The sequence below is a fragment of the Bufo bufo genome, chromosome 6 (assembly GCF_905171765.1).
Source record: "Bufo bufo chromosome 6, aBufBuf1.1, whole genome shotgun sequence".
Taxonomy (NCBI): Eukaryota; Metazoa; Chordata; class Amphibia; order Anura; family Bufonidae; genus Bufo; species Bufo bufo.
Genome location: NC_053394.1, coordinates 276,972,391 through 277,044,479, shown reverse-complemented (window position 1 = coordinate 277,044,479; position 72,089 = coordinate 276,972,391). Strand labels below are relative to the sequence as shown.

Below are 72,089 nucleotides of genomic sequence, written 5' to 3'. Positions count from 1 at the left end.
TACTGAGAGAGACTTTAGCAAGACAGTGTACAAAACCACGACTCCCATCCTTGCCTAAATCCGTACATCTCTATCTGGGAGAGAATTGCAATGTGTACATTTGGAACTGTGTCTGCTATATTTGGATGTATATTTGCACTACAGTAAAGAGATGTTTATTCTTCTACGTCTGGCCCGGTTTTCTGACTTCCATACATGGGCCATTGCACTCCACACACCCTGCCTTGCACCCATACAGACACTTAATTGACACTTGATAGACTGTGACTTCCAGAGCTACTACAACTCCCATCCTCTGCTCTGGATACTCCTCGACTCGCTGCAGACCCACCAGAGAAAATTATTCTCTGGGCCCAATCCCCATATCATCAATAATGTCTAATAGGTTTTGATTCAAAGAAATAAACCCTAGTGGCAATTTATTGTTTCTAAATAGAGCTTCAAATGTTTTTATTTTTTTACTCTGGAACTTTGGGGCCACTTTAGTAGCCTTGGTTCCACCGGAGGATTCTCTATATTGGCCAGCCAGGATATCATAGATGGATATAAGTTGCACTGCATGGCCCTGTTATTACAGAATACCATGTAGTAGCTAATAGCTGATACTGGGCTCTATTCACATTGGTCCACAGGATACCATGGGTGGGGCTCACTGCAGATAGATAGATAGATAGATAGATAGATAGATAAAAAAAAATCTAGTTCCCCCCCACTGTACTCAATACCCCATAATGTAAAAGTAAAAAAAACTAAATTTTAGAAAATTTTGCAAATTTATTAAAAAGGAAAAAACAAAATTTTGTATGGACATAAGTATTCTGATCCTTTGCTATGACACATCAACATTTGCACTGGGGGCATCCCATTTTTCTTGATCATCTTTGAGATGTTTCTACCCCTTGATTGAAGTCCAGCTGTGATAAATTCAGTTGATTGGACATGGTTTGCAAAGACAAACCCCTGTCTGTATAAGATCTCATAGCTGATAATGCATATCAGAGCAAAACCCCAGCCATGAGTAGGAAAGAACTGACTGTAGAGCTTACAAACAGGATTTTTTGGAGGCACAGATCTGGAAAGAAGTAAAAAAAAATCTGCTGCACTGAAAGTTACCAAAAGCACAGTGGCCTCCATAGTTCTTGAATGGAAGGAGTTTGGAACAAACATGATTCTTCCTAGAGCTGGCCATCCCACCAAACTAAGGTAAGACAGGTAAGTACATGACAGCCTCTGGGAGCAACAAGGTGCAACAGCACCACCCTCATTGCTCCTAGAGACTCATTTGCATATTATAAAACATCAATTGTTTCCAAAATTTGGGCACCTAGGAAGATGCGATCAAGAACCTGATGCTCAACCATCAAGGTGAGTCGGTTTTATTTCGACGTATCTGATGACAGAACCCCTTTAATAAAACTGGACTGGGCCAAAAGTTCACCTTCCAATAAGACAATGACCATAAGCACAAAGCCAAGACAACACAGGAGTGGCTTAGGGACAACTCTGTGAATGTCCTGTTTGACCCAGCCAGAACCCTGACTTGAACCCAATCAACAATCCCTGGAGAGATCTGAAAATGGCTGTCCACCGACAATCCTCATTCAACCTGACAAAGCTTGAGAGGATCTGCAGAAAAGAATGTGTAACTGACAACTGCGCTCCACCCTCACCCCTGGCCCTGCCTACTTGCCTCACGAGTTCTGATGACAGGGGACAACTGGACGACAGTCCCTTACTTAGGATATGTGCAGGGAAGACAGACAAGACAAAATACAGAACGTGAACGGACCGGGTCAGAACCAAGAGAGCTACGTAGTACAAAGGGTTAAGCAAAGAATGGTCAGGGGAAGCCGGGGTCAAATACCAGGAGAGTAGAGAAGTACCAGAGGAGTCTGCAAAGAGTAGTCAGATGGGAGCCGAGGTCACAATACCAGGAGGGATGCGCAGTACAGGAGGAGCAGGCAAAGGATCGTCAGGGAACAGGCTCAGGTGATTATTCAGTAGTGCAACAAATAGCCAGGAACCTAGAATTAACAGGCAACCTGTGGCCAGCAGGCTGCCTGTATTTATAGTGGGGTCTGAGGGTCATGTGACGTGGCCAGCGTCACATGACCGATAGACAGACAAGTCTAGCACGAGTGATCAGCTCGGCGCTCAAGGCAGACCTAGGAGCAGGGAGCCTCCCAGCTAGCAAAGCCGCCCTGGGAACGAGGTCAAACACAGATCCTCGCTCCCGAAGCTAAGCAGCAGGTCTGCGGCTGATGGGAGACCGAGTGCACCTTTGGCGCCCGTGACAGAATGGCAGAAAATGTGTGGCATCAAACCCAAGAAGACTGGAGGCTGTATGTGCTGCCAAAGGTACTTACCGAGTAAAGGGTCTGAATACTTATGTCAATGCAATATTTTAGTTTTTACTTTTGAATAAATTAGCAAAAATTTCGAACATTCTGTTTTTACTTTGTCATTATGGGGCATTGAGTGCAGAATGACGGTGAAAAACTTGATTTTTTATTTTAGCACAAGACCACAACATAACAAAAAGGGAAAAAGAGGAAGGGTCTGAAGACTTTCTGAATGCATTGTAGGTACATACATTTCTCAAGATTGGAACTGAAACACCAAGAAGGAAATGTCATGGAATTATGGAAATCACAAGATCAATAGACATGTTAGTAATATGCAAATTCAAAAAAAAAATAGAAACAAAATATTCAAAACAATTTATCCAGTGTTGAGTATGAGCATCATGTGCAGAAATCGTCTACTGGTGCACTCCTCATCTACAGAGGAGTGCCGTGGATTTCTTGTATAATCATGTACCCAGGATCAAGGGTTGAACGCTGGCACCCGGACGTATAAGGAGTGCTGCCCTATTTTGGAAATCTCGATAGATATAAAGATAGATATGTGGATAGATAGATAAATAATGAGTGGGGTTGGACTTGGGTTCCCACCAGAGGAAAATATTCTATTATTAAGTCTGGACTATGGAGCCTTTTTGAGAACTGGGTTTACTGAAATACGATTGGTTTAAGATGTCACAATGTGGGGGGAGATTTATCAAAACTGGTGTAAAGGAAAACTGGGTTAGCAACCAGATTACACATTTCATTTTTCAGAGCTCCTTTGAAAAATTAAAGGTAGAATCTGATTGGTTGTCATGGTTAACTAAGGCTACTTTCACACTAGCGTTTTTTGCAGATTCGTCATGGATCTGCAAAAACGCTTCCATTACAATAATACAACCGCATGCATCCGTCATGAACGGATCTGGTTGTATTATGTCTTCTATAGCCATAACCGATCCGTCTTGAACACCATTGAAAGTCAATGGGGGACAGATCCGTTTTCTATTGTTCCAGATTGTGTCAGAGAAAACGGATCTATCCCTATTGACTTACATTGTGTGCCAGGACGGATCAGTTTGGCTCCGCTTCGTCAGGCGGACAGCAAAACGCTGCAAGCAGCGTTTTGGTGTCCGCCTCCAGAGCGGAATGGTGACTGAACGGAGGCAAACTGATGCATTCTGAGCGTATCCTTTTCCATTCAGAATGCATTAGCGCAAAACTGATCCGTTTTGGACTGCTTTTGAGAGCCCTGAGCGGATCTCACAAACGGAAAGCCAAAACGCCAGTGTGAAAGTAGCCTAAGCCAGTTTTCCTTTACACCAGTTTTGATAAATCTCCTGTGTGTCACAATTGTGCCAGAATTTTGGTGCAAAATTTTGCTATAGAGTAAGCTGACCAATAGGTAAAGTTATAGAAAGTGTCCAACAATGCACCAAATTTATCATCCCCGTGAGCCGCTGTGATAAATTTGGTGCATCTGTCAGTTTTAACTCTCTACGTTTTAGACAGGATTAGTAAATCTTCCCTATTATCTGCCATTTTATTTTTGCACCTATTTGTATTATGCTCTTCTATAGAAATATTCTGACATTTCTTATTCAGTTTCCTCCTTTATTAATATGATTAGATCTCATCTTCCATATAGCCTTTTATTTCCATGATATAATATTCATTGACCTTTACTTCCATGTTGTTGATGCTCCCATGAATAGTCTTCTCTGTTCTTAAATACTGAGCTCTCTCCTTCATCTCACGCTGCCAATATGGTCTCAATGAGCTTTAGTCTGTACAATTCCAGATAATGAAGAATGAAAAGCTTCATAATACAGTTATAGTAGTAGTATAGTAGTAGTAATCAGTGCTGGAACAAAAAAGCAGCCTTGGCGCACAAGCCCAACCAACTCACCTACTGTACATATATTGGGGAAAAAATAGCGGCATGCAATGCACGTTGGGGCGCTTTTTCCTTTACCTGTTTATGTCCTCACTCCTCCCTTAAATATATGAACTAGGGATGAGCGAACTTATGTTTTCAAGTTCGGCGTACAAGGTTCGGGTTATCTAAGAATTCCATTATGGATTAATAATAATTTATGGTCCGTAGCAGTGAAATCCATAACAGAATTCTTTGCTAACCAGAACCTTGTACGCCGAACTTGAAAACAGAAGTTCGCCCAAAATTAATATAAACCATTCCATCAATACTGTATAAGATTCCCACTTAGATACCATACCAGAACCAAGTTTTCTTTATACTGTAGATATGATTATACTGTACCAGAATGAAGCTTACTATATAGATATGATACCAGAACCAAGCTTACTACATGGATGCAAAAACAGAGCCAAGGTTACTGTTACATAGGTGGCTACTTTGTGTAGACACGGACACCACTCCACTCACTCTGTGTCTGTCGCAGGTTCAGCGCTCCAGGAGAAGGCCAGGGCACCAGTGTCCTTTGTGTCTTTTGGGGAAAATATATTGTAACTATTCTTCATTGAATTGCACCTCATTCTGTAGGGTTACTTACAAGCTGTTGGTCTCATTTTCTACCTGAACAATAGGTTATCTAGCTTGTTAGTTACTGCGAAGGTGTGCTGTTCTGTATTTCTGCCCGTGTACCGAACTCTGCCTTTTTCCTGACTCTACCATCCTCTGCCCAACCTGACTTCGTCTTGATCTCGACCTTTGATGCTGGCCCTGACCTTAAAACAGGTTTCACAGATTCGCATGTAGTCTATCTGCCCTGACCTTGGACTTTTTTCACGGATTCGCATGTACTCTGCCTGCCCTGACCTCGGCTTGTCCCTGACTACGATTTTGCCTGACCCCTTGGTGCAACACATCCGTGTCTCTGACCCTTTGCATCAGCTGTCAACCACACAAGGACTACTCCAAGAGGTCGCGGCCTAGTGACATCCCTGCAAAGAAGACTAGATTCTTATGGCTAAAGGGTGAAAACCATGAGACTGCCAGGATGATGCCCTTACGATTAGCCCAAAGTCAAACCTGTTAGGCTAGTTTCACACTGGCATTTGGGAGACCCAGCAGGCTGTTCCAGAAAATATGGGCATAGTGGTATTTGTCCATCCAATTCTTGGCATATTTGCCGGGTTGCGGCCGGATCTCTGTCAGTCCTCATTATAGTTAATGGGGCCAGACAGCATTCATGAGAGACCCAGCAAGTTGTTCCTTGCTGGAACCGCCTATATATACAAACTGAAAAGAATGGCGTGGTATTACACAGGCAGGAAATGCTCAAACCCACATGCGGTTGTGCATATATATACAGGGGAGCAAATCCTGCACTTGTGGCCCGTTGCTAATGACGATCCCCAGCAAAAATGCATACAGTGGAGGATGCCCGCAGCGAACCACAAGTACCACAATAGACATCCTACACAAGATAGCAATTATGTGGATGTGATAATCAATATAGCAATATAACAAAATAATAGCAAAGACAGGTGCACTCTGCGGTCTTACTAAACCCTCAAACTGATTTTAAAATTGAGAGATTAGCCAACATGTCCTACAATGTAGGACATGTCTGAGCCCGAGCACCTTGCCAAGGTTTCTCAAGTAGCTCGGGACCTAACACTCACCTACCTGTGCCATATGGGCATTACCAGGGGCCAGTGGGCAAATTACAGGAGCATGAGGCCGACTCACAAACAACTCACCAGTTACCTCCAGCATGTAACCATGCTAGCAATGGGAGGAGGGAGGAGTCTGCGAGTCCCACTCAAGACTGGCTGGTATGGCCCAGGCCTCACAGGTGCACCTAAATGTAACCTATAGATGAAAAGCAGGCACATTTAAATTGGAGTTTATACACCTCCAGGCATCTCTATATATACAAACTGAAAAGAATGGCGTGGTATTAGATAGGCAGGAAGTGCTCAAACCCACATGCAGTTGTGCATATATATACAGGGGAGCAAATCCTGCACTTGTGGCCCATTGCTAATGACGATCCCCAGCAAAAATGCATACAGTGGAGGATGCCCGCAGCGAACCCACATGCAGTCGTGCACCTATAGCTTGAGGAAACCAACAGAATTCACTGCATGAGCAAGGCATCTCTTCAAGGCCAGTCCAGTGCAGAATTTCCATGATAATTTATGATAATTTGGTGTAAATTTTGCTGTTAGAGAATGTCAGCAGATATGTACCCTTGGGATACAGCCACATGTTGTATGTCTGCTTTAAATTTTCTGCAGAGGAAAATTTGCAGTATATCTGGAAAAAATCCTCAGCAGCACAATCTGCACCAAATCATGTGGATTTTGCTGCAGACTTTGGTGCAGAAGTGCTGCAGGATTGCCACAGATGTCAACCTTTGCACTAGACAGCATGACACAGCATGAAATCTACAGCATAAATCTGCAGCGACCCCCTGAGGAGCCAGTGTAGAGAATAGTAGTAGTACAGACATCCCAACCTGCAAAAACCCATTTCAGGGAGGTGCACTTCTCATTTCAGGGAGGTTTTCTTTTTTTTTCTTTCACAAACTTTTTATAAAATTTTCCAATCATATGCAGTATCTGCACACTTTGCTCTATGGTGTGGAGGACGGGGCTCATTACCCTGCCCCAAATTATCCTATTTATGTATATGATTGAAGGGATTCTGTCACCACCTATAAGTCCTGTGAGCTAAACAGATGCTCATGTCCAGGGTAGCATTCTGATTTCTAAGGTGGCCTTATAAAAGCTATTTGTGGCTTTATTCTGCCGAAAAACAGGTTTTGCTAACCTGTCAATCATTGAATTAAGGTGCCCAAGCAGGGGAGGTCTGTGGATGCATGGTGCCCGGCCGCACGCATCGCCGTTCGTGCCCAGCGCTGTCTTCTACTCCTCAGTGCCGCCTCTCCCTCCCTCCCCTCCCTCCCGCTTTGAGATCCCGCACGTGTGCACAGGCTCAGCCTGATGCGCCGTTGCGGACTGCTGGCATCGGCTTCTTCTTGCATTGTGCGCACGCGCCGAGAAGGGGACACTGCTACAGGTTGCCGGAAAGGTTTACTGCGAGTAAACTAGAGATGGGAAGTTCGGATCTTTCACATGAACCGATTCATGAATCGAATCTTCGGTTCATTCGCTGAGCTGACAAGAAGCAAGTAAACCCAAGCTTAGGATGCGCATGCACGGATGCTTCGTTTCACTTGCTGAGTCAGCTCTTGGTCTGAGTCAGGAAGTTTATTCTTTAAAACCCTGTGTGTAATTATCTACCCCACTTTAGGAAAAAAAAACAAGCATCCAGGGGGGGGTGAATTTAACACTGGGGTAAATAATATAATTAAAATGGAGGGTTAAATGTGCAAATGTATTAAAAAAAAATACATCTCTCTCAATAGTTATATAGCTACTGAATGACAGAAGAAGGGATGCCTTTAACATATATATCTCCTTGAGAAGCCAATTTGACCCTAAAGGGTTAATTCAACCTGTACTGTAAACTCTGTGTCATCTGTCACTTCTCTTATCTCTCTGCTCTGCTATCAGTAAACCTTTCCAGATATTGTCTCACATGTGGGTGTCAGGGAGCCGCTATCTAATGGCGGGAGACTCCCTGAACGTCCGGGAGACTTGAGATCCCTGGTAGTAGCACTTTTGCAGTATTGTGTCACAGTATACTCCCTCAGGCCTTTGCTCCCTGTGGATCGGTGCAGTGGAAATGCAGTACTGAAGAATGGGGTCAGAGTTAAATGTCTCTTTTACTAAGTGCAACATAGAACTTTAAATACATACAGCAGCAGGCTTTAAAGAGGACCTTTCATCCATTATGACAATGTGAACTAAGTATACATACATGTAGAGCGGCGCCCGGGGATCTCACTGCACTTACTATTATCCCCGGGCGCCGCTCCGTTCTCCTGTTATGCTCTCCGGTATCTCCGCTCACTAAGTTATGGTAGGCGGAGATTTCAGTCACTAAGTTATGGTAGGCGGAGTCAGCCCTTGTTCTGCTGTAGCGCTGGCCAATCGCAGCGCAGAGCTCACAGCCTGGGAGGTTATTTTCTCCCAGGCTGTGAGCTCTGCAATGCGATTGGCCAGCGCTACAGCAGAACAAGGGCAGACTCCGCCTACCAAAACTTTGTGAACGAAGATACCGGAGGGCATAGCGGGAGAACGGAGCGGCGCCCAGGGATAATAGTAAGTGCAGTGAGATCCCCGGGCGCCGCTCTCCATGTCTGTATACTTAGTTCACATTGTCATAATGGGTGAAAGGTCCTCTTTAAGTGCAGTTCTTCTCTGACACCTGTAAGGATATGGAGACATGATGTTTGGTGGCAATTCAGCACTTACAGTAGGTAGTAGGTGATACTGGCCTAGTAGTAGTGTGGTTATGGGTGGCTTAGCTGTAATACCTCACCTTGCAACAGTCTCTTCAATACTGATGGTAGCAGTTCACCCTGCTGTCTGGAATCTCAAGATTTCACTTGAGAAAAGTTGATTGCGTTCTCTTTGGAGAATCTGTATGAGTAGCAGGAGCTCTGCAGGGTGCTTCCTCTCCCTTCTGTCTCTGGATAGGAACACCCCATCTTGGCAAGGAGCAGGGCCTGCCCACTCCTACCAAGAGGGGAGGAATAGGGTGGTTAGCCCTGTTCCTTGCCATACTTTGCCATCCATTCCTTGCTGGGAACTACGGCCAAAAGCAAACAATACAATACATAATACTGTACATATAAATTATGTACAAATTGTAGCATTCCCAGGTGTAGGGTACTACAAATTGATCTAGTACAAAACAACCTCTTTCTAACAAAGCTAGAACCAGCTCTATATCTCACATGCATCCAGAGATCTCCCCATTCATTGCTCAAATTCCTCTGCTAGATTTCTTTCAAGCTGGCTGTTTAGGGAGCATGTCCTTTTTCTCAGAGAATGTGTCTTTTTTGCTGCAGCTGGTGGCAGTTGAAGGATAGAACTGAACATGTGCTTCCATCTCAGTGAGCAGGACAGTGGAATTAGAAAAAGAGCAAACAGCAGGTGGCGCTATACAGATGGATTTCATTGATTAAGGGCTCTTTCACACCTGCGTTCTTGTCTTCCGGCATAGAGTTCCGTCGTCGGGGCTCTATGCCGGAAGAATCCTGATCAGGATTATCCTAATGCATTCTGAATGGAGAGAAATCCGTTCAGGATGCATCAGGATGCATCAGGATGTCTTCAGTTCCGGAACGGAACGTTTTTTGGCCGGAGAAAATACCGCAGCATGCTGCGCTTTTTGCTCCGGCCAAAAATCCGGAACACTTGCCGCAAGGCCGGATCCGGAATTAATGCCCATTGAAAGGCATTGATCCGGATCCGGCCTTAAGCTAAACGTCGTTTCGGCGCATTGCCGGAGCCGACATTTAGCTTTTTCAGAGTGGTTACCATGGCTGCCCGGATGCTAAAGTCCTGACAGCCATGGTAAGTGTAGTGGGGAGCGGGGGAGCAGTGTACTTACCGTCCGTGCGGCTCCCCGGGCGCTTCAGAGTGACGTCAGGGCGCCCCAAGCGCATGGATCATGTGATCACATGGATCACGTCATCCATGCGCATGGGGCGCTCTGACGTCATTCTGGAGCGCCCCGGGAGCCGCACGGACTGTAAGTATACCGCTCCCCCGCTCCCCGCTCCTACTATGGCAACCAGGACTTTAATAGCGTCCTGGGTGCCATAGTAACACTGAACGCATTTGGAAGACGGTTCCGTCTTCAAATGCTTTCAGTACACTTGCGTTTTTCCGGATCCGGCGTGTAATTCCGGCAAGTGGAGTACACGCCGGATCCGGACAACGCAAGTGTGAAAGAGGCCTAACTCAGTAGCTGTAATATTTAATTACATGCAGTTACAGAAGTCACCAGATCCAGGTGCTGGTTTAGAAACTGTAGAATATTTTTTATGGGACAACCACTTTAAAAACTGGACTGCATTTCTCTCGCACTGAATGGTGAAGCAGAAAGCCTTCTTCTCCCTGCTCCACCATTCCGCCTGCAGGCACAGATCGCACTGCCAGCCTGTGTGGGAGGAGCCTGCAGCCTTGGAATTCTCCCACACAATGCTGCAGAGCAATCTGTGTCTGCAGGGGGAGAGCTGAATGTGAGCATCAGGAACAGGACAAGGTGAGTATTTACCGTGTTTTTTTTGTGGGGGGGGGGGGGGGGTTAACACAGAAGGGGCACAGAGGGCATTTCTACTATGGAGGGGGCACAGAGGGCATTACTACTACAAAGGGGCACAGAGGGCATTACTACTATTAAGAGGGCACAATAGGCATTACTACTATGAAGGGGGCACAGAGGGCATTACTAATATGAAGGGTGCACAATGGGCATTACTACTATGAAGGGGGCACAGAGGGCATTACTGCTGTAAAAGGGGTGGGCACAGAGAGGACATAACTACTGTAAGGGGTTGCACAAAAAGGGCATAACTGTGAAGGGGGCACAAGTAGGGCATAACTACTGTGAAAGGGGCACAATGAAGGGATAAGTACTTTAAGGGGGCACAAGGTGGGCATAACTACTGTGAAAGTTGTACAGTAAGGGAATAAATACTGTGAGGGGACACAATATGGACATAACTACAGTAAAGGGGCACATACAGTATCTGGAGAAAACTACTGTGAAGGTTGAACAATGAGGGCAATACTACTCTGAGGGGGTACAATTTTTTTTTAAAGTACTGGGGGGGGGGGGGGGGGATTGTGGGGTAGAGAAAGGACCCGCCCCAGGTGCCAAACACCCTAGGCACGCCACTGGTTATACCCCTACAGTTTCCACATCAAATGTTACCCAGCCTTCCTGCTGTTCTGCGTGGCACATGTGCAGAGGCATGGGAAGAGTCCACCCCTGAACTGGGAAAGCTAACTCTTGATAGGAGGAAGGCATGGTGACAGGAGGCAGAGCTAACTAGCAGACAAACTGGTAAAAGTCTGCAGGGTTAGCTATGTCCTAAGGTTGGTCAAGGGCTTCAAAGGAGAAGGATGCTTGCCACGGGTGGCCCAGTTCTAAATCTACAACTCCCAGAATCCTACTTTCACTTCTGAGGGAGTTACAAGAACAGCCGAGAAAGTAACACAGTTTAAAGGGGCCAGAACGGGTGTCCCACAGTCATATATCCCAACTTTTGAAAAGGCTACGGAGGGACCACAGCCGCACTGCAATGTTTTTTTTTACACAAAGCCACATCTCTAACTCTGCCTCATGCCCAACTATCAGGGGTGCCTAGGAGAAATCCACGATACACCATTTATTCTTCATCAGATAGTGCTTTTAATACATAGTGGTTTTTACATCATTTTTTTGTTCCATCCAAAGCAAGTGACAATGCAATAAAATAGGCCAAAAAATGAAACCCCAACGTTTCGGTCGGCTGTCGACCTTTATCAAGGGATCTGAAAAGAATATACAGCAATATTATAGTAAATATCATGGATCAAAAGATGATGTAGATCTTAATACTATAATCTGAGTAAAAAATACTAATGGCTGCTGGATGATGTCATCTTAAAGAGGTACAAGAGTCTGTGCTGGCTGAGACAACAATTAACACTCGCTCAGTAGTCCAAACAGAATGGTAGAAAATAAGGGAAGGAAACAAAAGGAAAAACTATATGATGTATAAGATGACTAAATATATAACATACATATAACACCTCGGTACATCAATCAATAGGCACATGTGATCACAGGTGGCACAGGAGAGACAGGTTTCTTCCTTTAGGAGAACGTTATTAAAAAGAGTAATGAGTGTAAATGGCCAGCAGAGGGCAGTGTCGCACCATCCTTGATGTTCACAACTGGTCCCTCAATTAACAATTTTAAGGCTGAATTTACACTTTGGTTATTTGGTCAGTTATTTCGATCAATTATTGTGAGCCAAAATCAGGTGCGGGTCAAAAACACACAATAGGTGCAAATCAAATAATTACACCTGAACTCTGAGTAGGCTTTACTACTGGTTTTGGCTCACAATAACTGATGGAAACAACTGACCACTAAAGTGTGAACTCAGCCTTATTTTTTCCTGGAGGACCATTGCTGTACCTTGAGACCATCACACTATAGAGAACTAGTAATTAGCAACTCAAAATAAATACAAAATGAAGATTAAAGAAAATGAAGCAGATAACTAGTACAGATAAAGTTAATCCTTATATATGAAAGTCAGAAGGAATAAAAAAAAATTGCGGATAACCCCCATAATGTAATGTTATTGAGTGAAATGTTCTGACTTATTTTCTTTATGTGTACTTAATAGCAATGTATAGGCAACCAAATAGTTAACATATTGGCAGACTGTTTATGTTAGCAGGGTGATGGATCGGGTCACCCCTGTTAAGTGAGGCATCTAGTCTGAGCAGAGCAAGAGAGAAGACGTGTGTGAAAGCAACCGACATCCAGGCCAAAGGTCCCAGAAGCTTAGTCTCTGGGACTTCATCTGCCAAAGAAGAAACTCTACTACCAGGGTAACCATGAGAGAAAGAGATCTGGCACCTTAGAAGGTCCAGAACCTTATCCAGGCTGTGCTGACAAGTCAGTAAGGTATTCCTTAATTTATGGCATAAGAGACTTTACTGCTGTGGAATGGATAATTGCCTCTGGTAACTACCACAATTTGAGAAGGACTGGCCATCTGTATCTGAAATCTGCACCCCCTCAGTCTGGGAATTGCAGAAGGAGTTAACAAGAACCCAATTGCATGTCTGGTTCTGTAGAGAGACTGCAAAGTGTCCTTAGAGAGTACTACAACTGCCTATATGCTGCTATTTGGAGAGGATTACACATATACACAGTCGAATATCCACACAAAAAATAAAGAGAGAACGAGGAGACAGCATGTTCTTTCTGTGAAGTTTATTCCAGATGCAACGTTTCGGCTAACAAGCCTTTTTCAAGCTTGATACAGTAGCTGAAACGTCGCCTCTGAAATAAACTTCACAGAAAGGACTTGCTGTCTCCGTACTTTCTTTATTTTTTTGTGGATATCCGACTTGTTGTGGGAACCTTAGCAGTTCCCCTGGAGACGTGCATCCACCAGCATATCTACCTGGGTGTGCTGGCCACGATTCTTGACTTTGTATACACAGTCGAGTCACATTATTATGACCACCAGCTACGGCGAGTTTCAGACTAGTGATAGTGATCCAGCAGGCTGTTCCAGCAAGGATCCTATCTTCGCCAGGGAATACAATCAGCATGTATGGGTGTACATGATCGGCAAGGATGGATTCATACCCAAATTGGCTGATAGTGCCTTGAAAATGGATGAGATGGCCCAGAGAATGCTGCAAAAATATTCCCCAGGCCTTAAAAGGGATTTCCAAGATTTTTTTTTTACTAATGACCTATTCATCAGTATCTGATCGGTGGAGGTCCCCCACCGATCAGCTGCTTTGAGAAGGCAGCAGTGCTGCTGTGAGCCCTGCTGCCTTCTCACAACGTACCAAATACAGCTCCGTATATTGTATAGCAGCTGTGCTTGGTATCGCACTCAGCCCCATTCACTGGAATGGGGCTGAGCTGCTCCTAGGCCACATGACACATGAATGTGTCATCACGTGGCCTACTGCAAGTGCCGCTGCCTTCTCAAACAGCTGATCACGGGGGTCCCGGGTGTCGGATGCCCACCGATCAGATACTGATGACCTATCCAGATGCAGCAGGCCACCCCCCAGGGGAAATCAAGTCTGGGTGTTTAGAAATGGCGAGTGGTGATGCGGCCTGATAGATTTGTGTCATATTGCTCCTACCTGGATACTGTCGCTCCCCGGGGTTAGGCTCCGTAGCAACAAAGGAGTTGTTGTTGGAGCAATAAGTAGAGTCCAGACTAGGTGAACTTACAAACTAACAGTCTTTAATTGAATAAAATTCCAATAAACGTGTCATCCAAACAATACTTAATCTTTTTCTTGGCTCCAGCAGGCTAAGGGTAAACTGGCAGGTGAACTTGAATACCTTGCTTTATCTCCCTGCTGCTGTGCTGATCTCTGGCTTCAGTCTGGTTCCTATCAGCTTCAGTTACTGTTTCTTATGAGAGTGAGGTATCCTGTGACCCGTTTTGTAGGAGTAGGGTGTCTTTGGCTCCTTTTTGACTCTCAGGGGTACTGTACTAAGTCCTTTTATATATCAGGAGTGGGCAGCTCTCTAAACTACTTTCCCAAAGCTCCCTCACCACACCATGCTGCTTCACGCAATATTAAAACCTTTCTATAAATCACAACATTAGAGTTTTTCTTTGCAATAATTAGAAATATATATTTATTTATTTAATATTTGGTATTTTTAAGGCCGCAATGTTTAATAACTAAATATATTAAAATAAATATATTTTTATATTATAGATCATAACCTATTTAATTCTAAAATAACTCAAATTCAACCAAATAAATAAAAAACTTTGTCCACCCAGTGGAATTGATACCTAGTGTGGGGAAATCTATCTGTCACGGCTTTTGGTGTGCGCTGTGACAGCTTGCTGTTGCCTGTGGCAATGTGTTGCTGTTTCAGCATGTGGGGGCAGTGTCGCGGCCTTTGCGGTGTGTGCCGTGACATGGTTCCCTTGCATGTTGTTGCCTGCGGCAACGTGTAGCTTTTTATGCTGGTGTGTGCACTTCCCCTGTCAGTTGTTTCCTCCTCTGTCTGGTGCTGGAGGGGTTAACCACCTTGTTGGGCGTGGTCACTAGGTATTTCATCTTACCTGTGGCTAGATGCCAGGAGTCAGTGGTACTCCAGCCATGGTGTGTGTTGGAGTTATGCTCCTGGTCTTCATATTTCATCTCCCAGATTGAGGGCCTCCTAGTGGGACATCGAGGTCTCCGGCGATGTCTTCTCTCCCTTACATGTGTTGTATGTTTGGTGTGGGGTTATGATTTGGTGTGTTGTAATGTCTAGCTTGATGTTCCTTGTCTGGTATGTTTGGTGATATCTTCCAGCATGGTTGCTAGACTTCCTAGCCTGTATGCAGTGCCACCTGGGGCTGCCATGCACCTTGACGCACGGGGGTCCTGGCGGAGTCTGGTGTGCTGGATACCTGTGTGATTTGCTGTTACGGTGTCCTGTTTGGTGTTAGGGCTCCGGTACTTATTCACGGGTTCCAGTCGTGGTGGCAGTGGCAGGTAAGTGTGTCGTCTTGTTTTCTTACCTGCCGATTCTCTTGCTGCATATGGTCTTTTCCTTTCCCTGCTTCTAGGCCTTTTGAGACTCCTGTTCTTCCGTGTCCTAGAAGAACAGGGCGCCTCTCCTCAGCTCCTTTGTGAGGGATTCTCAGGGCGACTCAGGGCCTTAGGTATCCAGGGTATGAGCCGTCCTACCATCCAGGTCCGCTCATACGGTGAGGAGTTAGGGCTAGGTATAGGGATGCCTTAGGAGGTGACCTGCTCCCTTATCCTTGTGTTCAGGCCTAGTTGCTTTCCTTATCCCCCAGTCATCATACGGTGGACGGTTTTCCCCACTCCTCACTGTGACACTATCCTTATGAATTAATAGAGAATGATTAATTTGAGGTCTAGTTTGTATCCATCTTTTCATATTTTTTACGGGACAAATTGTATAATCTTTTTAATTTAATTTATTCAATTTTTCCCAATCCTAATTGATCGGTCTTAGATTTCCTAATTAATATGGAAATTAAATTATCTCTTACTATTATGTTATTGATCAGTAGTGGCGAAATTTCTTTTTTGTTGTTCGCAGCTAATTCAGCTTTCTTGTTTAGAAAGTCTGAGAATGCGCTCTGACCGTTTCTCCACTTCTTTTATAGGCTCCTTGTGATCCAACCGTCGGTCTCCTGCTAGATCCACGAGGACCTCTTTATATGATGATCCAAAGTACAAGGATCAATGGTAAATATAACTTTATTGTTACTTTTGTCAATTACATGAATGGGTCAACTATTGCCCCCATGTGACCCCTTTATGTAATTGACATACCAAAGGGGCATTTTCATTATATCTAAAGGCACTCTCTGCCAGATACACTGCCAAATGCTGGTCAACTAGACACAGTGCATGCAATACAATACATAACAGTTACATAGTACCTAATGAACAGACCTGGAAACAGAAGGCATGGTTGTGTCAGACATTTCTTAGGCATTTAATACAATAGCTGGTTGTAGAAATGGTAATGCCCAATCTGAGGTACTACACAGAGGATAGGTCATTAGTATTAAAGTCTCGGAAAACCCCTTTAACTCCGCCACCACCAGCTTGTGTTCTTCCAGTATTGGTTGCAGGGTGTTTGTTCTCTGATGTTTCTCACCTGACACGCCAATGTCCATCCGTTCAATGAAGCAGAAAAATGTGATTACCGTATTTTTCGCCCTATAAGACGGTGCGGCCCATAAGACGCACCTAGGTTTTTGAGGAGGAAAATATGAAAAAATATATTTTGAAACAAAAGGAGTGCTTTTGGTCAGGTTTTGAACTAATGGTGGTCTGTGCATGACACTATTATGGGGGATCTGTGGATGACGCACTGCTATGGGGGTCTGTGGCTGACACTGTTATGGGGGATCTGTGGATTAAACTCTTATGGGGATCTGTGGATGGCACTGTTATGGGGCATCTGTGGATGACGCACTGTTATGGGGGCATCTGTGGATGACACTGTTATGGGGATCTGTGGATGGCACTGTTATGGGGGCATTTGTGGATGGCACTGTTATGGGGGCATCTGTGGATGGCACTGTTATGGGGGCATCTGTGGATGGCACTGTTATGGGGGCATCTGTGGATGGCGCTGTTATGGGGGCATCTGTGGATGGCGCTGTTATGGGGGCATCTGTGGATGGCACTGTTATGGGGACATCTGTGGATGGCACTGTTATGGGGGCATCTGTGGATGGCGCTGTTATGGGGGCATCTGTGGATGGCGCTGTTATGGGGGCATCTGTGGATGGCGCTGTTATGGGGGCATCTGTGGATGGCACTGTTATGGGGGCATCTGTGGATGGCACTGTTATGGGGGCATCTGTGGATGGTACTGTTATGGAGGCATCTGTGGATGGCATGACACTGCTATGGGGGGGGATCTGTGGATGACACATATATAGCATCTTATGCTATGTGTCATCCACAGATCCCCCCCCCCCCAACAATGTCCCTGTGTAGTGAATGACCCCCAATACAGAGGGTGGGGGTCGGCATCTGGTTTTGTAATGGCAGTAATCATATCTAACCTGTAGGAAATTTTAAACTATAGAAATCATGTGCAATCCAGCCTGTAGTACATACTCCAATCTTCCGTAGCAGGCAGGAGGCTATGTAGGTAGGGGCAGCGTAACTCACTACGTCACGCTCCTGCGCTGGCTGATTTATTCATAAAGTGGGAAGAGCAGGCGCGTGACGTAGTGAGTTACGCTGCCCCCGCCCGCCCACCCGGCCTCCTGCCTGCTACGGAAGATAGTAGTATGTAGTATGTAGTATGGCACGTGGTGCTCCACAGTTTCCGCGGCTCTTATTCGCAGTGGTGCCATGTGTCCACTCATGATACACTTTCACCACAGCAGCACGTGAACAGTTCACAAACTGCGCAGTTTCAGAAATACTGCCACCCTTGGTCCATAAGCCAATAATTATCCATTTTTGCATTGATAAATCGCTCTTTTACCCATAACAGCAACGAGGCATATATGTGCAGACAGCCTATCACATAACTTATATACCCACCAAGCCATCTCAGGACGTGAGTTCCTTCATGAGCTACACGCTGCCAACGTAGAAAGTACTGACTGGGTGCTTTTTACTGCAGTATGTATGTATTACTTCTATTCCCATTGGCAATCCAGTAAAGAAAAACATTATTTATTTTAACCTGCGGGCCTGGTTATTGACTCCAAAATCTGTGTACCATTAAGGGCATCACCAGGCAGAAGCCCAAAACCAGGGTGTGCCCTGAGAGAAGAAAAGGTGTACCCGCCAGTTACTGCATGGCCCTATCATTGCCACTACCACCCCTTCCATCCTCACTCACTATTATCTGCAGTAATAGCTTTTCTGTACAATATTTGGTATTTTCCAGCAAAAATGGGTAGTAGTTATGATTACATTAGGTTAATTTCCCATCGTTTTTTTTGCTGTACCATTTGAGATGAGTGAGAAGCCCAGTGTTTGATCCCTTTTTTCTTTGTTGTTAAAAAATGCTGCTCACCATGCTTATAAGATGTAGCAGAGTGGAATTTGCCCTTTAGAGGGGTTTTCCAGGACCTAGCAGGTCCCACAAACCCACCTTAAAGGGGTTGTCTGATTTTTATTATATTGATGACCTATCCTCAGGATAGGTTATCAATGTCAGATCAGCGGAGGGCCGACTCCAGTGTCCCCATTCACTTCAATAGGATGGCTCCATCTTATTCACTTGAACAGGAATGAGTTGTCCCATTGAAGTGAATTACATTGCTCACCGCCACATTTGTGATGGCGAGCAGGTAAACAGTGAAGAGAAGGCAGCTCTTGTATGAGCGCTGTGGTCTATTCAAACAGCTGATCAGAGGGGGTGCCAAGAGTGGGCCCCTCGCCAATCTGACATTGTTGACCTATCCTGAGGATAGGTCATCAAAATAAACAAGTGGGCAACCCCTTTAATTACACATAACTATAAGAGAAAGATTTGTAATATACGTCTGTATACTTTGTATATACTGTTCCAAAGTACAGCCTCCTGGGAATCCGGTCATGTGACACTCCTCTTGCAAAAATCTAGCTTTCATCCATGTTGCGTCCTTTACCAGATTTCTGGCCTAGGCCATGAATGGGACATCACTTCCACTGTAGATGGGGCCAGAACTTCTCCTCTCACCGGCACATGTGCACACTCCTGAATCCACTTCATCTGCACATACCCCAGGGAAAGGAATAGTTCTGGCCCCACAGTGGAAGAGATGTCCCATTCGTAGCCTAGGCCAGAAATCTGGTGAAGGACATGACCAGATGGAAGCTATATTTACGGAAGAAAGGAACATAGGAAGACAGCACTCTATATGAGGTCACCAGCAGATATCAAAAAAGGACAAGGGATAGTGTGTATATGATAAGAACTATATTTATTTGGGTAGTAATAGAAACGTTATCAATATAGGTCACTCCCAATGTACAGGGAGAGGAGTGGTTGGTGTAAAATAGAAAAATTGATAAATGAATAAATAAAAAAAATGTGAAAAAGTGATGATAAAACACCCTGTATTGTGCTATAAGTCCAGAATCATGGTATGTAGAACTATAAAATATTAGACAATATAGTCAATAGTCTGAGATGGATTCAGTTGATTCAAATTAGTAAAAAGTTAGTACAAAGATCTAAATTGTGACAGGTTTAAAAGGATATATCAGCAGCATTCCAGATCCGATGTATGTGTATACACAGCTATGCGAAAGTTATTTTCAGCGAACCAGTGCCTGGTGGCGTCCCACCTAAAATTGGCTGACTGGTTGCTGTTACCTTTCCTGGAGGATCGTCGGTTCTGCTGTGTAGGTGTCTCCGCGCAGGATCCTCTGTGTGCTGTGGATGCTTAGTGCGGTTATGGATAGACGGGGCCGGCAGCGCGGTTGCAGATGGATGCGATGACCGTGAAGGGCTGCTGTTTGTGGATCGGTCTGTCGATGCAAATGTTGCTGTCTTTTCCTCCGGTCAGAGGGCTGCTGACTGAGTCTAGCATTCTTGCCACGTGCGTCAGTTTAGCGCGCGCTTTTTTCGGGTGCTTTAATTTCCGGTGTTGTCAATGGATGGCGGCAACCTGATGGTGCAGGGGAGTTTGGAAGCGCTTTCCAGGGCTTGGATAACCATACACGTTTCGAAGGATTGCAGCCTTCTTCATCAGTGGTAGCCCGTGCAACAGCCTGCCAGGGTTTAAATGTCCTCATCAGGTTGCATCAAAAAACCGGGATGGAAAAAAGGGCGGTAAAAAAAAGGGCGGTAAAAAAGGGGCAAAAAAAAAAATATATAAAAATAAGGGGCGGGGGAAAAAAAGGGCGAAAAAAAAAAAAAAAGGTTTGGGATAGTCCTATGTTTTATTTCAGCGGTTCTAATGAGCGGGCATAAATATATTCTTTTATTATCTAGAAGTTGTTGTGTATGTGTAATCACTAGCATGCATTGCATAATGTGCATCTCTGCAGCGGGTGGGTATTCTTGCGATATATTGTATACAGTTGACATGTCATAACTTTGTAGAGTTGATAGAAATAAATAAATGACTACAGATGTCAATGAAAAAACTATATAAATAGAATAGATAAAATTGATGGTTCATGCTTGTGTGTCTTTGAATCATGTTGTATGTTGTGTGTGTAAGTGATGGTGATAATTTGTGTCTGTGATTTGACATGTGTGCCCCAGTGATTAGTGAGGAGCTGAGCAGGAATATATGTATTTCTGTTCATGGGGGTGTGCATTTCTGTTCATGGGGGTGTGCATAGTTACCTCTGGGTATTGGAGGTAAAGAGGTGGGCGGTGAGATTTGACTGTATGTGTGTGTTTTCAACAGTTTATTCCACTGTTTTTAATATTCTCTTCTACTGTTTTTAGTGGTCTCTTCTCCTGTTTTTAATAGTTTTTAGTAGATCTTCTTGGCTATATATCTAAATTGTCGTTGTTTCTTAAAGGTGCTGTTGGGGTTATGGATTCTAGACCCCATTAGTGGCATTTATGTCTCCTGAGGGGAGTTTGGGTCTGAGGGTGAAGGGTCGGAGTCAATTATGTGATCTCAGCATATGTAGTTGTTTGTTGGTTGAAGGTAGAGTGTTGTGTAGATGGGGGCCCGAGACCGAGGGGGGATCGAGGAGCTGGTAAGCAGCCGGACATTCGATCCGCCATCAGTCATGGGCCTCCCACCTAGTCTCTATAGGAAGCCGAATAGTTCCAATTCAGCGTTTAGACCTCCTGGTGCAAGTGTGTTGAATTCAAAGATGTATTTCGATTCTACTCGGGACATTTGTTTTATATAGTTTCCTCCTCTCCAGTTTTTAGGTTCCTTTTCCACAGCCGTAAATATTATCCCCTTGGGGTCCTGGTTATGGTATATTTTGAAGTGTTTTGACAATGAGTGATTCATGTAGCCTGTTTTGATGTTATTTATATGTTCAGCAATCCTTCTCTTTAGGGTCCTTTTCGTCCGTCCCACATATTGTTTCCCACATGGGCATTGTATCAAATAGATCACCCTGTGCTGTTACATGTTAGAAAGTCTTTAATTTTATGTAGGAAGGAATTGGTTGTGGAGAGAATGGTATCTGTTTTCTTTTTAAATGTGGTAATTTTGCAATTGCTGCATTAGTTACAACGGTAGAATCCTTTGAAGTGGAGCCAGTTGTCTGTGGTTTTGGTATATTTTTGCGGTGGTTTGATTGATGGGGCAATTTTGATTCCTAGATTAGGAGCTTGGTATAGATGATTTTTGGATGTGTAGGGATGATGGAGTTTAGTAGTTTGTCCTCAAGTATGAAGTGCCAGTGTTTCCGTATGATGTGTTCAATCCTTTTGTGTTCTGCATTGAAGAGGAAACATCTTTTGTATCCTCTCTTCTTTTAGTAGTGGTTGTTTCAAAGAAAATTTTCCTGTCGCGATTCCTGATTTTGGGGAGTGAGTTCTCTATTTCTGATATCGGATAGTTCTCTTCAGTAAACAGTTTTTTCAAGTCTTCCGCTTCAAGTTCAAAGGATTCCATACCAGTGCACTTCCTCTTTAATCGTCTAAATTGACCAGACGGGATGCTTAAGAGCCATTTGGGGAGGTACAGCTCGAGAAGAGAATATAACTGTTTTTGGCCGTGGGTTTTTTGTAGGTGCAACAAGTAAGTTTGTTCTGTTCAGTTTTGATCTGTATAACTAGGAATTCGATTTGAGACTTACTGATGTTTGATGTAAAACGTATATTAATGGGATTGAGATTAATGTCATTCAGGAATAGTGTTAGGTTTTCTTCACTTCCCTTCCAGATGAAGATGATGTCGTCGATGTAGCGGTGCCATATCACCAGATCCGCCCCCAGTCTCGGTGTGATGTTGTGATCCTCCCAGTCTGCCATAAAGAGATTGGCATAACTCGGGGCGAATTTTGTGCCCATGGCTGTGCCCCTAGTCTGGAGGAAATATTCAGATTCGAAGCAGAAGTAATCGTGTTTCTGAATAAATTCTACAGCTTTAGTCAGGTATTCTATTTGTTCTTTTGGGTATGGACTATTTTGTTCTAGTTGTTGGCTCATGGATAGGATTCCTGTTTCGTGTTCGATGACTGTGTATAATGATTGTACATCTAATGTGCCTAATGTCCACTCTGGTTCGAAATTCAAATTTTCAATAATATTTATGATTTGTGTTGTATCTTTAATGTAAGATCTCGTATGTTTGACGATGGGTTGTAGGAGTCTGTCAATATATTGTGACAGGTTGGATGTGATTGAGTCAATTCCAGATATAATAGGGCGGCCAGGTGGGTTATAAAGGTCTTTATGTATTTTTGGCAGACAATAAAATATTGGGAGTCTTTTTTGGGTGTTTAGGATGAAATGGGCTTCTTGTTCTGACAAGATATTGTTCTTTGTGCCCTCATTGCATAGATCCGTGAGTGATAGATGATAATTCTCTGTGGGGAAGATGAGGGTCACGTTACATCCCAGGAGGCCAATCCACACAAATTCTGAATGATGCGTATAACACACACTTACACTTTGCTACAGGTGTGTTTTGTGTCATTTGTCGGTGGGTAATAATTCAATTAAGAATTATTAATTATGGTCATAAAAATAATTAACCATAAAAAAAAAAATATTTATAAAATTTGTCATAAATTCTTGAAATCATGACCTGGTGAATTGTAGACAACCTAATTGATACAATTCACATCTGAGTCCGACTATTTCCTCAGATAAATAAGTTCTTTTTGACGTGAGATGACGTTAATGATAAAATGTAGTTCTGCATTATACAATAATACACAGGTATTATAAAAATATGCAGATTTATTGGTTACAAGATTATAAACATATATAAGTAAATAAACACAATGATACATGCAAATGAATATATATAGCGTTAATATAAAGCATTACAAGCTTAACAATACATGTGAGTGGAAATAACTTGTCACATTATAACCAAGCTATTATTAGGTTAGGATATCAAAATATGAACATAAGTTATATACATTACTTCTGTTCAGAGAAAACCTCATGATATCAAGATGGGCATGTCTAATCCTAGACATCATTATAGAATGCTAAATACATTCCACCCCCCCTAACCAACTACACATCACATGACTTCAAGATGGGCAAATCCGTCCAAGGATATAACTTAGAAGAGACAACTGTATCCTTCCGCCCCATCCTGGACTATTTTCACACATATAACTTTGGTAAGACTATTAAGACAAATAACAGGGATCTAGGATTTTGCTAGACCATATCTTAAATAGGAAGGACTTGAAATAAGTCCTTCCAGTGTGAATCCATCACTTAGCTTGGCGAAGAATGTTCTATCAATAAATAAATATATATATATATATATATATATATATATATATATATATATATAAGCAATTATTTAATGCTTTGCTAGATTATGAGTCTAGATTCTTCTGCAGGTAGAATGATAGACCCCTCTACTTCTCTTCTCCTCTCTCTTTCTTTTCTCCTTTTTTTGTGTATGGTTTATGATCACAAACTTATCAGTTAGACACACCTTCCTAGTTTGGAACTTTCCAATCATTGTCGGATGGGCGTGACCATTAATAAAAATTGTGACATCATAACCCTACCCAGAATGCACTTTTGCTACTGTTGTAATGTCACCTACTGATACCTAGGTGGCACTGCTGTATAAGCTATCTGCATCATAGTATAAAGGGTTAACTTATGTAAGTCTGAATATACATTTTGACCTTAGAAGCTTTAATTCAAAGCTATAGGGATTAATTCTGACACTTGTAGCAATTAGAGACAGACCTCTAGGCGTCTCTCTGAAGGTTTCTCATACTTAATTTATGGATCGTAAATGCCCTTGTTTTCTCACAGAGATATCAGTACCCCCTCTGTCATACCAAAGATGGGATTAACGGTTACAAAACACACATCTTCACAGACACTCTTCTAATGAGAAATATATACAATATACTGGATACATGTTGTCTTCGTAACATATAACAATATAATATAAGCAAATATATATATATGTCCTACTGATTGTTTTATGCTAAGGACTAACTAAGGTTCATTAAATGAATACATACATATTATATATTTTGCTTCATTAATAAATATCTAATTGGATAGGTAATCATCACCAGCTGCATAGAGCTTATCTTTTTCTCCCATCATAAATTTAAAAGTAGACAAGGAGACCTCTTCTCAGACTGGTACATTCATGAGAAAAAAAATAACACTAAAAAGCAGAAACCTTTGTGTGACCTTAATTTGGCCTACTCAAGACATACAAAATTGCAACATAGTCGAGCATGGCTCTTAAAGGCAATGAACATCCATCTTGACAATAATGAATTGGATATAAATGTATTTACCTATGAAAAGGCACAACACATTAAAGGTGGCTTTGAGGAAACAGCTGGATTCTGGAAAACCACTTTAACTAGTCTGGATGCAATGTTCAATATATAGGTTTGGAAATTGTGAGGTAGTGAAGATTGCCAAAGAATTTGGAGTGCCAATTGATGATGACTGTGCATGTCCCCCTAACGTTTATGGTCCATTGCATTTTCCAATTTTCCAATTGAATGTGGCATGACATGCCCTATTACAGTGATGCCAGTCTCCTTACAATCCAACCAGCTTTTCTAAGGTTACTTTTTGATCTACTGTGCTATTTTGCTCTACTTCACTCATGGTATTCGCCAGCACTAGGGTTGAGCGAAGCCGAACTGTAAAGTTCGGGTTCGTACCGAACTTTAGGATTTTTGGACCCCGGACCCGAACCCGAATTTTTCAGTAAAAGTTCGGTGTTTGGTGAGTTAATGGCGCTTTTTGAAAGGCTGCAGAGCAGCCAATCAACAAGCGTTTAACTTGTGTGCCCTTAGAAGCCATCACAGCTATGCATACTAATGGCATGGCTGTGATTTGCCAGTGCAGCATGTGACCCAGCCTCTATATAAGCTGGAATCACGTAGCGCTGCACGTCACTGTGCTCTGATTAGTGTAGGGATAGGATGCTGCTGCTGTGAGGGAGAGAATAGAAAAGAATCCTTAATCTGAAGTGCTTGTTAACTCAGCGATCTACCTAGATTATGTTTTGTGGGTTCAGTGCACAATCTTTTTACCCTGCCCTGAGCCCAGTGACACAGAAAAATAACTTTTATCCGTCTGTTAGGTGGGTGGCGGCCAGGGGCGTAGCTAGAAATGCATGGGCCCCATAGCAAAAAAAAATTATGGGCCCCCCCCCCTCTGTGCCATCCACAGATCCCCCTCCCCTAAATAGTGCCATCCACAGATCCCCCTCCCCTAAATAGTGCCATCAACAGATCCCCCTCCCCTAAATAGTGCCATACACAGATCCCCCCTCCCCTAAATAGTGCCATCCACAGATCCCCCCTCCCCTAAATAGTGCCATCCACAGATCCCCCCTCCCCTAAATAGTGCCATCCACAGATCCCCCCTCCCCTAAATAGTGCCATCCACAGATCCCCCTCCCCTAAATAGTGCCATCCACAGATCCCCCCTCCCCTAAATAGTGCCATCCACAGTTCCCCCTCCCCTAAATAGTGCCATCAACAGATCCCCCCTCCCCTAAATAGTGCCATCCACAGATCCCCCCCTCCCCTAAATAGTGCCATCCACAGATCCCTCTCCCCTAAATAGTGCCATCCACAGATCCCTCTCCCCTAAATAGTGCCATCCACAGATCCCCCCTCCCCTAAATAGTGCCATCCACAGTGCCATCCACACTCCCCTAAATAGTGCCATACACAGATCCCCCTCCCCTGAACAGTGCCATCCACAGTATCAGGTGCCTCTCTCTCCCCCCCCATGTGCCAGTATCAGGTGCCAACCCCCCCCCCCCAGGTGCCAGTATCAGGTCAGGTGCCAACCCCCCTCCCCCCATGTGCCAGTATCAAGTCGTCCCCCCCCCCCCCGCTCCCCCCATGGCAGTAACAGTCGGGTATTAAAAAAAATAAAATAAACACTTCTACTTACCTCCATGTCAGCGATGCGATGCAGCCTCTTCCTGTGTCCCTCCCTGTATTGTGTCCCGCCCTGTATGTCCATATATGGAGTCACTGCTTGTATTTCAGCAAAGGTTTCTGCTGGGATTCGAACCCACGACCTTCTGTATCAGAGGCAGAGCACCTAACCTCAAGACCATAACAGCTGCCTTGCTGCTGACTGAAAAATTATGAGACTTCTACTGTTATAGCTGGCTAAGTGTACATCTATACACATAGCTGCTCATATATAGAGATATAGCAGAGCTGAGTGTGCTGGGATAGCTGTCATATAGAGATATAGCAGTGCTGGGTGTGTTGGGGCAGCTGTCATGTGTATAGATGTACACTTAGCCAGCTATAACAGTAGAAGTGTCAAATTTTTTCAGTCAGTTGCAATGCCTTCTTTATGGCTGTGAGGGTTAATGCTTTGCCTCTGATACACTGATACATTGGAGGTTCGAATCCCAGACACATCAGGAGACTTTAGTATATACAGTAAGATTAGAGCACATTAGCGAGGGAACATTAAGACCGCTGCTGTGAAGGGGCCCTGAACAGTAAGACATCGCTATTTAACTAACTTGAAAATAAACTGTCGGGCCCCGAAGCAGCTGCTTCCCCGGTAGTTACGCCACCTCCTGGCTGCCTGTGTGTGTTAATAAAAAAAAAAAATGAAAATTTGAATGCGGTCGGACGGGCCCCCTTGTGGCGTAGGGCCCCATAGCCACTGCTATGGTTGCTATGGCGATCCCTACGCCACTGGTGGCGGCGGCCATTTTATGCAAGTTCAGTGAACCAGCACAGCATATGTGCATTTGTGACAGTCAAATAGAAGCTTGAAATACTGCAATTATATTCTGGGGTTTAAAAAACACCCTTTTTGGGCAAAATACTAAATTTTACAGCCCTTGCTGCATCTGTCAGTATGAAATACAAGCGTTAGATTCTACTGTCATATTTTGTTATTAAAAAAACACCCATTTTGGGCAAAATACTAAATTTGCAGCGTTTGCTGCATCTGTCATTGTTAAATACAAGCTTGAAATACTGCAATAATTTTCTGTGTTTAAAAAAGCACCCATTTTTGGCAATACCCTACATCTGGGGCCTATGCTGCCTTTGTCAGTGTGAAATATAATCTTGAAATACTGCAAACATTTTCTGCCTTTTTGGGCAAAATACTAAATTTGCAGCCTTTGCTGCATCTGTCAGTGAGAAATACAAGCGTTAGATACCACTGTTATATTCTGCTATTAAAAAAACACCCTTTTTGGGCAAAATACTAAATTTGCAGGCTTTACTGCATCTGTCAGTGTGAAATATAAGCATTAGATACTACTGTTATATTCTGCTATAAAAAAAACCCACCCATTTTGGGCAAAATACTAAATTTGCAGCGTTTGCTGCATCTGTCATTGTTAAATACAAGCTTGAAATACTGCAATAATTTTCTGGGTTTAAAAAAGCACCCATTTTTGGCAATACCCTACATCTGGGGCCTATGCTGCATTTGTGTCACGGCTGAGGATGGGGAAAACCCTCAGCCGTGCGGTATCAGCAGATGGATGGTCAGTGCAAGGCCAGGACAGGAATCAGGGAGCAGGTCACCTCCTATCAATCCCTAATTCTGACCCTGTCTCCTAGCCGTATGAGCCGACCCTGATGGTGGGAGGGCTCATACTCCGGAACCTTGGAGTCCCTTCTAGCCCTCAGGGCTGGCCCTAGACTAGGAGCAGGGTAAGACGACCTGTTCATGCTAGATGCGGAGGAACAGGAGTCTCACAGGCCAATGCTACAAAGACAGGGGAACATAAACAGACATATGGCAATGACAGGTAAGTGAGACTAATACCACACCTACCTGCCATAGACACACAACCTGGAACCCAAGTACAAGTGCTGCTGTCCACAACAACACAAAGGACACAGCACACAACAGACATCACACGGGAACCCAGGAAACCATATGCTGCAATAACAAAAGACCAAACAAACATCTACTAAACACCATACATGAACTTATGACCACAAGGGTGGCCCCCACTGGCAGATGGTATAACAGGAGGATGTCTCCAGCAACCATGGCTTTAGAACCCCTCAGCTAACTGAAAACAGCAGAGGCTTTATAGCCCAAAGTAGCCACACCCACACTCAGACAAACCAGGTGATCACACACACAGAAGGGAGTTAACCTTTCCAACACAAGGCAAGGGAAGACGGCCACTAAAAGGGGAAGTACACACATAAACACACACTTCACCTGTTGCCGCGGGCAACGGCATGCGTGGCAACCATGTCCTGGGGATCAGCCATAGGGCTGAGACACTGCCACCACATGCACACAACACCACACATTGCCATGGGCAACCAAGTGAAGGAAAGTGTCACAAAACACACCATAGGCTGTGACAATTTGTCAGTTTGAAATATAATCTTAAAATACTGCAATCATTTTCTGGGTTTAAAAAAGCACCCATTTTTGGCAATACCCTACATCTGGGGCCTATGCTGCATTTGTCAGTTTGAAATATAATCTTGAAATACTGCAACAATTAGCCAAGCAGTCTGAGCCCCAAGTCATGCAGCAGTTTATTTTGCTTTTTGATGACTCTGCTAGCAGGGTTTCCAGGGCCATCCACATAGCCCTGCCCCAGAAGTGGAAGAGATTTAGTGCACCGATGCCCAACCACTTATGCTTCAAGATGAGTACATGGGGGGACCACTGCAGCACGTCTCGGATGATGAAGAAACACAGGTGCCAACTGCTGTGGCTTTCTGCAGTGTGCAGACCGACAAGGAGGGCAGGGGTAAAGACTGGGTGGATAATGATGTGGAGGACGATGAGGTCCTCAACCCTACATGGAATCAAGGTCATGCGAGTGACCTGTGTAGTTCGGAGGAAGAGGCGGTGGTCGCACAGAGCCACCAACACAGCAGAAGAGGGACCAGGGTGCAAAAGCGGAGCGGCCGTCCCTGGACAGTACGCCTGCTACTGCCCAATGCAGCAAGGGACCGAGCACACCAAAGCCAGCTCCAATGAGTTCTCTGACGACAAGACACGAGTGGTTTGCACGCTGTGCAATCAGAGCCTGAAGCGAGACATAAATGTTCTCAACCTGAGCACAACCTGCATGACCAGGCATCTAAGTGCAAAGCACAAGCTGCAGTGGAGTAGACACCTCAAAAACCTGGCTCCTCCTGCTTCCTCTTCTGCTGCAGTCTCGGCCTCTTCATCCACCTCTGGAGTGACAGTGGCACCTGCCACCCCGCAAACCGAGGATCTGCCAGAAACACCACCACCTTGGTCACCCAGCATCGCCACAATGTCCCACGGAAGCGTTCAGCTCTCCATCTCCCAAACACTGGAGCGGAAGAGCAAGTACCCCCCTACCAACCCACGATCCCTGGCCCTGAATGCCAGCATTTCAAAATGACTGGCCTCTGAAATCCTGTCATTCCGTCTGGTGGAGACAGAGAGTTTTAAAAGCCTTATGGCAGTGGCTATCCCAGCGTTACTATCCCACTTCTTTGCCTCCTTAAAAAAACGCTTCTGGTGATTATGGAAGAGGATGTGGCACAGGAGGAGGAAGAGGGATCATTTCATAGGGTTTCCAGACAGTCATTCACAAGTGGCTCCGAGGGTGGGTTCCTGAACCCACAAACGCTAGGTACACAATTGTCCAGCCAGGGCACAGTTCTGGAGGATGATGAGGTTGAGGATGAGGAGGAGGAGATGGAGGAGGAGGAACCGTGTTCACAGCAGGGTGGCACCCAAACCAGCTCATGGCCATCACTGGTGCGTGGCTGGGGTGATACAGAGGACACAGACGATACACCTCCCCCAGAGGACAGCTTGTCGTTGCCTCTGGGCAGCCTGGCACACATGAGCGATTACATGCTGCAGTGTCTCCGCAATGACTGCCGAGTTGCCCACATTCAAACTTTTGCTGATTACTGGGTGGCCAAGCTGCTGGATCCCCATTACAAAGACAACGTACCGTCCTTAATTCCGCACTGGAGTGTGATCGTAAGATGCGCAAATACAAGCGCACGCTGGTAGACGCGCTGCTAGTGGCATTCCCACCTGACAGCGGGGGCACAGTGGAAGCACAAGGAGAAGGCAGAGGAGGAAGAGGTCGACAACGCAGCAGGGGCACCACCAGCACCTCAGAAGGCAGGGTTAGCATGGCCGAAATGTGGAAAAGCTTTGTCAGCACGCCACGACAACCAGCACCACCAGCTGATATGGAACGTCTTAGCAGGAGGCAGCATTTCAGCAACATGGTGGAGCAGTATGTGTGCACACGCCTACACGTACTGAATGACGGGTCTGCACCCTTCAACTTCTGGGTCTCCAAATTGGGCACATGGCCTGAGCTTGCCCTTTACGCCTTGGAGGTGCTGGCCTGCCCTGCGCCAGTGTATCTGAACATGTGTTTAGCACGGCAGGGGGCAGTGGCGTAGGGATCGCCATAGCAACCATAGCAGTGGCTATGGGGCCCTACGCCACTAGGGGGCCCGTCCGACCGCATTCAAATTTTTTTTTTTTTTTTTTTTTTTTTATTAACACACACAGACACTACACACAGGCAGCCAGGAGGTGGCGTAACTACCGGGGAAGCAGCTGCTTCGGGGCCCGACAGTTTATTTTCAAGTTAGTTAAATATCGATGTCTTACTGTTCAGGGCCCCTTCACAGCAGCGGTCTTAATGTTCCCTCGCTAATGTGCTCTAATCTTACTGTATATACTAAAGTCTCCTGATGTGTCTGGGATTCGAACCTCCAATGTATCAGTGTATCAGAGGCAAAGCATTAACCCTCACAGCCATAAAGAAGGCATTGCAACTGACTGAAAAAATTTGACACTTCTACTGTTATAGCTGGCTAAGTGTACATCTATACACATGAAAGCTGCCCCAACACACCCAGCACTGCTATATCTCTATATTACAGCTATCCCAGCACACTCAGCTCTGCTATATCTCTATATATGAGCAGCTATGTGTATAGATGTACACTTAGCCAGCTATAACAGTAGAAGTCTCATAATTTTTCGGTCAGCAGCAAGGCAGCTGTTATGGTCTTGAGGGTAGGTGCTCTGCCTCTGATACAGAAGGTCGTGGGTTCGAATCCCAGCAGAAACCTTTTCTGAAATACAAGCAGTGACTCCATATATGGACATACAGGGCGGGACACAATACAGGGAGGGACACAGGAAGAGGCTGCATCGCATCGCTGACATGGAGGTAAGTAGAAGTGTTTATTTTATTTTTTTTTAATACCCAACTGTTACTGCCATGGGGGGAGCGGGGGGGGGGGGGGCACTTGATACTGGCACATGGGGGGAGGGGGGTTGGCACCTGACCTGATACTGGCACCTGGGGGGGGGGGGGTTTGGCACCTGATACTGGCACATGGCGGGGGGGGGAGAGAGAGGCACGCACCTGATACTGTGGATGGCACTGTTCAGGGGAGGGGGATCTGTGGATGGCACTATTTAGGGGAGAGGGATCTGTGGATGGCACTATTTAGGGGAGAGGGATCTGTGGATGGCACTATTTAGGGGAGAGGGATCTGTGGATGGCACTATTTAGGGGAGAGGGATCTGTGGATGGCACTATTTAGGGGAGAGGGATCTGTGGATGGCACTATTTAGGGGAGAGGGATCTGTGGATGGCACTATTTAGGGGAGAGGGATCTGTGGATGGCACTATTTAGGGGAGGGGGGATCTGTGGATGGCACTATTTAGGGGAGAGGGATCTGTGGATGGCACTATTTAGGGGAGGGGGGGATCTGTGGATGGCACTATTTAGGGGAGGGGGGATCTGTTGATGGCACTATTTAGGGGAGGGGGGATCTGTTGATGGCACTATTTAGGGGAGGGGGATCTGTGTATGGCACTATTTAGGGGAGGGGGATCTGTGGATGGCACCATTTAGGGGAGAGGGATCTGTGGATGGCACTATTTAGGGGAGAGGGATCTGTGTATGGCACTATTTAGGGGAGGGGGGTCTGTGGATGGCACTATTTAGGGGAGGGGGGATCTGTGGATGGCACTATTTAGGGGAGGGGGATCTGTGGATGGCACTATTTAGGGGAGGGGGGATCTGTGGATGGCACTATTTAGGGGAGGGGGGATCTGTGTATGGCACTATTTAGGGGAGGGGGATCTGTTGATGGCACTATTTAGGGGAGGGGGATCTGTGGATGGCACTATTTAGGGGAGGGGGATCTGTGGATGGCACTATTTAGGGGAGGGGGATCTGTGGATGGCACTATTTAGGGGAGGGGGGATCTGTGGATGGCACTATTTAGGGGAGGGGGATCTGTGGATGGCACTATTTAGGGGAGGGGGGATCTGTGGATGGCACTATTTAGGGAAGGGGGGATCTGTGGATGGCACTATTTAGGGGAGGGGGGATCTGTGGATGGCACTATTTAGGGGAGGGGGGATCTGTGGATGGCACTATTTAGGGGAGGGGGATCTGTTGATGGCACTATTTAGGGGAGGGGGATCTGTTGATGGCACTATTTAGGGGAGGGGGATCTGTGGATGGCACTGCTATGGGGAGGGGGATCTGTGGATGGCACAGAGGGGGGGGGGCCCATAATTTTTTTTTGCTATGGGGCCCATGCATTTCTAGCTACGCCCCTGGCAGGGGGTGTTGTCACAGACAAGCGGAGCCGCCTCTTCACAGCAAATGTGGACAAGCTCACGTTCATTAAAATGAACCAGGCATGGATTCCACAGGACTTGTCCGTACCTTGTGCAGAATAGACATGTATACCGGCCTTACCCAGCCATTGTTATACTACAGCTCAATTGCTCATTGTTGTATTTTTGATATTTTCCACTCTTTTGGGGTGTACACTAATAAAAAATATAAATAAGGCTACTTTCACACCTGCGTTAGGTGCGGATCCGTCTGGTATCTGCACAGACGGATCCGCACCTATAATGCAAACGCTTAGATCCGTTCAGAACGGATCCGTTTGCATTACCATGAACAAAAAAAAAAAAAAAATTTTAATTTTTTTTTTTGTTCATGATAATGCAAACGGATCCGTTTTGACTTTACTTGAAAGTCAATGGGGGACGGATCCGTTTGAAAATTGAGCCATATAGCGTCATCTTCAAACGGATCCGTCCCCATTGACTAAGGCTACTTTCACACCTGCGTTCAGGTGTCCGCTCGTGAGCTCCGTTTGAAGGGGCTCACGAGCGGCCCTGAACGCAGCCGTCCGGCCCTAATGCATTCTCAGTGGAGGCAGATCCACTGAGAATGCATCTGCCTGCCAGCGTTCAGCCTCCGCTCCGCTCAGTGAGCGGACACCTGAACGCTGCTTGCAGCGTTCGGGTGTCCGCCTGGCCGTGCGGAGGCGAGCGGATCCGTCCAGACTTATAATGGAAGTCAATGGGGACGGATCCGCTTGAAGATGACACTATATGGCTCAATCTTCAAACAGATCCGCCCCCATTGACTTTCAATGTAAAGTCTGGACGGATCCGCTCAGGCTACTTTCACACTTAGAAATTTTTCTAAGTTATAATGCAGACGGATCCGTTCTGAACGGAATCAAACGTCTGCATTATAGGAGCGGATCCGTCTGATGAAACATCAGACGGACCCGCTCCGAACGCTAGTGTGAAAGTAGCCTTACATTGTAAGTCTGGACGGATCCGTTTGCCTCCGCACGGCCAGGCGGACACCCGAACGCTGCAAGCTGCGTTCAGGTGTCCACCTGCTGAGCGGAGCGGAGGACAAACGGTGCCAAACTGATGCATTCTGAGCGGATCAGTTCGGGGCCGCTTGTGAGAGCCTTCAAACGGAACTCACAAGCGGAGCCCCGAACGCTAGTGTGAAAGTAGCCTTAAATTAAAACCAAAAACCAGTGTTGGCTACCTCGTCCTCCTCCACCGCCGCTTCCACCTACACCGCTATGTCATCCGCCTCCTCAACCTCCTACTCCATATGGACCTCCACCTCATACATCAAGATTATTTTTTTTTATTTGTACGTATTTTATTTTATGTCATTTCACTAATTTTTCTGTTACATTTTCGGGTGAAATTCACCAATTTTCGGCTGTGATATACCCCTGCTCTACCTAGCAGACAGGTAAACAAATTTCACTAATTTTTTGTTACATTTTTGGGTAAAATTCACAAATTTTTGGCTGTGATATACCCCTGCTCTACCTAGTAGACGGGTAAACAAATATCACTAATTTGTCTGTTACATTTTTGGGTGACATTCACCAATTTTTGGCTTTGATATACCCCTGCTCTACTTAGTAGACAGGTAAACAAATTTCACTAATTTGTCTGTTACATTTTCGGGTGAAATTCACCAATTTTTGGCTGTGATATACCCCTGTTCTACCTAGTAGACAGGTTAATAAATTTCACTAATTTTTCTGTTACATTGTCGGGTGACATTCACCAATTTTTGGCTGTGATATACCCCTGCTCTACCTAGTTGACAGGTTAATAAATTTCACAGATTTTTCTGTTACATTCTTGGGTGACATTTTCCCATTTTTGGCTGTGAATAAACCCCTGCTCTGCATAGGTGACAGGGACCGAAATTTAAAAAAAATCATCTGTTCCATTGGTGGGTGACATTAACCCATTTCTGGCAATGAAAAAACCCTGCTCTGCATAGGTGAAAGGGACTTAAATTTCTAAAATTCGTCTTTAATTGGCCCTTTCATTCGATCCTTCTGCTTTAATAACTTGTCCCACATTTCCGCTCTATCACATTGCAGCCATTGACCTCCCTTGGATGTGGTATCTCTTTCTCACTCTCCCTCTCCGGTGTGGAACCCTGATTCGCCGCTAACCGTGATCAACATGGTAGGCGCAGAAAAGAACATCGAAAGTTGATAGAGAAGATATCCAATTGGATCGTGGACGTTACGGGGACGTGCGATCAGGCAGAAGTTATCTAGAGTCAACAAAGCGGCAGCAGGGCCTCTCCTGTCTAACGTTTCCAAATCCAAAATACCCCAGTGACATTAACTATAATTTTTTATTAATCATTCCAATAACAGGGCATCTTAAGAGTCCTGTATTGTTATTTATCGTCACTACCTCTCCGAGTCGGGAGTGGGCAATTGCCGTGAGCCCCCTTCTTTCATTCGATCCTTCCGCTTTAATAACTTCTTCCACATTTCCGCTCAATCACATTTAATTTCATACATTGACCTCCCTTGGACGTGGTATCCCTTTCTCACGTGATCAACATGGTAGGCGCAGAAAAGAACGTAAAGTTGATAGAGCAGATATCCAATTGGATCGTGGACATCACGGGGACGTGCGACATGGTGGAGCAGTATGTGTGCACACGCCTAAACGTACTGACTGATGGGTCTGCCCCCTTCAACTTCTGGGTCTTCAAATTAGGCATTTGGCCTGAGCTTGCCCTTTACATCTTGGAGGTGCTGGCCTGCCTTGCAGCCAGTGTATTGTCTAAACGTTTGTTTAGCACGGCTGGAGGGGGTTATCACAGGTTATATTTCCGAATGTTTTGGGGTGTACCCTAATTTAAACAAAAAAAATATAAAAAATAAAACCAAAAAGCAGTGTAGGCTACCTCCTCATCCTCCACCGCCGCTTCCACCTACACCGCCACATCCACCGCCTCCTCAACCTCCTACTCCATATGGACCTCGTCCTCCAAGATCAAAAATGTTTCTTTTTTTTTTATGTATTTTGTTATTTTAAGTCATTTCCCTATCCACATTTGTTTGCAGAGCACTTGCCATGCTCTTAACAACATTTTGCTGCCATTTGCAGCCCTCTAGCCCTTTCCATGACTTTTTTACAGCCATTTTAGTGCTCCAATGTTCGGGTCCCCATTGACTTCAATGGGGTTCGGGTTCGGGGTCAAGTTCGGGTCCCGAACTCGAACTTTTTTGTGACGTTCGGCTGAACCCGTCGAACCTGAACATCCAGATGTCCGCTCAACTCTAGCCAGCACATAGGATCAGGATTTGTATATACTGTATGTGAAAATAGAACTGATCTTGCACATTCCCAACTAAAATAGAGTATATCCTTCTTCCCGCTTAAGGTCTTTTCCTCTTTCATGGTGAGATATATATGTCTGATGGATTAGGACTTGAGCTAAAATTATCTGGCCTCTTTGACAATGTCCTTTTATTCTCAAAAGAGCAGACCTGTCCCCTGGGCAGGGGGCTTAATCGGAAGTGGTGCTGTTATCAGACGTGTCTGGTGGGACGATTCAGACACAAAACCTTCTTTGGCATGAAAAGTATTCCTTATCTCACAAGTGGGGATGCTCTTTCGAATTTTCCAGCATCAGGCAGCTATTTTTATCAGGATGATGGGGCCCTGGAAGGCAATGGTACAGAAAACAACCAGAGGATGGAGAACATGGTTGGAGTTAACAAGCATAACGAGCCATATTGTTTGAGTCATCAATAATAATAAATTGTAATCAGATATACAGAGCCCATATTCTAAAAACTATATAAGACGCTGTACACACGTCAGTGTTTTGTCAGTGATTTCCATCAGTGATTGTGACCCAAAACCAGATGCGGTTCAAAAGCACAGAATTCGAGCAAAATCTTCCATTATTACTGATCTCTTTGTAGAAATCACTGATGAAACAACTGAGATCTAACAAATTTAGTCCTCATGCACACAACCGTATCCATTTTGCGATCCGCAAATCATGGATTCTCAAAATACGGATACCATCCGTTTGCATGCAGATATTTTCTCTCTCTACTTGAACTGCATATTCTTGTCCGCAAAACCAACAAGAATAGGACATGTTCTATACTTTGAGGAACGGCCACACAGATGACATCCGTGTGCTGTCTGTATTTTTTGGGGAACCATAGAAATGCAGATTGGACACGGAGCCAAAGTACTGTTGTGTGCATAAGCCCTTACAGTCAAAATTAAAATGGGAAACTACTCTATTGAATGCAATCTTGCAATGCTGCTCTAGTAATGGGAAATAGTAAAAACAATTGAATCATATGGCACAGTATCAAACCAGGAATATGTATCTTGTCATGGGACTAACTAGAAAAGGCTGGGCCCCATATTTAATTTTTGAATGCCCACACCCCCACTCTGTACCTCTGTTGCTGACCCACTTCTGGCACTCCTGGCATATAGCTGATTTTTTCCAGGGGCTATCTCAAGCAGTCAGGCATTTTCCCTGCAGCAGCCAGGGGAATATAATATTCCATGTACTACAAGTATGTCTCAAGTGTCCTCTTCTAAAGCAGTGCTTTGTTCTGGCTCATGGAGGAGGGTCCCAAGCAGGGGGCCTTTCCTCTGAGATGTACATACTGTATGTCCTAATAGACAACCCCTTTTAAAAGGGAATCTGTCATCAGCAACCTCCCTATGTTTGCATAGACACATACCTGTGGTTCACCTGATTAACCCCTTCCCGACATCCACAGTACATGTACAGCAGATTCAGGTCTTTAAAGATGGCGCCCGCTTTTTCACACAGCAGACACCTGGGGCCAGTGTCTGCAATCTTTGATAATGGGGCAAAAACCTTGTAAGCGCGCACTTCCTAGGCAGGAACGCTTCCCCTGGAGGAACGCTGAGTTATAAGCCAGAGCCTGTACAAGGTTGCTAGAGCTATAACTGCTATATTCCAATGTAGGCCTGCATTGGAATATTTATTTATTTTATACACTTATATAGCGCTCCTATATTCCTCAGAGCTTTACAGACATTAGCATAAAGCTGTCGCCAATGGAGCTCACCATCTAAGTTCCCAATCAGTATGTCTTTGGAGTGTGGGAGGAAACCCATACAAACATGGGAAGAACCTACAAACTCCATGTAGATGTTGTCCTTGGTTGGCTTTGAACCTGGGACCCCAGCGCTACAAGGCACCACTGCTAAGGTACTGTGCTGCCATACATATACAGTATACTGATCTTTGTGTTTTGTAATAGTTAAAATTACATTAATTAATACAAAAGGCAGTCTAATGACTGCATGTTGGGGTCCTCTTGGAGGCCTAAAAATAGTTTAAAAAAAATTTAAATATTAAAAATTGTAATTTAAATCATCCTCCATTTCCCCAAAATTTAAATAACAATAAATAAACAATCAAAAAAATAAACATTATAGGTATCTCCATGTCCAAAAACTCCAGTATTAAAATCAAAAAATATTTATCCCATATGGTGAATGGCATAACGTAAAAAAAAAATCAAGATGGACGGTTTGCTGTTTTTTTCATCGCTTCACCCCCCAAATTTTTTTTAGAAAAAGTCATCAAAAAGTCATACACACCCCAAAATGATATCAATAAAAAGTACAAATCATCCTGCAAAAACTGATTCTCACACAGCTCCGTAAACATAACAATATGGGGGTCAGGATATGGTGATGAAAAGAAAAAATAACTTTTATCCAAGCTTTTTTTTTCAGTATTGAAACAAAAGAAAAAAATTATATAAATGTGGTATCTTTGTAATCAAACTGACCCAAAGAATGAAGGGAACCCGTCAGTTTTACTGCATAGTGAACACCATAAAAACAAAACCCCTAAAACTGTGGTGGAATTGCATTTTCTTTTTCCAATTCCACCTCATTTTTTCCCAGCTTCCCACCACGTCATATGCATTATTCAATGGTGCCATTAGAAAGTACAACTTGTCCCGCAAAAAACAAGCCCTTATATGTGAATACATTTTTTTAATTTTATGGCTCCAGGAAGGCAGGGAGTAAACAACTAAAAGCAAAAATGGAAGATTGCCATGTCAGGAAGGGGTTGAAATGCTGTTTTTCTTTTGATGATTCGAGGCTCCATTCCTAAGTTGTGATACTTTTTTTTTTTTTTTTAGGCCTTTTAGGGCATCACTGTTGCTCTTGTTGCTCCCAAGCTCCACTCACTTCTGTGGCCAGCCCTCCCTTGCTGCTTTGCCCCTGCCTGGCCCTGTCAATTACAGCAGGCAGAGAGGGGCTTGCCACAGAAATGAGTGGAGCTTGGGCACAACGAGAGCCTTGTTGCACCGAAGGCCTAATTTGCATATAAAGTAAACATATCATAGCTCGGGAATGGAGCCTTAGATCAACAAAATAAAAACAGCGTTTTAATCAGGTGAACCTCAGCTATATGCCTTTGCAAACAGTTGGTTTGGGACGTCGCTGGTAACAGTTTTCCCTTCAAGAAACAAAAAGCCAAAAAGCCTCATAATAAAAAAATAAACCAGGACTAAATGCTAGTGACACATAGCAACACTCACTAACATGCCATACACTGTATGTGACTGTCTACTGTTTTGGAGTTTGCTCAAGAATCTCCAGATATTTCCAGGAGGAGGAAGAGCTAAATATTAAAGGTAGAATACAGTAGGCTCAGAAGTTCCTTAAAATTCTATGCCAGGCCAGCAGACAAAATTAACGCTAAACATAAAAGAACTTAGAATCATACATGCAGGACACAATTTCTGTGGGGTTTTTTTGTGAAATTTATTTGGTGGAATTCACCAGGAGAAAAAAAAATCACATATAATTTAAAATTGCATGTTGTATTTCAATACAGGGCAACAGCCTCTATGAGGACTCCAGGACATTCACATTTCAAATGTGGCTTTTGGACCATGGCGAGTTGTCAGGTTCTTCATAATCAAATTGAATAGGGTGGTTGGGGATGGATGACTAGTTCATGGAGATCTATAAAAGATTAGAAACATGATGATGGTACCTGAAAACATGTTTTTTACTAAATAATCATCTCTTGTCATATGATCATAACATGTAAATATTATATTGATTTTATTTATTACTAAACACGTACCACATTATTTTCAGCCAGCCATAATGTGCTTGATAAAAGCTGAGGAGGAGAAAAATATGAGTGAGATGATATTCACAAACAAGATTCTACACACATCTGTAAGCTCATTGATTTTAATTTGATTGTAATTCTTCATCTCTCCTGCAGAGGTGCTGCAAGATAATTGAAAACTTGTCAGGTTTATGTAGATTAGCAGATAATTGCTGTGGGTGGTAGCAACAGGGGACCCTGTGATCTGTCTGTTATTAAGGGACTATTTTTGTAGGTTGTAGATTAGACTGGAAAATGAGTGAGGGATCCTGAGCCTTGAGGAGATGCTAATCATGGTGAATATACAGTTGCATATGGGTCTCTTGACTGGAGAAGTACTTTTTTACTTAAATTTGGACTCTAATGATGTATGTACTACTTGGCAAGTTCAGAAAGCAGTCATTGAAATTGCATTGTTTGTGCACATCTGTTTTAGTACCCATAACTGTAGAAACTTAGTATGACCCATGGTCATTGGGATACCTTCATAGTTAATACATCCATTGGTATCTTCTTGTCCTGACAGCAATTGTTCCACTTCACTTTCTTGCAGCTTCTCACCTGTATATAGTGAAAAAAGATTGTGAGTAACATGTCCAAAATGTATTTCTCTTCATTGTAGACCAAGTTATTCCTATGCAGCAATGATATTCACCTAAGGTGGCCAAGACGTGGCGTAATTCAGCTCCCATCACAGTGCCATTGCTCTCCTTGTCAAAAACGCGTAGTCCTTCTACAAAGTCCTCAAATGAACCCTGGTCCTTATTTTTGGAGATATGCTGAAGCATCGGAAGGAAGGTCTCGAAGTCAATGAGTTTGGTGTTTAATTCTGAAACAAGGTAAAGAAAGATTGTAGCCATGTCTCCAGATACATAAAAAATAAAAGCACTCCCTTTATAGTCTATCATAGCAATATTATCAAATAACTAAATAGTAAACCACCATGGGGTCACTGATTCCATGGAGATTCCATAAATGAATTATTATTTTCTTAACATATTAATACTTAAATGGTTCCTTATATACCCATAGATCACCGTTAGTTGTCTTAGTTGCTCTCTCTATCGGCCATATCTAATACCTCTTTAGGCATTACACAGTGAAGCCCATAAGCAATATATACAGTACATGACATAAGCTGTATTGTATTCTTGATCCTTCAGAATGCCATACCATACCATATTTATTGGATCTACAGCCAGACAGTTGTCAGGCTTTGGGTATTAGGTCACTTAGTCTCAACCCTCCATGATGACCAGCTTCTGAGATTTTCTGTACCTTGGCATTAACTACATATAATGGATAATAACACACATACCGCTGCTTGGTGAAATGTCAATAGCCCTTCCCTGGATCAGCAGTAGGAATGTAATGTTCAGTTGGCATCTGGACCACTAATAAGTCCATTGGTATAACTGACCTTGTTTGTCCTTTCAGTACTAGGAATGAAATGATCAGATGCCCATAAATACAGTGGGTAAAATACTTACAATCCTTTTGAGCCGTCTGTGGCCTTTATGCTCTAACCCACCATCTTTTCATAGCTCAGAGACTGAGGGGGTTTAATCCCTCATGCAGAAATAGAACAAGACATGATGCCAGGTGTCAGGGACTATGTATTTGTACCAAATGGAAGGTATGTCACATAGAGCCAGAAAACGTGGAATGTGCCTATCAGTTTACCAAAGCAATACTATTTATAAAGTGGATTGTCTTCTTCTGGCTGTTGGTTTCATAACTGGAGCCTCGCCATCCTCCTTCTATGTTCTATACTGCATAATAGAGAAATGTTGTCATCTTCTTACTTTGGCCATTGTATTACATTGGTAATAGACGTACTTTGTCACACCAATTCATATGCAGTACTATATGTTTTTCCACTCTTCCTTGTCTTCTCAGCACTCTACATCTCATTATTGACTGTCTATTCTGTCTTTCTCAAGCTCATCGTATATTTGCTCTTCCCCCTTCAACTGTGACCATTGCCTTTCATTCTTCTAAGGCTCCTTTTAAATTGGAGTGGGCTCTCTCAACCTTTGTCCCACATAGCATCTACTATACGTTCTACCCTAGTAGTTACCCCCATGTTTGTAGGGCCTGAGGGAGTTTACAATTCACTGCTATTGGAAATCAGAACCATTAGGAACTGCCTGTATGACTGATAGTATTCATACAGGTCTGAGTGAAGTTAACACTGCTCCAACTAGTCAACTAACATGTAAATATATCAATGGAAAGTAAAATCTTCAAGAACAACTAATCTGGAATCGGTCTTATTTTGCTCTTACCTTCTGGTTTTGGTCTTCCTAGGACCTTCAGTACTTCTGCATTGGTGGGATTCTGTCCCAAAGCCCTCAAAACATCGCCACACTGCCCATAAGTGATCTTCATCTCCCCACCTGGGGTACGGTCAAACAGCTGGAAGGCCTCTTTGAATTCTGGGAGTTAATAAGAAAGATGCATTAGTATTAGTACCATATTAAACAAAAAGTAATTCCAAAAACGACTATATACCAACAATTGGTTAATCTTTTTCATAGCAAGGAGCAGTTGGCAAACGTTCCCACAACATGGGACCACTTTAAGTTCCCAGTCTGCTCCTGATTTTAACCCATTCTAGTCCTTTTTTTTTATGTGTTTCTCTGGAAAACCCCTACCAAATACAGGTGAAACTCCAAAAATGGTAATATCGTGCAAAGTTCATTTATTTCAGTAATCCAACTTAAAAGGTGAAACTAATATCTGAGATAGACTCCTTACATGCAAAGCGAGATATTTCAAGCCTTTATTTGTAAAAAATTTGGATGATTATGGCTCAGAGCTTATGAAACCCTAAAGTCACAATCTCAGGTCCCCTTTGCTCAGGGGGTATGTATTAATTAGCTGACTAGAGTGTGACACTTTGAGCCTAGAATATTGAACCTTTTCACAAAATTCTAATTTTAAGCTGCATTAATGCAATTCCTTTTAATTTGCATTACTGAAATAAATGGTCTTTTGCACAATATTCTAATTTTTCAAACTCATGCTCTGTGTGACTGTGGTTGACTTTTATGTATATATTGTTAGTACATAGAACTTGTTTGAAATTAGAGAAAGTTTTTTTTTTTTTTTTGAAGGAACATTAGCATTCATGCCCACAAACATTATCTTGTATTGCTGCTCAGCTCCATTTAAGTGAATGCACAGCACCTTTTTTTGTAATCTCACATGAGTCCCTGATATAAAATCTTTCAAGGAATCTGGCCAAAGGAATACGGAAACAATTATCCAGTACTCCAACAGTGTAACCTCAGCGGAACATTAGAAGCAGCTGAACAATATCACTTACCAGGGTCAGTTTACTATTATATATGCTGATTCTAAACTAGAGCTATTCCTCGGTCCATTCCAGTGGACATTCCCTTCATACCAGATTCTTTCCTTGGCAGTCTAGTCCCTTGACATTGCTCAATGCTTTGTTCTTTACAAGAGCTTTGGGACCATAAAAAAAGATTTCTATGTTTAAAACTGACCATAGATAAACCTATTCTAAAAAAAAAAAGGGATTATAGTTATGATGGAACGTATTGTTGGACAGGGGAAGCAACAGGCTGAAAAAAAAAAAACAACCATTTAAAGGGGTTTTCCAGGCTTTTAAAATTGATGACCTATCCTCAGACCACCCGGCACCCCCGAATATCAGCTGTATGAAGGGAAGGCGCACAATGGGCACGTGCCGTCTCCCTTCTCTCTGTGTCCTAATGATAGGTCATCAATATTAAAAGCCCGAAGAACCCCTTTAATATCTCATTTATTTCCTTGGCCCAATGCACACAATCTTATCCATTTTTGTGGTCAGAAGAGGAATGCATACACACCATCTCTATTAGAGCAGGAGTGTTGTAGACAGCCCTTCTTGAGTCTTCTTGGTCTCCTTCTGCTGTAGATTCTATGTGTTGAGTTTGGTATTTATTAGTATTAACCCTCATTCATTGTAGAAGGCATAAAGCACACACCTCCTGCTCCGCTGTCTATATGGTCAGTATAGTAAAGAAGGGTGTCATTCTAATCTGTCAGCATATATAATGCAATGGTACAACGGATGCATAATTATTTACCCAGTCTCTCTTACTAGAGGCTGACTCGTGAATACAGATGAGCAAAGTTATCAAAAATTTGATTCAGCTGCTTCTCCAAAGTTCACAAAGAAATTCGATTCATTACAAATTACTTTGTCACGAATCGCATTCCATTGTATGTAGTGGGCGCAATGATGGGGAACGGCAATCATGCCGCCCCCCGTCATTGAACCCCCCTCAGATGCCTGCGTTCAATGCCGATCGTGGCATCTGACAGTCACATTGAGGCCTTTCAGGGGTTAATCAGGAGTTAAAAACAAAGAAGAAAACACGCCAAATCTCACGTGCGCTGACGTGATGATGTCACCAGGTCATCACGGTGGTCGGGCGCGGTGACGTCATCACTGATGATGTCACCACGCCCGACCACCATGGTGAAGTCACAAGTCAGTGCGCGTGAGCTTTGCCGCGTTGTCTTCAATCAAGATGGCCGCAATGGCCCCTCCACATGAAGTGTGAATGTATTTTTTTGTTTTTTACCGCCATTTCAGGAAAAATTTACTTGTTACCACAAAGTGCAAGGAAATTCGGCTTTGTGACAAATCAAATTTTTCCTGAAATTTGCACTGAAGTCCACTTTGTTAACTTCAATTCGCTCAACACTACTCATGAGCCAAGATCGTAATCAATCTGCTTAGCTTCCCTCTTCAGCTGAATGCTGGGAATGGGAATGAATGAAATTGTTCAAAGGGGCCCATAGATCCCACAAATTTTGTATAATCTGCTGACAGTCTTTAGCCCTGATGGCTGGATTGTTTGTGAATCTGCTGAACTGAATTTAGATCTCCATAGATCCCTTTGGAGATCTTCATTCAGTTCAGAAGAATTTTGAGGCGCCCTGGATAGAACCAGGCGATCATCTGTGTATGGAGTTATCCCAACTTTCCCAGACAGTTGATGGAGGGGAAAGACGGTTCGGACATGTTGGATTTCAACATACTCAATTGTTTCTTGTCAAGAGAGATAAGCTGCAGCCAGAGGTGTCAGGCAATGGCTTCCCCCCCCCCCCCTCCCTATTGAGAACACATGCATGATCAGCCAAGCGTGCAAGGACTCAGAAGTAATAGCTGTCGGCCTAAGGCTGGGTTCAGACCTGAGCGTTTTACAGCGCGTTCATACGCGCTGTAAAACGCTCAACAGGCAAAAACCAATGTTTCCCTATGGGCATGGTTCTCACCTGAGCGTTTTACAGCGCGTACGAACGCGCTGTAAAACGCACTACACCTCAAGAAGTACAGGAGCTTCTTTGGGGCGTATTGTCGCGCGTTCCTGCCCATAGACTTCAGCGGGAAAGCGCCTAAATGGGCGTTTGCTTGTTTCCGCCCATTAAAAACGCCCGATAAAAACGCCTGTAAAAAGCTCATATCGAATACGTTCAGGTCTGAACCCAGCCTTAAGCTATCTGAAGCTGGTGTATGACCACCTTAAGCTTTTGACAATAAGCTTTATCTGCTTTCAACAGTAAGAATCTTCGATGTGTTTGTGACAATACTGACATTAAAATACAGTAAGGAAATTACCTTCAATCTGATCAGCACTGAATTCAATCTGTAAAGAAAAGAAAAATATATTACTATTACTAAAATTAGTTTAAAAAATAACAAGAAAAAATTATGGTGAAGACAAAGGGCCAGATTTATCATTAGCTCAAGTCAGAATAATGGAGTGAAAAAGTCGCAAATTTTTGTGCAATCTCTTAAACTGCGCAAAAATTTATGACTTTTATTGGCAATGCACAATGCTCGCCAATTTTCTGAAAGTGGGCGTGTTTTCTTATGTAAATATAAATCTGACTTAGCTAAAACTGACTTTAGCCATATGTGAAAGTGGAGTGAGCTGTCAGAGTAATGATAAATCTGGCCCAAAGACTGCTGATCCCATGTCTAGAAGACAAATTCATTAAAATGTTTTAAAACAAGAAGCCTGGAACTTAAATAAGAATAGTGTAAGGCCTCTTTCACACGGGCGAGATTTCCACGCGGGTGCAATGCGGGAGGTGAACGCATTGCACCCGCACTGAATCCGGACCCATTCATTTCTATGGGGCTGAGCCTGTGCACATGAGCGGTGATTTTCACACATCACTTGTGCGTTGCGTGAAAATCGCAGCATGCTCCTCTTTGTGCGTTTTTCACGTAACGCAGGCCCCATAGAAATGAATGGAGTTGCGGATGCTTGCGATTTTCACGCACGGTTGCTAGGTGACGATCGGGATGGGGACCCGATCATTATTATTTTCCCTTATAACATGGTTATAAGGGAAAATAATAGCATTCTGAATACAGAATGCATAGTACAATAGGGCTGGAGGGGTTAAAAAATGGTGATGGATCATGTGACGGACCATGTGATGAGCGTAGTGACGTCTTCAAAGGTCCTATTCCTCACAAAAGAAGACAGAAGAGATGCCAGCTTCGCAAACAAGTGGATTAAGGTGAGTTAAATTATTATTATTTATTTTTTTAACCCCTCCAGCCCTATTGTACTATGCATTCTGTATTCAGAATCCTATTTTCCCTTATAACCATGTTATAAGGGAAAATAATACAATCTACACAACCTTGAACCCAAACCTGAACTTCAGTGAAGAAGTTCGGGCCTGGGTACCACATTCAGTTTTTTTATCAAGCGCGTGCAAAACACATTGCACCCGCGCGATAAAAACTGAACAACGGAACGCAATCGCAGTCAAAACTGACTGCAATTGCGTACCTACTCGCGCGGGTTTGCCGCAATGCACCGGGACGCATCCGGACACGCTCGTCTGCAAGGGGCCTAACAGTTTGCACTCCAAGCTTCCTGAGTGCTTGTGGGCTGCCATGCAGCCTTCCATGCTTCAGCATTGGAGTGCCGTCTCCGAAAATAAAAGTAGGTACTGGAGTGTGATTATGGGAGTAACCATGATACAACCAAAACGGTGCCAACATGCAAGATTAAATGTTTGATTGTTAACGGACACTAAAAGGGAACCTGTCGCTATGAAAATGCAATGTAATCTGCCAGCAGCACGTTATAGAGCAGGAGGAGCTGAGCACATTGATAAAAATGCTGAAAATCTTGTAAGATATTCCTTGAAATTCTGCAGTTTCTTTGTTTAGGAGTCATGGTCATGCGGGTGTTCTACTCACTGACTGACAGCTAAGTCGCTATGCTTAGTCAAGCAGTGTTAGGCTACTTTCACACTCGTGTTTTGTGCAGATCCGTCATGGATTTGCACAGAGGGATCCGTTCAGATAATACAACCGCCTGCATCCGTTCAGAACGGATCCGTTTGTATTATCTTTAACATAGCCAAGACTGATCCGTCTTGAACACCATTGAAAGTCAATAGAGGACGGATCCGTTTTCTATTCTGTCATAGAAAACGGATCCGTCCCCATTGACTTACATTGTGTGTCAGAACGGATCCGTTTGGCTCAGCTTCGTCCAAAGAGGAATGGAGACGGAACGGAGGCAAACTGAGACAATCTGAGCGGATCCTTTTCCATTCAGAATGCATTAAGGCAAAACTGATCCGTTATGGACCGCTTGTGAGAGCCCTGAAACTGATCCCACAACTGGAAACCAAAACGCCAGTGTGAAAGTAGCCTAGCTGTCAGTCACTGATGACTGAAGATTAGAAAGAGCAGAAATTGAAATGAATAAATGGCATTGGCAAGTTTTATAGAATTTTTTTTCTATAAAACTATATAGGTTTGCTCAGCTCCTCCGCTCTAGAACATGCTGCCTGCAGATTGCACTCTAACCCTGAAAAGTAATTGGCCAGTAACTATTTTTTTTGCATGTTTTCGTTTTCAGCTCCATTGCGTCCACAGTGTGTGAAGCTAGCCTAACATATAAAAAATTCTGACACCTGGAAAGAAGAGGACCCCCCCCCCCCACACACACACACAATCTCCTTGGCACTGGCCAATGTCCAAACAGCCAGGTCACCATTGCCGTAGAGGCAACCCGGTGTTTGATTAACCCTTTTCACAGTCAGAACATGGAAAATACTATAGTGGGAATGCCCTGAAAACCTTTGCTGGCTCCCATAGCCCACTGATAATTCAAACATTTGTTGGGGTGGGAGATGCGAACCCCGGAAGCAATGTTTGAGCTGGAGGCTAACAATACAAAGACAGCTGATGTCCAGCCACCTAGATTCAGTTATATCATGGTGGAAACCCGAGGAGGGGGATCCACCTAGGGAATCCTTCATCTGGGATGCCTTTATTCTACAAGGTGCAGACAGAATATTTTGTTCTTGATTTTGTCACTTGTCATCCTGACATTTTGCTTCCCTGAGTGCTATTAAATGTCTCTATGTGATAGGATTTCATCTACTTGTTGTCATATCTCGTACATGGGGCCGGAACATCTCTTGGCAAATGATCATGTGGCACGAGTTATTATATCATCTCCATATAAACACCACTGAGTCTGCTATTCACATTGGCACAATTAACCCATTGCTTCTAGGGGACGGTAACATAGAGGCACTCAACGTGCCCTCATAGGCGTCTTATGGTGGTGCACAGGCCACTTGAGAGCTTTGTAGTATATAGAGGAGACCTATTGGTGGTGAATGTGGTTGCTGAAGGTCCTGGTTATACGAGTGATGAATATAAAGACTGATGCCCCCCAAACGCAAGTGTGCCACCAAAGTATCATGACTGGTAAGGTTACTACATGGTTTCAAGTGCTCCCAAATGTATCCCATCTCGTATGGTGCGTTCAACTCCATTAATGCCATTTCTTACCTTATACAGGGAATGGCAAATATTTTATGACTTTGATGATTTTTATGATTTTTATTTTTATTTTGCAGTCTTGCAATTTCATTCTGAAAATCACTGACATTGAAATGCTGATGATGTCATTTATTTGCACCATCAGACATCTTTAGTATGTTCCTTTTTACATGGTGTCATTTATTTCAAAGCCATATGCAGGAACTTGTAATAGTTTTTTTATATCTTTGGCAAGGTGTCCTATATAGACAGAAGTAACAGGTGCCTTTTCACGCTCCCATAATGCATACAATATGACTAATTTCGCTGGTCATTAACCATAGACCCATAGTGCAAATAATCATAGCGATCGCTTTGGATGGTCAAGATTGCAATCATAGGTCTTTACGTAAGGTGAGCATAAGACCTGCTGCACACGACCCTATGTATTTTGCGGTCTGCAGACTGCAGATCTGCAAAATATGGATACCATCTGTGTTGCATCCGCATTTTTTGCGGACCCATTGATTTCAATGGGTTCGCCTTTTGCGGACAAGTATAGGACGTGTTCTATCTTTTTGTGGAATGGACATATGGATGCGGAAAACAAACAGATGATCCATGCGCTTTCCTCATCTGTATGTCTGTTCCGCAAAAAGAACAAACCTATTAAACTTACTGAGTACGCACGGACCACATCTATATTTTGCGGATCCACAGACACGGTCATGTGCATGGGGCCCTTTTAACATGGGCAGAGTCTTTCTGTTAATGCATTCTGATTCACTATATAACCAGAACATGTCAATGGTAGGGACATTTAAACGTAGCGATAATCGTACTGTAAGGGGTTAAACATTTGTTCCCATACAGCGTGCCTATTGCCGCCAGCACATCCATGTTCACACTGGGAAATGCTTATGTCTACACCAAGATGCAAGCAGCCAACAAACACTCATTCGTTGATGGATTGTCGGATATGCTAACACAGGGCAATGATCGAGAATGAATGTTGTATGATCATTGGTCCTTAAGGGTCGTGTGAATGAGCCCTAAATCTAATCTCTTCATGATCTGGCAATTAAATAAAGACTTTGGAGCTCAGCCTAACAGCATTGCAGTATCCAAAAAATTGCCACATTCAAACATAAGCTGTAAAAAAATTTCAAGGCAAAGATTTGCACTTAAATTTGCACCAATTTCTGTCTAAATTAAGGCTGACAGTGCTGCCGTCCCTCCTCACTTTCCTTGCGAGAAAGAAGTTGCAGATTTTAGCTTACATATAGCATCTAACGCAGAAGCAGAGAGAAGCTGTTAATAACAAAAAATGGTGTTCCTGACCGAGCCCAAGATCTCTGTTTGTTGTCAGTGAAAGTGAACATTCTTGTTAGCATCCAGAGGCTGAAAGATCTTGCAGATAAACTATCAAGACAGAAGACAGCCTTGTCTCACAGAGGACTGTGTAGACTGGAAACTATTGTACCAACCTCTTAAATGTTCTATAAACATTTTCAGCTTCTGTATGTAAACAAGAATGCTTCCATTCAGTGACAGCAAGCAGATAGGTAGACAAGTATACAGCATCCTCCAGCACAGTGCATTCTGACAGAGCCAAGCATCCTGTCTCCTCTCCATGGTATTGAATACTTACTGAGACACTTTTTGGGTCAAATGCAACTTCCTTTGGGGGCTCTGGAGCAGGAGGTGGCGGTGCGGCGGCAGCAGCGGCTTTGGGGGCATCCTTTTTGGGGTCTGGCTTCTTGGGGGCCATGATGTGTAAGTAATGGGCTTCTTGGGTGGCAATGAATGAGAAGGGAGGAATGACAGAGCCAGGGTGGTCACTCAGCCCCCTCTTATATCTAGGGAGAGGGAGCTGTGCTACTATAAAAGGAAGAGTGACAGAGATGTCCCACATGTCAAGTATTCTTTGTTATCAGCGCCACCGACCTACCCTGAGATATTAACTCTTGCCCTGCCAAATCACAGAGTTTCTGATGAATGGCTGGGGAACATTTGCAATTATTGTTAGGACCCCTTTGGGAGCTGTAATGACGACTACATTGGTTGTCTCCAAGCTTTCCTAGTGTGCTGAACATCATAGAAGTTATAGAATTGAGAGATAAATCAATAGATAATAAGAAAGAATATTTTCTCCGGGTCTTGAAAAGCTGGGTGAAAACCCCTGGGAGAGCTGTAAGGGAGTCAATATTGGTTATTCCATATTTTACATCCTGACAGAAAAGTAGAAAACCACTGCACTGCAGCTGTTGGTGAACTACAAGTCCCTGTATGGCTTTCTTATAGAAGGGTGATTAGATATGCAGGAACGGTAGGTAGTTCTACATATATTAGTGTAGAGAATAGGATTCTACAGCTGTCAGTTGTCAGGGTGGCATTGTCAGACTCCCAAGGTCATACTTTACGAACAGCTGCAACCATAAGCCTGCCTATATAAATATAATATCAGTGCAGCACTACATATTAGTACAGACAGGGTGGCGGGGTGGAGGTGGGCTCCGGCTAGGAGGGGGTTAGTCGTACAGGCCTGTGTCTATTCTTAGAGGTGGGATGTAAAGCATTATTCTCATTAGATACATAGTTAGGCTTAAGTGTCGTACCCAACCCCCCCCCCCCCCTCCCTTCCCCTCTCAACTAACATATGTCTAAGTTAAGGGACGGGGTCATGTCCTCCCATGCTGTGTGACAATGTGACAAAAGCAGGTACCTCTTAAGCGACAAATAACAAGAGATTAAATGTGATCAAATCTTGTGGGGGAGCATAATGCTCTTATTATTTGGCAAAGTAAATAGGAAAAGGCCTGTGGCCAGACTCCAGAGGCCACTTATGCCTCCTGCCAGCTTAGGCTTCTGTCCACCATTTATTTTAAGGAGGACCCGGCTTGTCCTCACCCAATAGAAGTTGGCCATATACCTTTACAGGTGTATACCTTTACCGATTCCGGTGTTTGTTTCTTCTAGTCCCCCCCCCCTTTGCCCTCAATCGGCGATGTCCTCTGATACTAGTGAATTGTCAGGTGGACCACATTTTAGGTTGTAGAGCGTGACAATTCTCTTGGAGGATACAACGAAAGTCATATTCATTGCCTGTTGGCTTTCTCATAAGGGTATGGCCACACGGTCAGGTTTGCTGATGCAGTTTTGGAAGCCAAAATCAGGAGTGGATCATGAAAGGAGAGGAAGTATAAAGGGCAGATACGACTTCTTTTTTTTTTTTTTATTCGCTCCTGGTTTTGACTTTCAAAACTGCATATGGAAACCTGAGCATCTGGCCGTACCCTAAACAGATATACCGTATATACTCGAGTATAAGACGAGTTTTTTGGCACATATTTTTGTGCTCAAAAAGCCCCCTCGTCTTATACTGGAGTCTAGGTCTGTCTTAGCTCCGGTAATAGCTGGCAGTGCGGGGGGCGGCGCTCACTCACTGACGTCACACGCCTGCGCCGCCTAGTGGGAGCAGGCGCGTGACGTCAGTGAGTGAGCGCCGCCCCCCGCACTGCCTGCTATTACCGGAGCTAAGACAAAGTAAGATATCCTAATAATCCGAGTAAAGAGCTCAGCAATGAGCAATGATTAAAGTTAAAGTACCGTAGTTACTGATTAGTTTATAAATATACTGCTGTGAGCGTCGGGGAGGGGGATCTGTGGATGGCACTGTAGGGGGATCTGTGGATGGCAGTGCCATCCACAGCTCCCCCCTCCCCTAAACAGTGCCATCATGGCACTGTTTAGGGGAGGGGGGGATCTGTGGATGGCACTGTTTAGGGGGGATCTGTAGATGGCACTGTTTAGGGGGGGATCTGTGGATGGCACTGTTTAGGGGAGATCTGTGGATGGCAGTGTTTAGGGGGGATATCTGTGGATGGCACTGGTTAGGGGGGAGATCTGTGGATGGCACTGTTTAGGGGGGAGATCTGTGGATGGCTCCCTGTATTTAATGCAGAGTGTGTGTGTGTATATAATGCACACACTCTGCATTAAATACAGGGAGTCAGAGTCAGACTCCCATCAATCTGAGTCACCCTCTTGCAGATGTGTGTATATAATGTAGAGTGTGTGCATTATATACACATACACTCTGCATTATAGCTGCATTTCCCACCCTAGTCTTATACTCGAGTCAATAATTTTTCCCATTTTTTGGGGGTAAAATTAGGGGCCTCGGCTTATATTCGGGTCGGCTTATACTCGAGTATATACCGTAATTAAGAAAAAATAAAGGGAGATAGATTAGCTCACTTGAGTCAATGATGGAAGCACGGGTGATGCCAGGAATGTAGCGCAAGTTTAACAAGGAGGAGTATGATAAACCCAGCTTCCAAAAATATGAACACAGCCTTTATTGTTCCATAAGTGTAAAATCCAAGATAGCAAAAAAGTCTACGCGTTTCAGGTCAAACAAAGACCCTTAATAATGACTAAGGGTCTTTGACCTAAAACGTGAACATTTTTTTGCTATCTTGGATTTTACACTTATGGAGCAATAAAGGCTGTGTTCATATTTTTGGAAGCTGGGTTTATCGTATTCCTCCATAACTAAGAAAAGGGTTTAAGAATTTTGTAAGAACTTGTCAGAGGGGAATGATTCAAAGACTAACTGCATGCAGATGTAAATGATACCTTTAAGTTCTGAAGGAAAGGACTCCTAAGTATGAGACGCCTGACCCACAAACTGAACTATTTCTCGGTTAGTTTGACCTCTGCTTGGAGGGCATAGCTGAGGGATGTTTCTGTCATCTCCTTACTACAACCACTACTTTCCATGCTTCTTTTTCTTTACATCGTTGTTTCCATTGTATCCCTATTTTATCTTTCTCCATGTGAGGGAATTTGGGGTCTACGGTCCCTTCTGTATTTTGGATCAAAGACAGGACTGAGTTAAAGGAAATGTGTCACCAATTTTTTCTTCCTGCCATTTGTAACCAGATAGCAAAATATATGCTTTTTTTCTTATCTGTTTTTATTTTCTAATTGCAAAAAAATATATATTCTGTTTCCTGAACATGACTATGAGGGTGGCCATCTTGCCTGAGACAGCATTTAGAAAACTTTTAAAGAAATGCTTTACTGCAGCCACATGGGCCATAGATGCAATGGACAAGACCTCATTGACTTCTATGGGAGAGTTTTCTAGGCATGATCTATAACCTTTGCAGAGTCCATTGTACAAGCAAGCAGCAGATAAGCTTTGACAATCACCTATTATGAATAGAAGATCCTGTGTTATCTATACACAGAGGTGATATATGCCATTCTAAACCTGCCTCTAATGATAGGGAGATAACTGCAGTAAAGTGATCTGGTCAGACCAAGAAGTGCCGTCTATTATTAGGCTTAGTGGCTAGTGGGAAAAATGCTGGATTTTATGTGTTTTTTTGTTTAAATCTAAATATTGACATGGAAAATTAAAAATAACATCCTCAAAAATGTATTTTACATAAAAATGTGATTTAAACAATAAGTTTATTGTTAATAAATAATACTGGCACTAGGATGGAGGGGAGCATTATATACTGGCATTAGAACGAGGGAGCATTATTTACTGGCACTAGGGTGGGGTGGAGCGTTATATAGTGGCACTAGGGTGGGGGTGAGCATTATATACTGGCTCATGGGTTGGCGGCATTATATACTGGCACTAGGGTGGGGGAGCATTATATGCTGGCACTAGGGTGGGGGGAGCATTATATTCATATACTGGCTGTACAGGGGGGAAACATTATATACTGGTTGTACAGTAATGTGCAGCATTATGTACAGGAACAACAGGGGGGATGGAGGATCATTATATACTAGTACTACGGGGGGATATTATATATATACTGACACTATGGGGGGCATATATATACTCTCACTATGGGGGTGGAGTAACATTATATAGTAGCACTACAGGGGGCCATATATATACTGACACTACAGAGGGGGGACAGAGAAGTATTATATACTGGAACCATGGGGAGCTGTATAATACAGGGGGCACTACAGGAGGAGAATTATAAATATTAGGGGCACTGGTGGCATTATTGCTACCAGGGAAACTGGGGCAATATTATTCCTATGCACAATACAGTGGGCATTGCTATTAATGGGGGCACTATTGGGGAGTGTTATCACTATTGGGGGCACTATTGCTAATGAGGGCCATCTGGGATCACTATTACTATCAGGGGCTATCTGTATGGTACTGTTATATCTGACAGTATAGTGTTTGTCGGCATGGAGGAGCACAGCGGGCACAGTATTGGGAGTAGCAGCAGGATGACAGTGGTCTGTGTAAATTTGGGATCTAATTTGCAAAATCTGTGACAGTCCCCCATGTGCCATATAGTAATACTGGTGTCTTCTTATATGGCAGAGGGGGCTGCACACCCCTGATCAAAGATGTCTTCCCGTGATGGTCTGGACCAAATGGAGAAGAAAGGGAAAGTGAAGAACTCAAATCTGTGGAGATGTCACATATAAATCACTGGACCTGCCATTCGCTGCTTCTTTTAAATGTGTTTTAATCTTTTTATTATAATAGTTTCTTTTGGGGGGGGGGGGGGGCACAATTTACCTGCTCTGCCTAGGGCGCTGAAATACCTTGTCCTGGCCCTTCTTTCAAGTACTTTTTTCTCTTTATTATATCCCACAGGAACACCAAGTCCTAATTTCCCTGACATCTACCATCAAGAGACAATTGGGTCCCATACACATTAGATCGCTGGTTGTTCCCAACAAAGTTGGTAGGTTTGGTCTAATTTTATTTCATGTGTATTGCCAACTTTAGGACTCACAGAGGGATGATCAAGCTCCAGCCCTTTCAAAGGATGTTTGCACTGACCCCAGCACTTTTACCAGTCCATTGGGTTGTTTTTTTTTTACCTACAGTATTGAATTTCCCTACAGTGCCAACATAGGACAAGTTAGGCATTACATACTGTACTACTCACTGAAATCAAGAGATTATTTATATAATGCATAGATGTGCTGGGTCCTTCAGAGACAAAGACCCTCTTTGCAATTGCTCTCTGCTCCACTAAATGTTAATTGGCATTTTATAAAAGTATACAACTATATGGCCTGTTGCATTCACTCACACATATTGTCACTGCCTGCCCTGTGAGAGGTCTGAGAAGATCAGATAGACTTGCAGCACGTGAGTCTATCTGACAGGTCTTTCTGTTTTTCCTTGCTGTCTGTTGATGTGGGCAGGATCTCACCTCTCCACAGGTTCTGCTCATTTGCTGTTTAGTGGCTCTATTTTATCCGCCTCTCACTGCAAACTTTGCGGTTGTTATTTCCTTCTGGAGTTCTAAGCTGGTTGTTAGAGGTTCTCCTGCTTCTGACTCATCTCAAGCTAAGTCCTCCTGTTTCTACTTTGTGTGTGTGTTGTGTCTAGGTCTCAGGGAGACGCTGGTCCCTTCATGGTGGAAGGTCCTGGCAGTCTCATCCCCACTCCCCAATTTAGGGTTTGTGACAGTTTCAGCGGGTCTTAGGTTCCGGTGTATGAGTTCTTCCACCATTAGGATTAGCTCATACTGTCAGCAGTCAGGGGGAGGCTCAGGGATAACTAGGAGGTTACCATCCCCCTCCTCACTAGCTTTGGGTCCTAGTCTGTGTTACTGTTGTAGTTTGTTTATTTGGTGTTCTTCCTTTCCCCACTTACCATGACACATATAGAGTGAGACCTAAAGATATGGTTGAATAAGTAATGATCATGGAGGCAGATATTTTTCTAAACTTCCTATTAGTCAGCCCATTAATAAACATTACAGTCAGTCAATTCCCGTACAGGAACGAATAAACTACCAATAAAATTTTAGGTTACATTTTATACGCCTTTATAGTCCCTTTAACAAAAAATCCCAGTGGCCAAGTTAAGTCATGGAATGCGCTTGACTGTCCAGTGAATAATGAGTACATGCTGCCTTAAATCATTGACTAACGATCTTCAGTTGAAGATGTCCTCTTACTACTCCATCTGGTTTGATCTCTGAATGTAATATGCTTCTACTAATTTGGCAGTGGACAACTCATTGTGTATTGAATCTGAAAGCCTCATCTCTAGAGAACAGATTAATTTCACTTAGTTCGACCTCCCAGGAATTCACACCCGCCATTTCAGGAGGCTCTCTAGAATGTCTTCCACCACCCACCCCTTCTTGACCTACCTTCAGGGCTCTGTCACGAGAAAGCAGTAATCAGATCCCCCTACTGCGGTGACTTGAAGTGCCTTCAATTTTGACTTTTAGAAACTGTGAAGGACACAGGTAGCAGTACACATTTATTAAGACCCATCGTTGTACAATCAAAGAGCACTTTCACCTACAATCAGTTATATCTGTTCCTCAGAAAGCTGGATTATAACCAAAATATTAACCATTATAGCTCTCACACAGGATGTCAGTTTTCCCTAACTCATGACTGCCATGTTGGACTTGAATACTGGGTGATAGCAATAGACAGAAACGTATTAAAATTAAAACGAATTAAAATTAAATGTAATTAAAACTCACATAACAACATACAGAGATAAGCAACACCATTGGTATCTGGCTAAATTACACATTTATGTTATTGGGGGAACTAGGATAGTTATCTAATGTCTATGGTCTTCAGTGCCATAGGGTGCTACACAGAGGGGGTTGTCTCTGGTCAACTAAAATGCAGTGTTTTTATTTTATTCTAGTACAAATATACCCTGCTTTGGATCTCCTTTGTTGGTCTCTAAAGGCCCCTTTACATTGCTCAGCTATGCAGACGATTATTGAGAAGGAAGCGTTCCTTCCAGACAATCGCCTGCTCGTCAGTGGAGGAGACCACTATATCCACATTAAGTGATCTCCTCCACAGTATGGGAAGGAGCGATTGCTTTTCCCCATATAGAATCATTGTTTGCCGGCAGCAGAGTAATGTTTAGACAGCTCGATCTGCTTCGGGCAAATAATTATTTAGGTGACCCCCACAGACTATCATATTACTCAATAAATGAGCACTGATGTCATCTGATGGATCCCTCACTTTGTCACATATTACATTATAAACAAAAGCTATATGTAATCAGAGCATAACTTCTTGTTCAGTAGCTGCTGTGACACTACAATTCCCAGTATGCTCGGAGTTGTAGTTTCACAATACCTGGACAACCATGGGTCTAGAACACATAAAGGATTCTCTTTGCTTCAAGTCCAAACCACCTATCTAAAATTTCCGTAGATATCTCTGGCATATTTGGAACACATAAATGAGGCCATTATCAAATAAACATTTGGATTTCTTTGCTGTGAACATTCCTCCTGACAGCTCATTTTAACTCCCATTTGATAGGAATTTTATATTATTAACCATGACAGTAATTACAGATATGTAAAGATGGGGAGTAGCGCTTGGCCCAATAGCAATATTCTTCGAATGGCTCGGAAATAAGGCAAAGGCACACAAAAAATTTGTATCAACTGGAACTTTACTGTACATATTGTGGGGATTCGCTCTGGTAGTTAGGATAAGCAGGCGCTGTACAGAGGCAATTAAAACTTCAGTGTTTATTCACACATGGTGCCCAAAAAAATTTCACTTTTGCAGTGTTGCTATTACTTCACACCCAATGGCAAGTTAATATAACAAAAAGTCACCTTGGTGGCAGTTTCTGCCTAAAAAAAGTCCAAATACAGGCTTTAGGCGGCCTGTTCCCCTGACACATGGGTCTCAGCTCTCCAGCCCAGCACAGGCCTCAGATCCCAGCACACAGACTTGTCTTCTGAGCCCAGCTGCCTATTTAAGGACAGCCAGGAGCTGCCAAAACCTTTATTGGCACTTAAAATCCGGTCCGTTATTTGACCTCACCTGTCTGTAAATCAGCCCAGCAGCACATCCTGGGAGGAAAATACCTGTTTTACCATACCAAACCTCTCACTGTGTCACATAGCTCCCCTCTTTTGTTCAACCCTGAGGGGGTGAACACACGCCAGACAGTCTACCCGGGACAGGGCATCCAAGTTTCCCTGTAACCGGCCTGCCTTGTGTTCCACCGAAAATTAAAGTTTTGTAGGGAGAGAAACCATCGGGTGACCCGGGCATTTCTATCCTTGTCCTGGCTCATCCACTTGAGATGGGAGTGGTCAGTCACCAGGCAGAATTTTCTCCCCAATAAATAATAGCAGAGAGACTCGAGTGCCCACTTGATAGCCAGGCACTCTCTCTCCACTATATTATACCGGGACTCGGCTGGGGTGAGCTTACGGCTGAGAAAGACAAGGGATGCTCCTCCCTGTTGACATCCTGAGACAGTACAGCACCGAGGCCTACTTCGGAGGCATCGGTCTGTACTATAAACTCCCTTTTGAAGTCGGGCGTCACCAAAACCGGGTACCCACACAGGGCCCACTTCAAAGCGGAGAAAGCCTCTTCCGCCCGATCATCCCAGCGAACCATCATTGACTTGTGTCCCATCAAAAGCCCTGTCAATGGTGCGGCCACCGTAGCAAAGTGGGGAACAAACCTCATGTAATAGCCCACCATTCCCAGGAATTACTTTACTTGCCTAGTGGTGACAGGTCGGGGCCAATTTCATATTGCCTCTATTTTGTTCACTTGGGGTTTGATGACTCTGTGCCCAATGACATACCCCAGGTACTTAGTCTCCTCTAACCATTTTTTTGGGTTAGCAGTTAGTCCCACCTTTCCGAAGGGAGTCCATTACAGCCTGCACTTTGGGTAGATGACTTTCCCAGTCGGTACTGTGGATGACAATATCGTCCAGGTAAGCCGATGCGAACCGACGATGTGGACGCAGCAAAATGTCCATAAGTCGCTGAAAAGTGGCGGGGGCACCATGCAGACCAAAGGGTGGCACCTTGTACTGATACAGCCCCTCAGGTGTGATAAAGGCAGTTTTCTCTTTGGCAGCCTCCATTAAGGGCACCTGCCAGTACCCTTTTGTGAGGTCCAAAACAGAAAAATACCGGGCTTGTCCTAACCTCTCGATAAGCTCATCCACCCGGGGCATGGGATATGCATCAAATTTGGAAATCTCATTCAGTTTAGGAAAATCGTTATAGAACCGTAATGTCCCGTCTAGCTAGGGTATTAAGGACTGGCCTACTCACTTTTAGACCCGAGCCTCGGGTACCCGGTATGGTTTGAACCTGACTTTTGCCTGAGGTTCCGTGACAATGTCATGCTGGATTGTAGAAGTGCATCCAGGGAGGTTAGAGAAAACATCCGTGTTCCGACTAACGAACTCCCTGGCCTCCTGAGCCTGTTTAGTGGAGAGGATGTCAGCAACTTTTACGGCGGCAACCGCTTCCCTTGCATCAGACAAAGGGGCCGGAGCCTCTTCCTCCAGAAAATCCAGACTCAGGCTGTCTTCCATAGAGGTCTCCCTATCCTTCCACGGCTTAAGCAAATTAACATGGTAGATCTGTTCCGGCTTTCACCGCCCTGGCTGGTGTACCTTGTAGTTCACAAAAAATAATCACCCGGGTTAAAGATCTGGACCCGAGCCTGCCGATTATAGACCCGACTCTGGGCTCGCTGAGCTGCCTCCATATGCTCCCCAACAAGAGGCAACACTGTCTCTATCCGTTCTTGCATCTGGGTAATGTACTTAATAACACTTTTATACAGAGTAGGTTGTTGTTCCCATGCCTCTTTGGCTACATCCAAGAGACCGGAAGGGTGTCTGCCATATAGCAGTTCGAAGGGTGAGAACCCAGTAGAGGCCTGGGGTACCTCTTGCACTGCGAACATGAGATAGGGCAGAAGAAGGTCCCAGTCCTTCCCATCTTTAGCCACCAACCTTTTCAACATATTTTTTAATGTTTGGTTAAACCTTTCTACCAGACGGTCCATTTGCGGATGGTAAACAGACGTCCGTAGCTGTTTTATGTGCAGCAACTTAGAGTTCCCTCATCACCTTGGACATAAAAGGGATCCCCTGATTGGTTAAAACCTCTTTAGGTAGTCCTACTCGGGAAAACATCTCCATTAACTCCTTAGCTCCGGAGTTTGGCCGATGTATGTTGCAGTGGCACCGCCTCCGGGTACCGAGTGGCGTAGTCTAGGATGACTAAGATGTGTTGGTGCCCTCTGGCGGACTTTGGTACGGGACCTATGAGATCCATAGCTATTCTGTCAAATGGTACCTCGATAATCGGGAGAGGAACTAGGGGACTACGGAAATGTGGCTGGGGGCTAGTTATCTGGCAGGTCGGGCAAGACTTACAAAACTCTTCTACCTCTCTGAATATGCTGGGCCAGTAAAACCGCTGTAGTATACGATCCTGTGTTTTCTGCAACCCCAGGTGACCCCCGAGAACGTGCTGGTGGGCTTGATCTAAGATGAGTTTTGCGATAAGCCTTGGGTACCACCAACTGTTCAATATGCTCACCCCGTAGTTGGTTTACCCGATACAGCATACCCTGATAAACCACAAAACGAGGAAACACCGACTTGGCCCCAGGTTGTTGTCGTTCACCATCTACTATTAACACATTCGGTTGGGTCCCGATGTTGTGCAGTACCAAAATTATACCCGGAGACGTTGAGGTCTGCCTATTCAGGACCTGGCGGCAAGTCCTCCACGTCTCCCACCATCACATCAGCGGGGTTATCTCCCCCTCTTCCACCGAAGTGGCCAGGATTGTGGTCTCCCCCCTGAGCAAGGCCACTCTGCTGGGGTTACCCCTGTCTCATGGGTATCGGTAATTGTCTTACCAGGCCACAGTGCCGGGAAGCCCGGGAAGTCTCTCCCTATTATAAGTTCATGATGTAGATTTGTGGCGACAGCCACCTCGTGGGTCCATCTACCGGCCACCGTGGTTAGAGACACCAGCACGGTATAGTCTGGGTAGTCTTTTAAGTCTCCATGGATGCACATCTCCCCGACTTTCTGGCCAGTATACTCAGTGGTCCGCACCAGGGTAGCCCTTACTAGGGTCACCAGACTCCCTGACTCCAGCAGAGCCTCCGCTGGAGTGTCTCCCACTTCCACCTGGCACAAGTGATCTAGAGACTCTGGGGTACCTGTTGCACACAGCCTCCTGGCATGTAGCGACTGACGGTAGCCATAGTTGCTGTCCATGGGCTCAACCCGATTGGCACAGTCAGCCCTTACACGGCCAGGCTCCTGACACCGCCAGCAGACTATCGGAGCCAGGTCTGCAGTGGGTACATCCCGTATAGTATAAAACAAGCAAGTGGAGATAATATATCAAAGTATCAATTTATTATCAAATATAAAATATGGGGAAAAGACAGGATGGTACACAGTGTACAGAGAAGCAAAGGGCAGTTAATACAATTGCATTCACATGTATATCCACAAGGCAATAAGCACTAGGTGGCTGTCAGGTAAAAAAAGGGCTATAATTCAAGGGCAACCAAATCTGCATAACAATAATAATGATCACCCCATATGGGCTATATAATGTATTGCAGAAAGTAGTGAATAACTGGATGTCCGTGAGTTATCCCATAGCGTCCAGGGATCATAGGCAACCAAGACTAACAAGTGTAATACAAAATATCTCAAGTCTGGTCAATGACTAAATCCCAAGGTATAGCGATGGTCTAGAAATATCTAAGACCAAATATGGATGTGTGGAGATACCATATGAAGGTGTCGAGCTATACTAAACACAGGACGTACCTAAAGACATGGTGAACACAAGAGGATACTGGACCCTAAGCGCAAGACCTCGACGCGCGTTTCACCTCAGCGGCTTAGTCAGGAGGTACTAAATTATATAGTGGAGGGTATATATAGTCTAGGTAAGGGTGGGAGGGATTTACCTGGGTTGTGAACACCTGCGGTCCAATGAAGCGGGCGCGGGAACATCATGATCCACGGAGCCATCTCTCGGCGCGTCTCTGCCTGCATACCGCGCATGCGCGGCACATACAGACGTCACAGAGCAGTCCCACCAGTTTGCGGTGAGAGGCCGCCGGACTAAAAAGTCGGACATGCAGGACTTTTAGTCCGGCGGCCTTTCGTCGTGCACTGCCGTGCTGCGCCGGAGCTCCGCCCCTGTCCCCATTATAGTCAATGGGGACGGAGCGGCGGCACGGCGAAATAGCAGAAGGACGGATCCGACAGGGTGAACAGCCTGTCGGATCTGTCCTGCCGCAAGTGTGAAAGTAGCCTAAGCCCCATCACAGGTTACACATTGCGTATGTGGAGGGATTCTGACTGGTTGAGACAACTAACTGCACATTATTAAATATTACTGCAAATAAAAGATGTGTTGTTTAATTCTACTATACATTTTCAGGAAACTCTTCCAGAAAGAGTTATAAATATCTCTTCCCCAGCCCTCGACCTATGCCCTGACAATGATGTCCCGACGCTCAAGACACTAAGAGAACACCCTTTACTGACTAGTTTGTCTACATTTCACTTGATGCATCTCACCCAATATATGAAGCAACATCTTGTAGAGTTGCCCGACTCCCCAGAACACTCTCCATTTGAAAAACTAGCTTTACAAACAAAAGATCCAAAAGGTAAGATATCGAAGTTATACGATCTTCTATTATCCCTAACGAGTTATGATAACCTATCTTTTATCAAACGATGGGAAAAATACATAAATATCACTTTTACCCCCAGTGAAATCAAAAACTCCCTATTGAATCCGTCCAGGATGTCCAGATGTGCCAAACTACAGGAAAATAGCTACAAAGTACTATCACAATGGTACTATACGCCATACCGTCTCAGCCGCATGTTCCCAGATTGCAACCCAGAGTGTTGGAGGTACTCATGATCACATATGGTGGTCCTGTCCTAAAATAAAACCCTACTGGGAACTTGTATGCAAAACTATCTCAGATCTTAGCGGGTTTTCAATTGCAGTATCCCCTAAATTGTGCCTTTTCGGGTTATTCAATGATACCCAGTGCTCAAGAACCACCCGATCCCTCTGCGGTATCCTGATTGCAGCTGCTAGACTGCTGATTGCGGTCAACTGGAAATCTACTGATCCCACTACAAAATCTCTGTGGATTCAGAGATGCGATCAGCTATTCCGACTTGAGCAGATCGCTCACTGGGACTCTAGATCCACCCATAGATTTGAAGAAATCTGGGGGCCCTGGAGTAAGTACAGGAGGTTATCTGCTTCCTAAAAGACTGAGATTTTCCTGGAATTATGGCCTCCGATGGGCGGTCTGTAATGTCTAGAGTGTAGATCTCCCAATTAAGTATAACTACATCACCAGGCGTTATCACTTTACTTTCTGTACTTCAGTTATAACATGCCTCTTTTCCATGAGATGTATGTTAGGTAAGGACACTCTGGTAATATTACCATACCAGTCACAACACCATATCCCTTTATGTAACTTACCGTAAGACCATCCTGACTTCCAGTTGTCCCCCCCCCCCTCTTTCCCCCCTCCCCTTCCCTTGTTCCAGTCTACCCTATATTCTGTTCATTTAGGTCCTTTATAAGTGTATTTCACTATTGAATTGTGTACCAGTGTATACTGACCTGTTAAAACTTGAGCATTTAGGTATGACAGGACTTTTTAACCGCCTCACGTCCGCCCATAGGATATAAACGTCCTATGGGTGGACGTCTATTTCTGACAGCACGTTTTAAAACGTCCTGTCAGAAATAGCAGCTGCACGCTAATCGTGCAGCTGCTGATCGGGTTGCCCGCTGTCAGTGACAGCAGGGGCAACCCTAAGACAAGGCAGGGACAGTGCCCAGGTGTCCCTGCCTTCACGATCGCTGCAGACACAGCGCTCACCGAGCGCTGTGTCTGCAGAGCAGGAAGCGCTGTGCGCTTCCTGTTCCGGCCCGGCGGTCATGTGACCGCCGTGACCGGAGTGTGCAGGAGCTGTGTGAGGTCTTTCAGAGACCTCGATCAGCCCTGCACTGAGGCTGTACAGCGCAGGATTGCTGCTGTACAGCCTCTATAGGGGTGCATTTGTCCTGTAACTGGGGCTACTATCTCAGCCCCAGTTACAGGAGAAATCAACTGTGAAAAAAAAAAGAAAAAGTGAAGCAAATGTCCCCCAGAGGTCTTGTATGACCTTATGGGGACGAAAAGTGTAAAAAAAATAAAAAAAATAAAGGGTTGAAAAAATAAAATAAAATAAAGTTTCACATGTAAAAAAAAAAAAAGTTCCCAAGTTAGGAATAAAAAAAAAAAAAATTAAAATAGAAAAAATAAAGTAAAATAGACATATTTAGTATTGCCGCGTCCGTAAAAACCAGCTCTATAAAAATATCACATGACCTAACCCTCAGATGAACACCGTAAAAAATAAATAAAAAAAACTGTGTCAAAACAAGCAATTTTTGTCACCTTGCATCACAAAAGGGTGCAACACCAAGTGATCAAAAACGCGTATGTCCCACAAAATGGTACCAATAAAACCGTCACCTCATCCCGCAAAAAATGAGCCCCTACATAAGAAAATCTCTCAAAAAATAAAAAAACTATAGCTCTTAGAACATGGAGACACTAAAACATAATTTTTTTGGTTTCAAAAATGCTATTATTGTGTTAAAGTGAAACAAATAAAAAAAAGTATACATATTAGGTATTGCCGCGTCCGTAAAAACCAGCTCTATAAAAATATCACATGACCTAACCCCTCGGGTGAACACCGTAAAAAAAAAAAAAAAAAAACTGTGTCAAAACAAGCAATTTTTGTCACCTTGCATCACAAAAGGTGCAACACCAAGTGATCAAAAACGCGTATGTCCCACAAAATGGTACCAATAAAAACCGTCACCTTCATCCCGCAAAAAATGAGCCCCTACATAAGAAAATCTCTCAAAAAATAAAAAAACTATAGCTCTCAGAACATGGACACATTAAAACATAATTTTTTGGTTTCAAAAATGCTATTATTGTGTAAAACTTTAATAAATGAGAAAAAGTATACATATTAGGTATCGCCACGTCCGTAACAATCTGCTCTATAAAAATGTCACTTGACTGAACCCCTAAGGTGAACGCTGTAAAATAAATAAATAGAAACTGTGCTAAAACAACCAATTTTTTGGTCACCTTGCCCCATAAAGTGTTATATTGAATGATCAAAAAATCATATGTACCCAAAAATAGTACTAATAAAACTGGCACCTTATCCCCTAGTTTCCAAAATGGGGTCACTTCTTGGGAGTTTCTACTGTAAGGGTGCATCAGGGGGCTTCAAATGGGACATGGCATCTAAAAACCATGTGGAGTTCCTTTCCTTCTGCGCCCTGCCGTGTGCCCATACAGCAGTTTACGACCACATGTGGGGTGTTTCTGTAAACCGCAGAATCTGGGTAATAAATATTGAGTTTTGTTTGGCTGTTAACCATCGATGTGTTAGAGAAAAAAATTGATTAAAATGGAAAATCTGCCAAAAAAGTGAAATTTAAAAATTTGATCTCCATTTTCCTTTAATTCTTGTGGAACGCCTAAAGGGTTAACAAAGTTTGTAAAATCGGGTTTGAATACCTTGAGGGGTGTAGTTTCTACAATGGGGTCATTTATGGGGGTATCCACTATGTAGGCCCCACAAAGTGACTTCAGACCTGAACTGGTCCTTATAAAGTGGGTTTTGGCAATTTTCTTAAAAATTTGAAGAATTGCTTCTAAACTTCTAAGCCTTCTAACGTCCTAAAAAAATAAAATTACATTTCCAAAATGATGCCAACATAAAGTAGACATATGGGGAATGTTAAATAATAAATATTTTATGAGGTATCACTTTCTGTTTTAAAAGCAGAGAAATTGAAATTTAGAAAATTGCGATTTTTTTAAATTTTTGGGTAAATTTGGGATTTTTTCATAAATAAAGGTGAAATATTTTGACTCAAATTTATGACTATCATGAAGTACAATGTGTCACGAGAAAACAATCTCTGAATGACTTGGATAAATAAAGGCGTTCCAAAGTTATTACCACATAAAGTGAGATATGTCCGTTTTGCAAAATTTGGCCTGGTCAGGAAGGGGGCAAAGGGCCCAGATGGGAAGTGGTTAATGTAATATATACGAATGTTACAAGAACTCTTGAATGCCTAAAAGCATTCTGTACATGCCTTTTTGGATCCTAATGTTTTGTCTTTAACATAAAATAATTTTAAAAAATGTACAAAAAAAAAGACATGTAACAACCATGAAGACGTACAACACACTCTGAACATAAACCCACACCTAAGAAATAACAAGTGAGGTAGGGAACCAGGAGAATAAATAAGGAAAGACAATTTATGTTCCATAAGGTGGCCCTCAAGGACTGGGCTAAGCTCCAACACCAAGCAAGGCTGTAGTACAACTGCACCCAGCCAGCAAGCCACAGGTTTATATCAAGCTTGCGGCCATACCCAGGAAACACCTTAATCCCCACTAGCCAGAAGATTAACCTCTTGCTCACCAAACAGCATGGAGGCACACCTTAAAGGAAAAATGCACGTGCAAACCACAAACTACACGTTGCCCCTGGCAACCAGTCTGCACGGCAACCGTGTCACGGTCAAACACCAATATGACCGTGACACTATTAACCTCTTGCTCACCAAACAGCAGGGAGGCACACCTTAAAGGGGAAGTGCACGTGCAAACCACAAACTACACGTTGCCCCTGGCAACCAGTCTGCACGGCAACCACGTCACTGTCAAACACCAATATGACCGTGACAATAATGTTTTAAAGGGTCAGCTCACCAGCAGGCACTCGCATATAATTTTTTAGAGGGTCAGCTCACCAGCAGGCCCTCACATATAATGTTTTACAGGGTCAGCTCACCAGCAGGCCCTCACATATAATGTTTTACAAGGTCAGCTCACCAGCAGTCTTTCACCTACAATCTTTTACAGGGTCAGCTCACCTGCAGGCACTCACCTACAAACTTTTAGAGGGTCAGCTCACCAGCAGGTCCGCACCTAAAATCTTTTACAGGGTCAGCTCACCAGCCGGCCCTTGCATATAATGTTTTACAGGGTCAGCTCACCAGCAGGCCCTCGTATATAATGTTTTACAGGGTCAGCTCACCAGCAGGCACTCGCATATAATTTTTTAGAGGGTCAGCGCACCAGCAGGCCCTCACATATAATGTTTTACAGGGTCAGCTCACCAGCAGGCCCTCGCATATAATGTTTTACAGGGTCAGCTCACCAGCAGGCCTTCACCTACAATCTTTTACAGGGTCAGCTCACCTGAAGGCCCTCGCATATAATGTTTTAGAGGGTCAGCTCACCTGCAGGCCCACACCTAAAATCTTTTACAGGGTCAGCTCACCAGCAGGCCCGCAGCTCAAATCTTTTACAGGGTCAGCTCACCTGCAGGTCCTCACCTGCAACCTTTTAGAGGGTCAGCTCACCAGCAGGCCCGCACCTAAAATCTTTTACAGGGTCAGCTCACCAGCAGGCCCTCACATATCATTTTTTACAGGGTCAGCTCACCAGCAGGCCTTCACCTACAATCTTTTACAGGGTCAGCTCACCAGCAGACCGCACCTAAAATAATTTACAGGGTCAGCTCACCTGCTGGCCCGCACCTAAAATCTTTTACAGGGTCAGCTCACCAGCAGGCCCTCACATATCATTTTTTACAGGGTCAGCTCACCAGCAGGCCTTCACCTACAATCTTTTACAGGGTCAGCTCACCAGCAGACCGCACCTAAAATCATTTACAGGGTCAGCTCACCTGCAGGCCCGCACCTAAAATCTTTTACAGGGTCAGATCACCTGCAATCCCTCACCTAATTATACCTAATAGGTAATTTGCGCACATGCTGCCTTGCTTGGATGTGGTAGCTGTAGCTGTTTCTCAGGCTCCCTCTCCGGAATCGAACCCTGATTCCCCGGTACCCGTAGTCACCATGGTTTGCGCTGACAATAACATTGAAAGTTGATAGGCCAGACATCTGAATGGATCGTCGCCATCACGGGGACGTGCGATCATCCCCAGGGTATCTAGAGTCACCAAAGCGTCAGCAGGCCCTCACCCATAATGTTTTTTTTGCTGGTGACCCATGTTTTTGAGGGTCACCAGTAGGCCATCAATCATAATTTTTCAAGGCTGTGTATGATGCCTTCCTTTATGTGTAACAAAGGGTGTATTGTAGTGCCCGTTCCTTGTAATTTTTGCCAGCCCTTTCACTTAGTGCATAGGCTTTATGAGTGTAGAAGTCCCACTACATAAACAATTGTACCACAATGTGAATGAGGCTCTCCTATATGTGATATACAGGTTGTATCGGAGTGTATCTTCCTTGTAATTTTTGGCAGCACTTGCACTTTATATAAAAGTAAATATACAGGAAAGAATGTCTCCTAACAATTTTTCCTCTAAAATCGATTTTATCTTCGGCTTTGTGTGTATCATTGACAGCCTGTAAAAGTGGCGTACTACTCGGACAACATTGTTCCCAGCAGTGACCTGGGAGTCCAAGATGCATCCAGACATCCTCCCCATGCTGTTCCCGAACCATTTTGGTGGTGTTTCCATCAATTTCTGACCTTTTCCTATGAACCAGGCACCCTCCCCTCTTCAGAGCAGGGGGTGCCTGGTTTAATGCTAGGGTTCTCCTATTGACTTCCATTATACTCGGGTGCTGGGTAGAGAACCCAAGCATCCCGATGTGTTCGGCCCGAGCACCTGAGCACTATGGTGCTCGATCAACACTAGTCAGAAGGCTTCTCTAGTTTCTGCTGCTTCACTAATCAGAGCCTCCTCCTGCACGCTGACAGAGAGCGCTGGCCGGCATTGTCACACCATGAAAAAAGCCAGACACAGTGTAAGTTCTACAGCTGTGTTCTTGGGAATGTGGTGGTTGGGATGTGTGGGGAGGGGGTGGATGAAGGCACAGGCAGCAGGACGGCTACTGCACATTCCAGGGGAAGGTTGTGGACACAATGCAGGCTACACTCACTTTATTTTCAAAAGGTGGGGAGAGTGATTCCTACAGGCAAATGTCATTCACTCCACTTTGCCTCCATACTAGATTGAAATGATCTTGGAATTACAGTTTATGGGACCAAAAAGCTGACTTACATTATATTTCTACTAAGTCTAATAAATATATACACTAATGTAAAGCTGATTTGTGGTCCCCGATAATTCCAAGATCACTCCAATAAGTTATGGAAGGGGCCTGGAGTAAATGACTTTAGCTACAAGCATACCCCCAAATAAAGATCCCCCAGAAAGCTTCTAGATGAAACACCCCATCTAAGACCCCAAATGACAGCCAACGGATCCTAGCCATTAACCCCTTAAAAACGAAATGACGGAACTGTACATCATAAACGTTAAGGAGTTGTATGTGAACTCATTTGTGGGCACATATCACTCAAGCCTTAATTAGCCATTTTATAAAATTAATGTCTTATTTATAATGCATGGTGAATGCCAGAAAGGGTCATATCCCATCTGTCCCCACCAAAAACACAGAAAAAGTGATCAAAAAGTTGCAGGTACCCCAGAATGAAAACAGTTCATAATACAACAAATAAGCCTCATACGAGCAGCTCCATCAACAAAAAAATAAAAACATTTTGAATCTCAGAATATAATAACACAAAAACAGATAAAAAAAAGAAAAAGAAAAAGAAGAAGCATTTGCAATAAGCAGGATGCGGGATATACACGCTGACGCCAAATTATGCAATGGCTGGGTCAGGTGTAGAGGATAGTCTATGTTTTGTAGTTGTTCATGACGCCAATTGCAGCGTGCGCAGGGTACAATCACAGGGCCCTTCAAAGGTGTTATAACTCACGCCCCAGAGTAGGAATGCCAGAGTGGTGTGAATAATAGTGTCAACTGTGTCTCCTACCTGGGTACGGCTGAACTCCTGGGTCACTTGCAATAAAATGAGTGTAGTGATAGGAGGAGTAATAGAGAGATTTTGCAGCAGAAATTGAGACCCAGACCTTTGATAAAGTTCAAACTCGGCTTTACTGAGGGTAACTTTCATCCAAGCAAAATACAGCTTTGGTCTTAGGGCCAGCAGGTTTTCAGCAATGGTTGGCAGGAATTTATCTTCTGCTCTATCAACCTGGAGCTTGCAGGAAAGGACGTCTGCTTTGTAGCTCTAAACATGTGTCAGGAATTTGGCTTCTGCACTTTCTATCTTCTGCTGTATGGGGACTGACTAGCTGAGGAGGAATATGACTTCTGGGTCTCTGGACTTTATTCACAGTTATCTTCTTAGGGTATGCTTTCTTCCTGGAACTGGACGTTGTCTGCTGTTTCATCCAGCTGAGGCTGCAGGACTCAGGCTGGGGATTTGATCAATGTCTCAGCTGAGACAAGATCCTGGCATTCTTCCCTATATCTGGGAGCTCCTAACACACACCGCCTTCCCCAACAGGGGTGGCTGGCACACTCCTCTAACTTCCTTCTCTCCCCATGCTGCAGGATGTGGGCACAGCCCACTCTGCTCACAGAGGGGGGGCTAAGCTGGAATGATCTATTCCAGCTTAGATATACTAAACTGAACCTAAGTCCTTGCTAACACATTGCTGCCACCTGCTGGTGAACATGGAAATTACAGCAATTATTAGAGTTAACAAGGTTTTAGGCACATCTGTGAAGATATAATGTAAAATTACATCAGATGACAAAGTGAAAGCTCTTAGAAGATAGTAGCGGGGTAGAGGCGTGTCGTAACACAACTCTGGGGTGTTACACATGTACAAAGGTTGGAAGTATGGTATTATCATGGATCAGTCACTGGATTTATTTAAATGTTATTCACCAAAAACCCATGCACTCTCAGCTAGTATGTATGTGTATGGGGGAATTGAAAGAGACAGCTATCCTAACGCTGGATTCACATCGCCTTTCATTTTCCGTTCTTCTGATACATTCTGAAGAACAGAAAAAAAAACTGATCTTACCGAAGATAACTTGTATCCAAACAGTATGCAGCTTTGGTCCTTGGTCCCAGCAGGTTTTGGCAATCA

The 72,089-nt window shown here is 44.0% G+C and overlaps 1 protein-coding gene across 1 annotated transcript; it reads right to left on the bottom strand.

The window, feature by feature from the left end:
- Positions 1-39,956: 39,956 nt before the first annotated feature.
- MYL4 (myosin light chain 4) lies at positions 39,957-51,004 on the bottom strand. Its single transcript, XM_040437193.1, has 7 exons — positions 50,816-51,004; positions 45,973-46,000; positions 42,620-42,769; positions 40,987-41,160; positions 40,815-40,892; positions 40,302-40,340; positions 39,957-40,177 (listed from the first exon to the last, which is right to left on the bottom strand). Exons 1-6 carry the CDS (start codon positions 50,933-50,935, stop codon positions 40,312-40,314), a joined length of 579 nt encoding a protein of 192 aa, XP_040293127.1. The 5' UTR covers positions 50,936-51,004; the 3' UTR covers positions 39,957-40,177; positions 40,302-40,311.
- Between the last annotated feature and the right edge of the window lie 21,085 nt (positions 51,005-72,089).

Excerpts from the sequence above, each read along its gene's own strand:
- MYL4 (XM_040437193.1), bottom strand. The coding sequence starts at position 50,935 with ATGGCCCCCAAGAAGCCAGACCCCAAAAAGGATGCCCCCAAAGCCGCT. Across the intron at positions 42,770-45,972 it reads CAGTGCTGATCAGATTGAAG|AATTCAAAGAGGCCTTCCAG; the intron begins GTAATTTCCTTA and ends ATTAACTCCCAG. Across the intron at positions 40,893-40,986 it reads CCACGTCTTGGCCACCTTAG|GTGAGAAGCTGCAAGAAAGT; the intron begins GTGAATATCATT and ends CACTATATACAG.